This window comes from Neltuma alba, unplaced genomic scaffold (genome assembly GCF_004799145.2).
Source record: "Neltuma alba isolate B1F8T4 unplaced genomic scaffold, ASM479914v2 tig00010134_pilon, whole genome shotgun sequence".
NCBI classification, from domain to species: Eukaryota; Viridiplantae; Streptophyta; class Magnoliopsida; order Fabales; family Fabaceae; genus Neltuma; species Neltuma alba.
In genome coordinates this window covers 370,631-435,250 of record NW_021635082.1, presented here as the reverse complement: position 1 = coordinate 435,250, position 64,620 = coordinate 370,631, and the positions used below count along the sequence as shown (strand labels likewise).

Sequence of the window (64,620 nt, the reverse complement as noted above, 5' to 3'; positions counted from 1 at the left end):
ACTGTACCTTTTTTTCCTCTGGAGAACCTTCGTAATTGTTTGTAAACTTTGCTTATATTATAATCATGTTCAATAGTAATATCCCTTTTTACCCAAAAAGGAGAAAAGTATGGTGGTTTTTTTTTTAAAAACAAATATCTTAAAATAATTAATGATTGTTATTAAATTAACAAAAACGTAATATTTAATTTTATTATTAATTATAAAAATAAATTGTTAATATTTTGTCTTGAAAAATTATTTTCTAATTAATAAATATTTGGATGGTTAATAATATAAAATATAAATGAAAATATATGCTTATTATATGGAAAAATATGAATAAGAAAATTATTGATCAAGTGATTTTGAACTTAGAAGGAGATAACATTATCATTTTATATTTATTATTAGTAGAGTAGATGGGCTAAGTTTTATTGTATTTCACGTTAATTATACATCCCTTCTATTTTTAAAATTTTATTTACCTCCCCTGAAATTAAGGATTACATGACATAATTCTTGCTCCATTCATTAATTGATTATTAAGTCAGATATTTTAGACTAAGGCACCCCTCATTCAAAATAGATACTCCTTTTATTCTTAATATAACACATAATTAACTAATTAAAGTAAATTAAGGATGTTATTAAATTAGTTAATATTACATATTTTTTTAAAACACTCTAATAATTTTTCTTGATTCCCTCCTTTCTTCTTCCACTTGATTATTGTAAAGAGAATATTTATAAGTTTAATTTGAAAAAAAAATTGATGAGCGTATAAAATAGATATCACATATAAGACTAACATTAACTCTCAAATAAAATCCTACATTAAGGACATGAGGAGTACTATTTAAAAAGCAGTTGGGTCACACAAAAAAATTATAATTACTTTAAATGGTTTTGAAAAGAGTAGAGGGTTCATTGTTACTTAAATTTTATAAATTTTAATACAATTTTTTAAGATATCTATTTAAGCATTATAATATTTAATTATTTAAATTTGTTTTTAATTGGGAAAAGAATTTAAATTTTCCCACATCATTATAAATAATAAAATCAAACATTTTGAAATTTTTAACAGAATATTCCGTGTTAATAGGGCCATTAAGAGTAGGTTTTGAAAAGAGTAGGGGGTTTTAATTTAAAGGGAAAATATTTTACCCAACTAAGCTTCTTGGAAGCCCAAAAAAAAAAAAAAGAAACGTCAAACATCCATCTTGGTGTTGGAAGGTTGGGAATAACATCTCAGTGAAAGTGGGGAAGGACAAATGGATTCCTGGTCTACAACATGCTAATGTGTGGAATCTTGATGCGATTGAAGGGTGCATTTCTGATATAGGAAAAGAGGAGATTTTGAAAATCCATTTATGTAATGGCAGGGTTGAAGATGGAATCATCTGGCTACCTTGCAGGGATGGTGAATATTCTGTGAAGTCCGGTTATAAAATAGTAAGGAAGAGTTCAAGAAGAAGGCTGAAAAGGGGCCTTGAATGCTCTTTTCAGGTGCAAGTCTTCTGTGTATGGGGTTTTGCATGTCCCCCTAAAAATGAAACATTTCTTACGGAGAGCTCTCATTGGCGGACTTTCTACTAAGGAAGTCTTGTTAAAAATGAAGGGTGGTGACTCTCCACTCTGTCCCAAATGTCTAGAAGAAGTAGGGAGCTATCAGCATTTATTATTCTTCTGTTAATGAGCACAAGTTAGTTGGGTTAGCAAAATTTTTTTTATTTTATACAATTTAAATACATTCACACATATAAATATGACAACATTGAGTTTAAATTTAGATCTCATCCAAACATAATAAGTGGTGTTACTACTGAAACAACTTATCGTTGTCAAGATGGTTTTTTGTGTAAAAAAACTCAAAAAAAAGGCTTTAAGAGTAATATGCATTGGTTTTGGAGGTATTTGGAAGCAGTAATAATTTGGATGAAAGGGAGAAAGCTATGTATGCTTTGATCTGGTGGGGTATTTGGAAGTGATGTGAATGGATGTTTAAAGGGGAAATTGTGGGTGGCGAAGGGTAATTAGAGAAAATCAGGAGTTGGTTTATGAATGTTTTGAGGCCAAACAGAGGGGTGAGAAGTCAGATTCAGCTGAGGCAAGGAACAATGGAAGATTGTTACAGTGGCCAGAGCCTTTGGTAGGGAAGATGAAGATAAATGTTGATGGTGCTTTAATTTTATCAGCGCTTTAAGTTTTGGCCGTACAGGAATGATTTGCAGAAATGATAATGTAGATATGGTGGGTGAATTAGGAAGGAAAGCCTGCTTTGCTTTAAAGGAAGGATTATTAGCTGTTAACAGGCTCTTTGGAAACTGATTGGGAAGAGTTATACAATTTGATGAGTGGGAAAAAGAAAAAGACCTGTGACTACGGATGTGTCCTAAGGGATGGCTGGAACCAAAAAAACATCTCCTTTAACCGATATCATGCTTGCTGATGTTTCTGAGTGGGTGGCTCCTGGGGTGATTTTATATATTATTTCTGGTCTTGATTATAAGAGTTAGTTTACTAATTTGAGAAAATTAAAAAAAAAAAGTTAAATTAGTTATTTGTAATAAATAAGTGTTGTCTTTCCTAAAATATTCTTACTAATTAAATATATTAATTAGAACTATTATTGTTAGAAGGACTATCTTGGGAAAAAATGTATAAATATGAGAGACAAAGTGAATTAAAATCTTATATTTATGACCAAAATAAAAATTAAATAAGATCTTATATTAAGAATTGGAGGTAGTATAAGACATTCTTCGGGTCCTTAATATACAAGTTAACTAGGAAGTTGATGTTGATCCTATATATAAAACTTATTTTATATGTTTATCAATTTTTTTCTAAATTAGCACAATTGTTATTTCCTTAATAATAATCAAGTAGGAGAGGAAGGGAGGAAATTAAGAAAGATACTTAGAGTATTTTACAAAAAAAAACATATTAACTAATTTAATTAATATTTTTAATTTACTTAAATTAGTTAAATAGGACTTACATTAAGGACAAAAACATAATAAATTGAGGAGAGAAGTGGCATTAATTAATTCATTAGTCACTGGATTTTCGCAGATGCTTGTTCTGTGCGCGTATTTTTTTGTTGGAAAGATTAATTTTTTGATCCTTTAAATTTTGACTTATTTGTAGCTCAATCTTTCAACTATAATTTGATGTAATTCAATTCCTGAATTTTTGATTTACCTATAATTCAGTGCTTAATCTTTTCACATATAATAATTTAATCATTATTATATATAATTTATTTTTAGCTCTCAAATAATTATCCAAAATGGCAAAAAAAATATTACTTAATAACACCATTAAAAATTGTAAACATGTCACCCAGCTCAGCTAATGCGTATTTAATAAAATCTTTTAAAGGGGGAAAAAAAAACCATCTGGTGCTGAGTTCTGGAACTTGACCGTCTCCGTCCGTCCGGCAGAAATGAAACAAGCACTCAGCTACTATAAAACCGGACTCCTCCGGCACTTGCTCTGGCTTCACCGCTAACTCCGGCAGCTTCTCCCTCCCTTCCATTTTCTGGATGTTCTCAACGCAATAAGAAAACCGTGAAAGTTTATTCCAACCCGTGGAGACCCATGTGATGACACGCCCCCGTTGCTCAGTTTTTCAAGAATTGGCGAAGTCATCTAGGCATTTAAGATTTTAATCCATTGGGTTGGGGAAAAAAAAACAAGAATTTTAAGAGAATTACAATCAAATCGTAAAGAAAAAGAAAAGTAATTATTAAAAAATCTTAATAATAACCTAAGCAGTTTAACAGATACTACCTCCGATCCTAATTATAAGAGCTAGTTGACTAATTTGAAGAGATTAAGAAAAAAAATTTAAATTAGTTATTTGTAATAAATATGTATTATTTTTCTTAAGATATCCTTACTAATCAAGTATGTTGGTTGTTAGAAAGAATACCCTAAAAAATATATAAATATAAGAGACAAAATAAATTAGAGTCTTATATTTAAAACTAAAATAAAAATAAAATAAAATTTTATATTAAAGAGCGGAGATAATAAGTTCTAAAATAAAAAATCACAACTTCTAAAATTTATTTTACAATTTTTTTCCTTTCTTAGATTCTTGCGATATTTTAATCCTTTAGCATCGGCAACTGCGCGTCTGCGTCTTGTGGCTGCGTTTGGAGTGCCTCCCCAATCGCGTCCTTGCTCGTGGGCCATGCTCATCAAAGCGGCGCACCATCACAAAGCATCGAACAAAATAGACAAGTTCAAACAGTTTTTAAAGGAGCTGGGTGCCGGTTTCACTTCCGCCGGGTGGACCGAGACGGTCGAGTCGCAGAACGCAACGCCAAAATTTTTTTCCCCTTTAAAAATTTTTATTAAACACGCATTAGCTGAGCTGGATGACAGGTTTACAATTTTTAATGGGGTTAATCCTTTAAATGAGACAATTAAATAACCCAAATCTATATTTGAGTTGTTAAATTTATCAAAACTCTAATCAGATTACATAACTAAAGAGAGATTTAATAATTTTATGAAATGATTCTAATACCCATTTCATTAGAAACCTGGAAAAGATGATGATTTCTATCATTCCTCTAAGTAAGGAAAACTTGACGTCTGCCGTCACAAATTTGGAAAATCGATTAAGGAGGTAATGATGAGTTAGTTTTTATATTAAATCTTTCTTCTTTAATCATGATAGTTTCATCTCAATAGAAAAATTGTTAATTTAGAATTGAAACGTATTAATTACAAAGTAAAAAAAATATTAATTTTCAAAGTTAGATTATGATATTATTCAAAGACATATTGTAAATATGTTATAGAGACAAAAAATTGTTAGTAATTTAGAATTAAAATTTGTTTAACTATGAAATGGAATATGTTGATTTTCAAGATTGTATTGTGATCAAGTTTATTCAAATGCTTATTACATATGTGTTATGCAGACAAAAAATTGTAAATTTAGAATTTAAATGTGTTCACTGTGAAATTGAATATGTTAATTTTTAATATTATATTATGATAAAGTTTTATTTAAAAACTCATCCTAACTGTGTTTTGAAAATATAAAACTGTTAATTTAGAACTAAAACTTGTTAACTACATAATCGAACTTATTAATTTCCAATGTTATGTTGTGATCAAGTTTTATTCAAATTGAGACATGTTAAGTGTGAAATGAAACATGTTAATTTAAAATTTTTCTCTCTTGGTTTCTAATGAAAGAGGTATTATAGTTGTTTCATAAAATTTTAAAATCCTTCTTTACGTCACGTGACTTGATCAAGAGTTTGACAAATTTAATAATCTAAATAAAAATTTGAGTTATTTAAGTACCTTTTTAAAAGATTTTTTTTTTGCCATGTCCTTGATTATCTGAGAGCTAAGAATAAATTATATATAATAAGGATTAAATTATTAAATACGAAAAGATTAAGGATTGAGTTATAAATGAGTCAAAAATTAAAAGACTAAGTTGTATCGAAACATAGTTGAGAGATAGAGTTTTAAATGAGTTAAAATTTAAAGGATCAAAAAATTAATTTTTTATTTTTTTTATAAAGTTATTTCTGTGCGTTACTGTTGGGTTGTCCTGTTAACAGAGTTTTTTTTTTTGAGCATTTTTGTTGGCTTCCTGTGTGTGTAATACCTACTATTTTTTTTTACACCAGTAAAATTGATTCTTTTGGGTAAAAAGAAAAGAAAAGAAAAGAGTTTTGGGTACGTTCTTGCTTCTACAAAAATAACTTAATTCAAAATTACTTTATTAATGGGAAAATTCCAGAAAAGGTCCTTCGAATATAAGAAATTCAAGATTGAGTCCTGGAATTTCAAAAATGACAGAAAGGGTCAGGACCCAATGTGTCATTTGGCAAATCAAGAGGAATTGACAACTTTGCCCTCATTTGTATTCATTCACTACAATGATTTAAGGAATCACTATAAGGGTTTAGGCATTACCTAGATTCATGCAGCGAATAACTACTCACTTTTTCATATTCAGGTGTCTTGTTATTAACTACAACTAATTTTATAATCACTAGAACAATGTAAGCATTAACTAGATTCGTGTAGAGAATAACTACTCACTTTTTCATAGTCAGGTACTTTATTATTAACTACAACTAATCTTGTAATCATTAGAACAGTGTAAGTGTTAACTAGATTTGTGTAGAGAATAACTACTCACTTTTACTTAGTCAGGGCCAAAATTGTTAATTTGTCTTAATTTCACAAATGACATATTGGATCACTGACCATTTCTGTCATTTTCGAAATTCTAGGACCCAATCTGGGATTTCATATATTCAAGGACCTTTTCTAGAATTTTCCCTTTATTAAATTGTCTCTACAATTAACATCTAATATTCCTTCGCAATCTTATTTAATATAGAAAAACTAAAAAAGAAATTTCAATTTGAAACATGTTTAAACTACCATTTTTTGATATTGATGAATTGATTATTGGGAGAATTTTATATAAAGAAATTTAAAATTATTGAATTTTAAATCACGTTTTGTTATTTTATTGTACTCCTCTGATCTTTAATATATAACTCAATTGTTGAGTTAGTTTTGGTCCTAAATATAAGACCCATTTATCATATTTTTTAATTTTCTCTAAATTACCCTTATGGATACTCCCTCAATCATAATCAAGTAGAAGAGGAAGATGAGATATTAAGAAAGATGATTATGGTATTTTAGGAAAAATGTGTCACATTTCTTATAATTAACTAACTTACCTAAATCAAATTAGTTAAATGGGTCTTTTATTAAGGACCGGAGTAATAGATTTTGATAATCCTTATCTTACAAATAATAACATATTTTTATAAAAAAAATTTATTTAAAATTTAATAATTTCAAGTTCTTTTATTATTTATTTATTTATTTCTGCCTTAATCAAATTCATGGGCTTTTGGGTACCTATGTTTCTCCAAGTCCAACGTTGGTGTTCTTACAGCAGCTTCTCTCATCCTCCCTCAAATCTACTTTTTCTTTGCCTCCTCAAATCTTTTCGCCGATTTTTTGATTTACGTTGATAACACCGACTGATTTTTTTTTTTTTACAGTAGTGATATTTGGGGATAACAGTGATGATATTTGGAGGCAGAGATTGATTCTGAGAAACAAATTTTTCAGTTCAAATAAACATTGCGAGAGTGAGGAGACGAATTGAAGAAGAGCGTTGAGCATTGTTCAGTGGTTCCCTCCGTTGCTGGTGTTGGCGCAGTCAAGTCGTCGGATTCTTCAAATAGTCGCGCCAGGCCACAAAATGGTTGATGCATCATACCAGAATTTCCTGCACTTTCTGGTGATAACAAAGGTTGTTTTTTTCATTTCAACAAACTCTCCCTGGGGAGCAGGTCTCCAGCCAAATTTGGGACGAAACCAGTTTCCCTCAATTGCGGGAAACTAGTCTCCGTCCTTGCAATTGTTCTTTCCTTTCCATTGTCGACCAAACGTTGCTGCTGCCGGAAACTACCAGCTTTTCTTTCTCCCCCATCGTGTTCCAGGCTTCTATCCTTGTGGTAGCTCTCTTTCCTCGTCTCGTTTTTCTAGTTCCACTGTCTATCATCCTTACAATGAATTTCCATTTCATTTGCTACCCTCCTTATTGCTTGCTTTACAGAAAAGTATGTTGATTCTCCATTATTAGTTCTCCAGAAAAGTTTGGATCTATGATCTTTAGGAATTTCCTTGTGTGGGGTTGAATCTAAGAGCGAGGACGATAGTTGAAGTGCTGATCGTGATATTTTAAAAGCAATGGAACTTCGTCTAAAATACGTTATATTCGATCTCTGAGTTATGTTTAGGAATGCAAAGACGTATTGAGAATATGATGGCACTAGTGCACATGGCAATGTAGAGTTAACTAGGGAGGTCTCATATCTGCCGTTTGTTGATTAATAATTGTTAATTATTAATGAATATCGAGTTAAATTGATTTTTCAAGAATTGTTGTGTGCTCTAAAAATTTGTTTATTATTTTTCCCCCGAACTGTGATGGCTGAAAATTTGTTTGTTGATGGGTTGGTCAGTGTTGGTTGACCATTGTTGCATAGTTTTCAATTAGCTTGCTTACTTTATAAAAATGAAATTTATAAAGCTGAATTTGTAGCTATGTGACTACAGTAATTGATAGCTGTTTCATCTTAATTTTAATACTCCTTTTGCAGTATTAGCATTTGACAACATGTCAAAACAACTTGAAATCCTCTTTTTGGAGGAATGGCTAAGGAGCAAATGCGGTGCTGCTAGCAAAGTAAATCCTAGAAACTCTCATTCCCCATCTGCTAGAGCCATTATTCAGGCATGGGCTGACCTCAGGGACTCCCTTCAATATGAGACTTTTAGTTCCCATCATCTACAATCTCTTAAAATCCTTGTCAATTCTCAAACATCTCTCCATGTTGCAGACCCCCAGGCGAAGCTGCTTATTGCTATTCTTTCGTCTCCAAATCATTCTCTTCCGTATGAGTCCTATCCTTTAATGTTTAGGCTTCTATACATATGGGTGAGGAAAACTTTGAAGCCTACTTCATCTATCATTGATTCAGTAGTGGAGGTCCTCTCTCGCCTCATCTCTGTTCAATTTGATTCTAGAAAAGGTCCTTTCTTCTTTTCTGAAGTTATTCTTCTACTAGGTGGCATTTCCTTTGTGCTCTCGTCATCTGAAAGATCCAAGACAACGTGCTTGGACTTACTGGCTAGACTGCTGATAAAAGAGTATCAATTGCTTGGCTCATTTACAGAACTTGTGCCTGATGTTCTGGCGGGAATTGGGTATGCTTTGTCTTCATCTGTGACAGTTCATAATGTTTCCATACTGGACTCATTATTTGAAATTTGGGGCAAAGAAAATGGGCCTCAAGGCAGTATTTCTCACGGATTGATGATTTTTTATTTGATTGATTGGGTCATGTCAAACTTGGTTAATTTCTGGTTTTTGGATAAAATACACATGTTTTGCCAAGAAGCTTTTCAGAAATTTAAGGTAAAGTATGCTTCATTTGCTGTTTTCATGGCTGGGGCTGGAGTTGTGAGGGCTTCAAATAGTTCTATGTCAGGCAATATGAAATTTGATAACATATCTGAAGTGAGGACTTCTGCAATTGTTTCAATGGAAGCTTTAGCTAGCAATTTATCATCAAGGATGTTGAGACCTGATATGTCAAACTTGAGCGATGATCGTAGAGACAGACTTTTTCTCCAGTGTGTCTCATTAGCATTGCCTCGAACTGGCTCATTTTCTGGACATTCCTCTTTTTTTGTTTGCCTTGCTTTGGCATTGTTAAATGAAATACTTCCATTGCCTTATATGTGCAAGTCTGCACTTGAATTGTCAAGAGTTTCTGGTGGACTGAAGCTAACTGAGATCAAAGAACATCTAGATAGTATCCTGTTCAAGGAAGCTGGAGCTGTAACAGGGATCTTCTGCAATCAGTATGTCTCTGCAGATGAAGAAAATAAGGATGTAGTGGAAAATCTTATATGGAAATACTGTCAAGATTTGTACTGTGGATACAGGAAAGTAGCTTTCTTTTTTAAAGGCAAGGAGGATAAACACCTTGAGGGTTTGGGGAAAATTGCTGAATCTGCTTTCTTAATGATTGTGGTTTTTGCATTCGCTGTCACAAAGCATAAGTTGAGCTCCAAGTTCACCCAAGAAATGCAAATGGATGTCTCGTTGAAGATATTAGTATCACTTTCCTGTGTGGAATATTTTCGTCATGTCCGTTTGCCAGAGTATGTAGAAATGATTCGCAAGATAGTTGCAAATGTCAAGGAGAATGAGCATGTTTGCACATCTTTTGTTAAGTCCATGCCTTCTTATGTTGAATTGACAAATAGTCCAGGTGTGATTTATCATTTTAAGAAACCTAATTTATTTTCTCTCTTCAATTGGATCTATTATATGTTTTCCTCATTCATTTTGATTATCTTGTTTTTACTGATGCTTAACATGTCTTCTAGACTTTACTCTGGACCAGAAAACCAAATACATATGGTCTAAGGATGAGGTGCAAACAGCTCGCATTTTGTTTTATCTACGAGTCATTCCAACTTGTATTGAGCATTTGCCCAGCCATGTATTCAGGAACATGGTAGCCCCAACAATGTTCTTGTATCCTACATCAAAATATTGTTACTGTATGTTTTCGTTCTGTACTCATGTTGGTACTGTGGTCTCATGATGATTTGCTGCAAATTTGCTTCCTTATTCAAGTGAAACTAGATATATGGAACACCCAAATGGAAAAGTAGCTCGGGCCTCACATTCTTTGTTTATGGCATTTATTTCTCTGGGAGAAGAATCTGAAATGAATGAGGGATTATCATTGAAGGAGCAGCTTGTTTTCTATTATATAGAAAGATCCTTATTGGTATCTTAATCAACTGTAATTTAGGTCTTAAATTTGAGACTGATAACTTGGAAACGGTTCTAATCGTTTATGGAACATGAATACAGGGATATCCAGGCATAACTCCTTTTGAGGGAATGGCTTCCGGAGTTGTAGGCATTGTTCGACATCTTCCTGCTGGAAGTCCTTCTATATTTTATTGCATCTACAATCTTGTTGAGAAGGCAGATAGGCTCTGCGCTGAAGTCCTTGCTAATGATGCTGATGTGTGGAAAAAGTTGCAGGGGGAGACAGAGCATTGCAAGAAACTACTGGACTTACTTTTGCACATAGTTTTTTTGGTTGACATACAAGTATGTTATTGGCTAATTTCTGTTGCCTTTTTTGTTTTCTTTTTGGGGAGGGGGTGGGGAGCATTCGGTTGGGAGCTAAAACCTTCATCTTGTTTTCATCAATTAAAATTTACATCTGTTTTTTGCCCATTTAATATGAAATGAAGTAATGTGGACCTGCAGTCAAGATGGACCTGTTAAGATTAATTATTGCATAATTCAGTGATTTGGATTGGCCATGCTGGAAATTTTCATGATCTCATCTTCATCGGGTGATGTCATTGAGTTAATTTAATCCAGCCTTTTACTGCTTCCTAGGTCTTGGTGGACTTAATGAAGTTGTTAGCACTGCTGATTACCAAGTTACCACGAGAGGCCCAAAACACGGTTCTCAATGAGTTATATTCACAGGTGGCTGAATCTGACGATGTAATACGAAAACCGATATTGGTTTCATGGTTGCAGTCATTATCTTACCTTTGCACAAAGGCTTCGCAGGAAAATGGAGCCACCAAAAAGAGCCCTAGTGAAGATAACTTTACTTTGGCCCATATTGCCGACCCCAGAAGCTGGGTGAAATTAACTTCACGACTCTGAGGCATTCAGATCCAGTGTTTTGTGCTGGACCTTCTCTTCTAGCTTGCAAATTCTCTTGTCGCATATCACGTCAATACATTTGTTACTGCATATGATAGATTTGAGCTGATTCTTATTTGGCTGGCTGCTGTTAGTCTTTTGTTCTTACTCTATTAATCTTGTCGCTGCTACCTAAGGAGCCTAGTAGATTTTAATAACTATTGCCTCCGTGACATCGATTATTGCCACGCAAAAATTGCAGCTGGAGGGATGAGCAAGTTTAACGCTTGGCTTCTGCATCTTTTTCTCTTCTTGCATGGTACTGAGAATGAAGCCAAAATGATAGGTGAACTTCATAGAACTTGGTTTGCTCGTCATTTTTCCATTCTCCAGCTATTTATGTTTTCTGGTATTAAAACTGGTGGACATAAGTGGCTTGGTGAGGTGTTTAGGTGCAATTAGGTGCATTATTTTTAAGGTAATTCCATCATGTGATTCCTTAATTGTCGGGTTTGATTGGGGAAAAAATTTAGTTTATTGATTTACATGCATTTCTGATTTTTGTGTATATATACTGGGTCATACACTTGTTGAAGTTTTATCTCACTTCGTTTCCAATAAATGTCCAGGGGAAGCTTTAGGATTTGGCGAGGAGAAATCAATGTAAATAGATGCTAACATGGAGCATATATTTGAATGGACATGTGTATATATTTTGTAGCTAGTCCTTTTGAAACTGTAATGTATACATGTACCTGTATGTACGCATGTCAGGTGTTTGTGAGTTTGAGATGTAAGTATTAAAATAACGTGTCTGGTTTAGCATCGGCATGGAATTATGACGAGAAGCTATGAATATGCTTAACTTTGTCCTCCGATATTTTATGTAGATTATGCTGTGTAATAGAGCTAGTAATACAAGGTGGCGGTGGGGATATAAGTCAGCCCGTAGCAGTGAGCCAAAAGGTTTCACCCACCAAGGACTCCCCTAAATATACTTTTTTTAAAAAAATTATTATTTGTATAGGTTGAGCTCGGTTTGAAATGTTGAAATTGGATTTACAGTTTTAAATTTAAGTAGTGAGTTATAATAAAATAATGTGAGGAATAATTTATAATTTGAGAAGATATTTTAGAAAAATTAGCACATATTTTTTCTAAATAATTAATTTGACTATTTTTTAATCCAAAATAATTAGGTAGATCTTTTATATGTGTATTATATATTCAATTAGATGAATGAGGTGATGTCAATGTGGAATTTGAAGATCAAAATCCTTCAACTATATTGTATAATCTACTAATCAAGTTGCCAAAAAAAAACAGTGCTAAAAAAAGAAGTTGCCAAAAAAAAAAAATTGAGGTGAAGCGGGCTCAAAGCAGTGCGAGCTCGAGTAGCCCACACCTTAACATGCCAACCCAAGCATGCCATTTTTGGTAGGCTAGCAAATTGGGCCCGTGGTATTGTCGGTTTTATTGTGTAATGGCTTGTTGTGTTACTTAAGAAAGATATTATTAACCATAGACATTTGAGTTGTATATGAGATTGTTTAAGGAAAATTTAATTACTCCTCTTGACCTAATTTGAGAGTTAATATTGGTCTTGTATATAAAACTTATCTAATTTGTTTATCAATTTTTTTTTAAAATTAACCTCAATTGATATTTCCACTAATCAGGTAGGAAAAGGGAGAGAAAATCAAGGAAGATAATGAAGGTATTCTAAGAAAAAAATGTCATAATAACTGATTTAATTAAAGTTTTTAATTCACTCAAATTAATTAATTATATCTTACATTAAGGACTAAAAGAATATAATTTATCTTAGGTTGCATGGAAGTCTAACGGGTGGTAAGTTACTCTTAATATAGAGAACATTTTTCTTCCCCGTTGTTATCCTCAGATGTCCTCACTCGAGCCGGAAGAGGGGAAGGAATGTGCTAGAGGAGGCAGTATCAGCATGGGAAAAGAGGGAAGGTCGTGAGGACAGGGTGTTGGGTGATTTGTTGCTTCCGAGAAAATTGTTGAAAAATCCTTTATTTTAAGTTATTGCTCAAAGCTACCTAAAATTTGCACAAAAATTTAAGTGCAACTTTTATTCAGCTGCGTAATTTATATTCAATTACACCTAGGTTCTTATATTTTGCAATGGAGAATATTTTTTAGCAAATTTTCATTTCTTTAATACCAATCTCAGCAAGATGACGGCACCGTAGATAAAATAAGGTGCTGGGTGTTATGGCAATGATGAAGAAACAAGTTGATGAGGCAAAGGAAGCAATGGAAGAATGGCATAAATATACTCTCCCGGTTTTTAATATAGGGCTTAATTATTGAGTTGATTTTGGTCCTAAATATAAGACCAATTTATCATATTTATCAATTTTATCTAAATTACTCCTATGGATACTTCCTCAACCATAATCAAGTAGAAGAGGAAGATGGGATATTAAGAATATTAAGAAAGATGATTATGGTATTTTAAAAAAAACGTGTCATATTTCTTATAATTAACTAACTTACCTAATTTTTTAAATCTAATCAAATTAGTTAAATGAGTCTTATATTAAGAATCAGAAGAGTAGTTTAAGGAAGGAGAGAGTTTGGTCTGATATGTATAAAACGGATTAAGCTTGTGGGGGGATATGTGAAGATTTTTGGGAATGATCCAAGAAGATGGGCAGATTAGAATCTCGCACGCATGATAAGATAAAGGTAAATTATTGGGACCAAACAATTGATTTCTGTTTTCCTTTTGACGAGATGACAAGATTACAATAACGAATTCAATTTTTTTTCCTATTCAGCAACCAAAAAAAAAAGAAACCTAATATTAAAGCAGCTCAAGAGTGTGAAATCTTGTCTAAGCACAGGCTAACCACTACATGGTCACAACCGCAAAGGATGTTGTCTGCCATTCTCCCTTTCAACTATGCTCTTCAGGAAGGCAATGCCTAGGCACCGGTGAGGTATGGTTTTCGTTTGTTGGTTTGAGTACTCGTTCGTATTCGTTTTTGTCATGTTGACCAGGTCTGTCTAGTTTTTAATATACTTGAAATTGAAATTCCTTCATTTTTTTTAAATTCCTTTTGGGCTAAGAATTGAAGATTTATTAGGTTATCAAATAATACATAGTGCCATACAGTTAAAATACGGTGTTCGTGAGGGAAAATGATAGATATTTTGTTCTGCCGCATGAAAATATTTGATTTTTTTTTCCCATTTCATTCTTATGTGATATACCGAGAATTTAATGATTCTTAAGAGTGGATTTATTTCTTCTTTTCAATATAGATAAACTAGATTTTATATCAAAAAATAAAGGTAGTATTAATTGTTTTTTTTGAAGCAAAATGTGATAAGCTTAAACTTCATAAAAAAAATACTCCTCTAATCATTTTTGTGTGCCAAAACTCCTTTAATCATATTTATGAGTAACTTTTATTGATATATGTTTTTAATTTTTCTGTCTTAGAAATATAATCAAAGGAGTATAATTGAATTTTATTTAAGAATTTAAATATTTAAATGACTTCTTAAGATCTTGTTGAGAAGAAAATGCTATTGTCCACAAGATCACCAACCTCGTTCTCCATTGGACATTTCACATTTACAATATTATACCTTCCGCTCTTTAATAAGAAATTTTATTGATTTTTATTTTGATCCTAAATATAAGACTCTAATCTATTTTTTTTCTTATTTATATATTTTTTCTAAGATAGTTTTTCTAATGATGATAGTTGTAGCCAGTATACTTGATTAGCAATAATATTTTAAAAATATAATATATTTATTACAAATAACTAACTTAACTTATTTACTTAATCTTTTCAAATTAATTAACTAGTTCTTATAATTAGAACGGATTATAAATAACTAATTTAATTTATTTACTTAATCTTTTTAAATTAATTAACTAGTTATCATAATCAGCACGAGAGGCATTACATTTCCTTCCTTTTCATTTCTTACCCATAAAATGCAATCTTTGCCGCCAAAGGGCCCTTGCACTGGTAGTCTCGTCGTCTACGTTCTCTCTCCATATTGTCAGGGTTTAGGGTTTAGGGCGTCTATCATAGTTAATCCATATAGTATGCGCTCTTTCGCATTCTGCTAGCACAATGCATGCTGTAAAGGGTGCCTGGGTGGGGCAAACTTTTGCCCTTGCCAAGCGCAATGAGTCTGAAGTCAGAAAATCAAGGATTCGCCGTTCGAAAGAGGAAAGGAAGGCTATGGTTGAAACCTTTATAAAGAAGTAATTATACTCTGCTCTCTCTTCATTCGATTGAGTTGTTCGATTTCGAAATGTTCACCTTCTGTACTTTTTAAAAAAAAAAATTTTTTTTTTAAAAGAACTTGCGCATTTTCTTCTTTTCTCAAAAGGAATCTGTCTCTTTGTCCGAATCTATTTTCGGTTTTTGCAAAAGAATCTTATTGACGGGGACACTAAAGCTAATTTTACATATGTTGCCCATTATACTCTGGTATTGGTTGGTAATGGTGGGTCATTCCGTTTAGATTTCTGGGATAATGTGTAGATGCCGGGAGTGAATCATGTCTGCAATGCATGGAATTTAGGGCATGTAACATACTCCCGGTTATGGTGAGTTGGTGGGCACCATTTACCTGTATAAATTAAGTTGAAGAGTTGTACACTTACATTGGCATTTTAAAAATGTTCTTTGCGGTTTAGTTAGCGTTTCTGTCTAACGTTTTATTTTTGTAGTTTTCCTATATAGCCATGCCTAATTTTTGTTTAAGTTAGGCAGTTTTCTGTTTAGCGTGTAATATACTTCTTTGTACTGGTCATTAACTATATAACTTGCTTGAACTACCTATTTGATGCTATAAATTCTGATTTATAACTGTAATAAAAGGGGAGAGTTAGTTAATGAGTTCTTAGGTCTATAAGTAAGGGGAGTTGGATAGTTTGTAATTAGGCTATGAGATCTCCCTGTTCAATCTTGCCCTTTCTAATTCTCCCTCTTTCTCTCCCGTTTCCCATCTTTCTCTTATATCAAATTCATTGGTATGATATTTGAAATCTGACTATCATTTGGCATCCTTATCTAACTAACTGTATCTGGATGGGGTAGATGGGACTCAATAGATTGAAATCTTAGTATCAATCTCTTGTTAATCTGATTGGTTTGTTTTTCATCTTTAATAAATACCTTTTTCTATACAGATGAATTGTATTTAGTTTATTTTCTGTTATTTGATATTATGCAACTTTTTGTTCTCTCTCTTTCTCTCTCTGTGGATTCTTATACTGGGAGGTTGAGTTCTTAGAAGATTCCCAAATTATTCTTGTCATTTAATTTACTCTCAATCAAAGCCCTTTTGCCAGTGTCATATTGAATGTAGTGCCTCTCTTTAGTTTCACTGACTGAAAACATTGCGTCAGGTACCAAGAGTCTAACAATGGAAGCTTCCCATCACTTAATCTTACCCATAAGGAAGTTGGTGGTTCTTTCTACACAGTACGGGAGATTGTACGAGATATAATCCAAGAGAATAGAGTGTTGGGGCCTGCAAAGTCCACTTTAGAAGAGCCTCCCTCTCACCAGGTTTTGGAACAAGATCTATTAGGTTCAATTGCTGTAGATCCTAAAACTTACCTTGCTGCATCTCCAAATGAAAATCATCATGATCCTAGCAACCTTCTGGATACAAGTGACAGAATGCTTTTTGAGCAGCATACTATAGTTGAGGGTCAGTTGTCTGACGATGGGAATGCGCTCAATGGTAGCCATGTGGATGTAAGTAACAAGGAATTCAATGAAGCATATGGAAATGGAAATGTAATTAGTGGTAACCAAGTTGATGAGACAAGCCAGGAATTGCTTGAAGCATTTAGCAATGGAAATCTTGTCCATGGAAGCCAGGTAGATGGAACGAACACGGAATCTGTTGAAGCAAGTAGCCCTGACTTTCAAGTCAGTCAGTCTTTGGCAACCCCAGAGGATGTCTCACAAAATTTGGCAATGCCTGAAACTAATTTAAGCCCAGTCACAGCTGACGTGGTTGTAGAGACATTTCCATTAAGGTCTGTTACAAACATGATTAATTCTCCAGAAAATGAAACAAAAATTTTGGGCCTCCATATAGGAAAGGAAAGGTCAGAACTAGAGAGTGTTGAGTTAATGAAGAATTCTAATTTACTTGATGAGAAGCCTGTGGATGACCTTGGAAATACATATGCCTCTGGCAATGACGAGGAAGAAAAAAATCTTGGACATACATTGGTCAAAAGCACAATGCAGGAAGCCCTTGAGGAACAAATTGCCCATGACAATGAAATATGTGCTGACCCTCAAGTTAAAGCACCTCATCAAAGCAATATTTTGACTGCTGAAGTCATTGAGCAAAGTCAAACCATATCTGGTGCTAAGGTTAGTTTATCTATATTTTTAGAATGTTAAACTATGATCAATGAGATGCACTTAAATATTCTCTGGGTTCTATTTTTCATTTTAATCTTGTGTTATGGGGATTGGGGACTGAGGTGGAGTTTATGTTCCTTCTTAAATGGTTTATTTACTAGAAAGAATTATTTAATTCACTTTTGACTTTTGATTTAGGGATGCTTAGTGCTGTTGTCTGCATGATTCGGTACCTTAAGCTAGTAAAGTATGTTGACTGTTAAAGTTAAGCTCTGTGGTGCATCAGCATATTTGTATAGCATATGCCTATGTTTTCATTGCATATTCTGCATATCTGATCTTCCCAAAGATTTTCCTTCTTTCAGTATTCTTAGTACTCATTGAAATTGATATGCACTTAAATATTCTCTGGGTTCTATTTTTCATTTAAATCTTGTATTAAGGGGACTGAGGTGGAGTTTATGTTCTTTCTTAAATGCTTTATTTACTAGAAAGAATTATTTAATTCACTTTTGACTTTTGATTTAGGGATGCTTGGTGCTGTTGTCTGCATGATTCATACGTTAAGCTAGTAAATTATGTTGACTGTTAAAGTTCAGCTTTGTGGTGCATCAGCATATTTGTATAGCATATGCCTATGTTTTCATTGCATATTCTGCATATCTGATCTTCCCAAAGATTTTCCTCCTTTTCAGTATTCTTAGCACTCGTTGAAATTGATATTGAGCATGTGTTGTGTAACTGTAAAAGATATGAAAATATGAATAGTCAAAGATAGTTATGGCTGTTAGGAAGTTTAGGCAGTTAGAGAAGTAAGAGTATACTACTAAAATATGTCAAAAATTTGGCAGTCTGTAATTAATATCCTATGCTTAATCTGAAAGTTTTATTCAGTTGATACACCTCTCTTTCGTCTCCCTCTCTTCTCTCTCTTCTTTTCTCTTCTTCCTTATTTTTCTATATTTATGCAACAGCATACTACTAAAATATGTCAAAAATTGTAACCACTTTCTGTTGTCAAAATAAATAATGTATAACTGTGTTAAAGATCAATGTACCCCACCTAGTGGGACTAGACTTTTTGTTGTGTTGAAGATCCATTTATTCACTTGTAATTTTTTTCCCCCTATTGAGTTGCAGTTTGCGAATAGTTCTGTTATGAAATCTAACAGGCCCCTGACCTTAAAGTCTCTTGCGCTCTAAGCATGTGCATAGAAAAAAGGCCTTCCACATGTAGTGCCAAAATTTAATTTAATTAAAAGGAATGGCAAGGGCTGAACTTCTGTTCATTTGGTTATAGAGGCTCTAACACCATGTCAACCGGCAAGTCAATTAAAAGTATTCCCCCCTCCTTTTCTGCATGAGATTGCAAAACAAATGTTAAATAGCCGACAAAATTCAATATGCAGCTAAGTTCCTGCTCCATGTTGGGGGTGGGGGGTTGCATTAGATGTTGTGGGTCTAACCCCATGGGAGAAAATGTGAGGGGGGGGGGTTGAGAGTCAGAATAGAGATACAAAAGACCCAGTACTCTTCAGCATATAGATATTGGACTGAGAAGAAAGAACAGAGAGAAGGAGAGAGAGCTAAGGAGATGGTGGTAGAGGAAAGGAGAGTCTAAATAAAGCCTGGGCCACTTAGTGTAGTTTTCAAGAAGAAAATGTTAGATGCATTTCTTCCTCATTGAAGTCATTTCCGCATTAAGATATGAGTGATGTTCGGTTGCTAGGTCATGAGAAAATCATTGTTCTGAAATTGGTGTTAATGATGAACTCTTGCACTGGTATCAAGTCTTCTTAAACTTTGGATCACCTGTGATGGGCTCAACGTGGAGAGACGAGTCTTTGTTAGTTTCAGAAGTTTGGATATGGGTTATGCCAAGATTATTGTCTTCATGATGATAAGCTGATTCATGTTGGGATAACATTTTATTTTCACCCGAGACCAATTAGACCTTCTGCTTACTATTTTTGACTTACATTAATTTCTGGGAATCTTGAAGTATCTGTAGAATGTAATTTTCCAGTTTGCGGCACAAGAAGCTAGTGTTCCTACCATAGTGGGGAAATTATGCAAACCTAGGATTTCCAATTTTAATTGCAATTATCCATGTGTATTACCTCCTCGAGTTTTCATCCTCTTTTTAGATTTGAAATCTTTATGCTTTGAATTTTTTCATCCTTCTATTTGGACATAAATCCCCTTCTTCTGGTAAACGTGTGGTGGTTAAGCTGGCATACTACAATCAGAACAATGCCATTTTTCACCAGCTGTTCTGGGAGCCACGCAGATGCCTTTTTTTTTTTTTTTGAAGTTCATGTGGTATAAATTCTCTGATAGATAAATTCATTGTCAGACAAAAATTCCAGATGGCTCTCATGCCAAGATTCTCACTCGCGCCTCTGCTAAGGAGTCAAATACTAAAGAAGAAACCCAGGAGAACATGAATGAGCTTAGGTTTAATGGTCAGCTTGGTGGCAACTCCCAGGAAAGCAACCCAACTTTAGAAAGAATCAATCTGTAAGTATATATGATAAATGCATCTCAAATGTACCGTGTTGATCTCAAATGCCATGTCACTTAGATTTGAGCTATTGCTGCTTAGGTTCTTTTGCCTTGGCTAACTTAACTTCCACATGCTTTCTCTGCAGAGAGTCATGGGATGGGACGCCTAAACATTCGATGAGACAAGAAACAAATCCAATTTTTGCCATTTTCAGAGCTTTTGTAGATGCTTTCGTGAAATTTTGGTCAGAATAGAGTTTTTTTTTTTTTGGGGGGGGTGTTCAAGAGATTGCACAATCTCACCCGAGAGTAGTCTCTGATTAAGTAATCTATTATTCTTATCATAAGAGTAGTCTTGATTAAGTAATCTATTATTCTTATCATTTTCTTCCTTCCTTCTTCTCTTGTTAATCATTTGCCCACGGAGTTGTCATCTTGTTTTCATGACTGGCTTGGCCTGGTCTTGTATAATATTATGTATGTCGTTTCTATGCTTAACATCTTGCTTTCTTAATCCTTGCGCTTGGATATTTCATAGATCAGAAACTAATAATTTTGTGCAAGTAGGAAAAATCAATTAGGAGCTAATTTTACCCAAAAACAGAATTATTATATAGTTTTGATAGATATTAAGTTAAAACTAAATATGCTTTCAATTAAATGCAAAATCATTACCCATTAAATTGAAATTTCAAACCATTGACTTGCCAGTGAAAAGTCGTAAATTATTTAGTCAATGTGGTGATTTCTTGATTAACAGAAAGTGATTAAAAACTATTTATTTACTTAAAATTTGTTTAAAAAGTTTTAAACTTTATTATGTTGCTAAATATCTACCAAAATATTTTAGGATAATAAAATAAATTGAAGACAAATCATGTGCAACTGATTAACATATAGCTAGAGATATTGACATAAAAATACTAGTTATCTAACTAATTGTTCAGGTTAAGAATAAAATTTAAATAATAACATTTGCGGAATAAATTTTAAATCTATAATAAATGTCCTTGATAATTCTGAAATAAATCAGTTTAAAATGTTATTGAAGTCAAAATTGCAAACAAAATTCATGAATAAGTTGGGTAATTTTTTGTCACTCGAGGATAGCTTGAATGATAAGTTGGATGAGATTCAGTTAGAGGTCTGGAGTTAAAAATTCAAACATGTACTTAGAAAATGCGTAGAGCCAAAATTTAAACAATGAGATGCAGCATCCCTTTGACAATTATACATGACACTGATGTTAACATATTAGTTGTCAGTGTCGAGCAAAGTACTTAATTATGCCTATCATAGATGTAGTTGATGCACTATATTCAATTTAACTAGTAGCAAATGGGTGATGATAAACACATCTAGAAACCAAACACAGATATATAAGATCTTAACAGGAAAATAACCCTTAGGTACAACAAGTCTGTAATGTCATGCACGATCCTTGTGCAAAATAAAGGTACGGTAATACTACAATGTCCATGAGAGTATTACTTTTATTTTTTATTTGAAATAAAGGTACGACAATGACCTTAATTGAAACAGCAATAACGAAGGTTCACATGGCATCCATGTTAGAAGCCGAAAGGCCTGAATTTGGCAGCAATAATTTCTGAGTATTGATACTGTTGTTCTGAAATTCCCTGGCATTCTTCTAAGAGTTGAGAATAACATGCTCTAATGTTTGCATGTTCTTGTTGTGCGACATTAAAATGGGATTGAGCTGCTTCCAACCCTTTATATGCTGCCTCTAATTCTTTATGTTTGGCTTCCAACTCTTTCTGAGTCATTTCTACCAATTTTGCAGCTTTCGCCTCCTGGTCTCGAATATTTGCAAGCTCTATCTTATTGGCTCGGAGCTTATTGCCTAAACCCTTCAAAGCTTGTTGCATGCGATGGAGTTCTGATGCATCACAGTTGGAAACCCTGTTCCTAACTGACTCAAGCCAATCCTTGTCAAATCCCAGAACAGAAGCATCCTTTAAATGCTTTGCCAACAATATCTTGTCTGCCTCAGTGATTGTGGAGGGGCTCCTAGTGGCCAGAATGTTCAAAATATTTAGTAGCACCCTATAGGAATAGCATAGCAACTCAGTGCTTCGATCCTCTGAAGAAAGATGAAGCTGTGGATGAGTCTGGAATGCTTCTGCTAGCATGAACAGCTCAGCACCCTCTAATTTCATCATATCAGCTATCTCTTTTACCCCATGAACACTTAATAAATTATTATTGGTTTCATAAACAGAAGGGGCCATGTGTGATGAACCACATTCAACAGGTTGACCTACCAAAACCAGCAAATCAGCAAGTGAGTTGAAATAAAAGCAAGCTTGGAGAATCAAACTACTCATATTCAATGAAGGAATCAAGTCAAGTATAACAAATGCAAACATGTAATGGTAAGGACACAAGACTTACTAGAAATTTGAATAGCACTCAAAGTTTCATGCAAACGCTGGTCAATGGTTCCAACATTCTCTTGGATCTTTCTTCCTGGATGAAACATTTAGAATATGACATCTTTCTAAAATTACAAAATGATAAAGTGAAAGGTAAGTTAGTAAAATCATACAACAAAAAAACTCACCATAAGAAGTCTCAGCGGGAGTGCACATGGGAGTTTGATTAGGACTCATTATAGCTTTTGATGGTTTAGGACTTGTTGTCTCGTAAGCTTGCTGCTCACTTGAAACAATTGGCGCTGGTGGCACAAAGGGGTCACCTATACCAAGTCAATGAAGCATATAAATATATAGTTAGTAAATCACAGCGAGAAATATTTTAAGAAAGCCACAAATACCATGATCAAAAGTCTCGGCCCAAGATAAATAACTAAAGGAGCTATAAATCTTACCTTTCTCTTCCTCTTCAAAAATTTTGGCAGCTGTACCTGGGCTTCTAGGGAGAATGGTGGGATTGGGACTCACGGGAATAGGTTCCTTGTACAATAAGCCATTCATAATCATTAATATAGGAATAACAAGTATATTAAATTGTAAAATTGTTGGAAGAAGCAAACCTTTTTAGAAGTTAAGGAACTTGGATGTGGGGTCTCTAATATTGAAGCACCGTCTTCAGCTCTTACTTCAACAATCTGTATATCACCAAAGATATTTAAGTTGCTTTCTTTTGAGATGATAAAACATCATAAATACAATCCTCAATGGACTTTTTTAAGTTGTTTTTGTTTCTTTAGATTGTATGTCAAATTTAGTTTCCTTGTGGACAGAATGAGAATTCATTTTAGCTGTGAATAAGAAAGTGGGATAACTCCATTTTATCTAGAATAAATTTTTATATCTTATGCCAACAGATGTTGATCTTAGTTGAAGAAACTAAGGTCTCTTAAATACAAAATCTTGAGTTTCAATCTATGTAAATGCGAAAAATGCCTTTATGACAGTTACTCAGTACTTATCATAATAGGGCATGACAATACATGAATCTTATCTAATAGTAGTAGAACTAGCTAGATAGAAATATAAAGAAAAACCTATAATCTTTATGTATGAAGAAATAGCAATAGTATTACCTTTGAGGATTCTTCTTCGGAAATATTAACAAAAAGTGTTGCTGGCATTGCTCTTCTTGGTTGTGAATCTGTCAGTTGATTTATTGTTTGAATTTGGCCCAGAAAAAGACCATCGCATAGAAAATGAAGATAACGAAATCAACAATGCTGAATGAGAAGTACTCACAGGGATCACAGGAAAGAAGATTCAAGTTCACTTATGTTTTATATTTTCAACAATAGAGGAAAGAGGTTAATGACCTTTAGAATGTGACGACTCTTGTTCCCTTTGTGCTGGGTTACTTATTTCAACATTCGAGATAGATTCATTTTGAACCATACCTGCTTCCTTGTTTTCCCCGCCGTCGACACCTTCAAATGAAGAGCTTGAATGCGGATGAGACTTATCACAAACTTCAACATAATCTACATTATTGGGGCTCACTAGTTAGTAGTTTCAACATTTTAGATATATCCCTTAAATTAATAAAGTGATGTTAGAATGGAAATTAAAAATAATAATTGAATAAAATAAAGATCAGATGTGCAATGAGTAGAATTACTAGAGCATAGACTAGAATCCTCTATAAGGTCAATGGTACTTCTTATAGCAACATCTGTCTTTGCTTGATAAGGTAGTCTTGATATATAGTTTTGGCAAGTTTGACACTACAATGATTAAATGAAGTGTCAATATAAGAAGACAGGAAGGAAACCTACCATCAGAATGCTTGGGGATAATAGATGAAGGAGTTTGGTTAAGGCTTGTTGAAGTTTGTTCGCTCGAAACATTTGTTTCTGGGGGCACACATGGGTCACCCATGAAAAAATGATTATTATATCAAATCAAAGGAAGAAATTAGTTAAAGATTTCATTTAAAGAAAACAGCAAGTACCATCAGTAGAGTTTTCAAGCTTTTTCTCTGGTAAAGAACTGTTAACTTTCTTGCCATTTCGGGAACGTCGGGATGTTATCAAGCTGTCTGTAAACCCATAAAATAAATAACTAGTATTTTTCTAATACAAAACTAACAAATCAATATTTTACCTTCCTCTTCTTCTTCCTCTTCCTCTTCAAATATTTTAGCACTTGCGTGAGTGTTATCTCTTATAGGAAGAACAGTGAGGTTGGGACTTGCATGAGCTGGCACCTTCTGTTGGAAACCAGTGGTCATATAAAACAAAGATGATAAATTAGTGTAGCTGTTTTCTTTGTAACCAGACCAACACCACAATATATAAAACTAAGCTTTAAAGAGATTGTCTAACAAATAAGTCTTAAAATTTTTTTATTTTTGCAACTTTGGTCTTAGACCTTCTTCAATAGTATTCTTTGTTGCTTCATGTATAGCAGAAGATAAAAAAAAAGTTTCAAACGTTGAATTCATTAACACTAGGATTCCTTTCTTCTTCATTATTCAGCATAACAATAATGATTCAGATGATGATGATGATTGTTCTTTTGACACATTTTAGATATGATGCTCATCAACATCAATATTGTTTCTGCATAGCCAGCACTACAGATAAAACTTTGCTTATTAGTTCATGTCAAATTCATTAAAAAATTTGGAATACACACCATATTTATGTGTGTTAAGAGTTTCTTGTTGGCATTTTAAAGGATAATACTCATATCAAGTTCCTTATATTCATTGTGTTAAGTTCTCCAATGACAAATGACTATGTGTCCTACTTTTGAAATATTAACATTTAGCTATAAATCCACATGAAACAAAAAAGAACACATGGTAATACATGATTGGAGAACTTGATATAATGGATACAAGCAACTTGATCTGAATTTTTTTTTCCCATTTTATCCCCTTCAAATTATATGTTAAAGTTCATATGACAATTTTAAAGCAAAGAAAGAAAATTATTGTGTGATAGAGACATAAATAAAGAATAAAAATTTATAAATAAAAAAATTAATGTTATTTTTGGTGATACCTTTCTTAAATCAATTCTAATTATTCTGCATGAAAAAGAATGAATGAATTAGCTAAAATATTTCGTAAGAATTGTAATATTTGAATTTTGAATATGGGTTAAATAAGATAGTTGACCTAAAAGTTGAAAAATATAGTGAGCTTAGGGGCAAAAGATTAAATAAGAGAAAATATAGAACAAAATTATAATTATAAAAAAAGCCCGAAATTTTGAGAGGAGTCTCGAAAAATAGAGAAGAGATTTTGAAAGCATATTTGAGGTTTAGGGACATTATTTAAAATTTAAATGTCTCAAAAATGAATTATTGGAAAAAGTCTATTTTGTAGGGGAATTTAAGGAAATAAAAAATAATTATTAAAATTATTTAAGGCCTAGGAAAATTGGGGAAAATATTATGAAATATTATTTTGAGAATTTAGAAATATTATGAAGAGGTTTATATTTTCCAGAAATGACTTATAATTTTAAAACTAATTTATGGGATATAAGGGCCTATTTTTCTGAAAATTGAGCATTAGACCGAAAATTTTACAAAACTTATTTTAGGAGTTAGAGAAGCTAATTAAAAAAAAAAATCTTCATAATGTGTCCCGGACCAATTTTTGGTGGAATTTATTAGGAAAGTTTTAGTGCTGATAGTGGCAATTTCACTATCTCAAGTCTAAAAAGGAAATTGGGCCAATGCATAGCCCAATTTGAAAAGTATTGGATGTGGTGCACTAAGTCCAAAAAAGAAGAGCATCACAGAGAGAGAGAGAGAGAGAGAGAGAGAGAGAGCTGGGGAGAGAGCGAGCTGAGCAGAGGCGAACAAGTGATCGAAGAAGAAGGAAAGTTCTTCCCTCACATGCAACCAAACATTTAGACCAAGGTAAGGACCTTAAACCTTGTTCCATCAATGTTTTTTGCAGTGGCTATTTGTTTTGCAAGTAGACGAGAGGTTTAAATCTGGTTTCTAGACAGTAAAGTGAGGGACAGGGAGGTTTGTTTTGCAATGCAGGCCTAGACTTTTCATTAAGCTGTAGAAATCATATTTAAATGATGGATTAAAGCTTGTGGGGTTACTATTATTATGTGACTTCTCTTATGGGAGCTGAAATCTGGAATTCAGAAGCTGAATTTTTCCCACTAATTTAATGTTTGATTATGTATTAAATTTATATTTAATTGGGAACTAAAATACTGTAAGCACCTAGAGGCTTCGAGGTGAAATATGGATGAAGTGAAGTGGTTAAACCAAGTTTTATCCTCTTCCCTTGCTCTGCCAAAGTAATTGGAATAGAGAGAATTAGGTTTGGTTGAATATGAAGTCTAAACCTCAATGTATTTAAAAGAGGAGTTTATGAATCTGGGAAAATTTTAAAATGTAAAGGAAAGCTGTCCAAAACTTTAAAACGGATGATCATGAACTGCACAGGTAAAGGGTCTGGTGGCTCCCACATAGTGATTAGATGGGCAATAGGAATATCAAAGCATTAGCCTTCTGAACTATAGTTCTTATCCCCTGTTTGGACTGAAAGTTGTGACTCAGAGAGGTTTAAATGTAGTTTTGATATGTTATATAACATGTAACAAGTTTTAAATTCCCAAACTACACCAAAGGCATGTCTGAAAGCCCTGTTTTGGATAGCATACTTTTTGTAAGCGGAAGTCAAGTTTTGGTTAAATTCGAATATGATAATAAGCTTAGCAGAGACCTTGGTGTAGTAGCAAGTCTCTAGCCTAAGTTTGGGAATATTAGACACAAAATTAAATTTGTAAAGCCGCCTTGTTCAGCCTGCATGCTTAAGGCAGATAAAAATGAACATTGATTATTTAAAGGCTCCAATAGTTTTAAATGTAGCACAGTATTTTTTTTTTTGGGGGTAGGGGGAGCTAAGAATTAGTTGGAGCATAAAGCTTTTTCAAGAGCTAGAGTTATAGCCATGAACCACTATTTTTGGAGCTATATTGCATTAGTTATAAATTTTTAAATATTTTAGAAAATCTTATCCTAATAATAGGAAAGCATTAGTGATAGAACCTAGAGTGTTTTGGGGAAAAATTTTTTAATTGTTGGCCTTTCTGGGATTCTAAGGGATCATAAGTGGTTCTTAAATGGCTAAACATTTTTAATTAGTGAACCTAAATAAGGTTTGACAGTAACTTTATTTATTTCCTTTGTAAAAAAAAAAATATTGTTATTTACTAATTTTTTTATTTCAAAATTAAAATAAATTCTTAAAGGTTTGCCACCTCGTAAAATTAGAATCAAATGACGTAACAAAAAATCAATCAAATGATGATGATGTCTCTTGGTGTTTTTAAAAACAGCAGGCTTATCACAATGAAATTATATATTGTTTCTTCAATACCCTGTCCAAAGCTATAAGTTTTTTTTTTTCCTTTTTTTTTTCAGTTCATGTCAAATTCATTAAGCAGTTGGAATACACCACACTTGTGTGTACCCGCGCGCGGGTGTATTTTCAGCATTTTAAATATGATCTTCAAATTCTGTTTTTCTCATAAAAAGGATAGAATTTTTTTACCATTGCGACAAAATTAAAATAATCAAGCATACACGTAATCATGAGGGGGACCATTGGAGAAGCAGTAAAATGATGCCATTAGCAATCAAAATCATACCTCCGTGAGGGATTGTTGTGCTGTTTCTCCCATATTTAAAGATTGTTCAATATTGAGATGAGAAGAAAGGTTCTTCTCTGCTTTTTCTTCAACTTGAGAACATGTTGTTTCAGGACACGCTTGAAGCTGGGTAGTTGAAATTTCTGAAAGTAGGATTTTTAATGTTATAGTAAAACTCATATAATAATTTTCAATTTTATAGAGAATAAATACTTCTCTAAATGCATACCATAAAAGGAAAACTTGGGACAACCATCGAGTTTGTATTATCGTCTCCTTTCAAAGTTTGAAAATTCAATCTCATACCATAAAAGGTTGGGAAGATCTATGAGCTCCAATTTACTTAGTTTTGGAAGCACATCATCCTTCATGGCCATCTCTTTCATCTCTCCTTGTCTTACCAGTGCATGCTCAAGTCCATTGGCTCTACTTATCTTCAAAGATCTTAGTTTTGGAAGGATACCAGAGATAGGGATAGAGAACAGGTAGCTCAATTTGTCACAATCAATGACAGAGACTTTTTCTAAGTTGGGAAAGCATGGTTCACGGCACTGATGATGATCATCATCATTTTTTTCATAATCTTCTTCAACATTGTTAACTAATTCTTCACATTTTGATATACTGAGCTTCTGCGACATTGGTAGGCTTCTCACCAAACATGCAGGGCATCTGAAAGCATGTGATGGGAATAAATATTCCAATGCGTTGCAGTTTGAAACTTCTAACCATTTCAACTTTGGAAAGATGGAATAATTGTAGTTCATGCGAGTTCCAATATCTGCCTCATCTTCTACAATGCACTTCAGCTGATCACATCTTATAATTGACAAACCTTCCAACAAAATTGTAGAGGTAAGGGATAGAGTTGACAATGATATTAAGTTCCGACATCGATAGGTATACTATTCTAACATTCTTCAACGATTGCGCCAGCAAGATTTGAGATGCATGGAAAGGAGGAACTTACCTGTAGATGAATTTAATTCCTACAAACACAAATCTTTAAAAAGTTATATCTTTCACCAACAGAATAAATCACTCTTATTTTAAAATAAACAATATGCAAGATTGGAATATATAATAATACATAATAAATCAAAGATATTGTTAACATAACAACAGTTAGTAAAATAAGTCATTCTTATTCCAAAACAATCAGTGAAGATTCATTGAAAAAAACAATCAGGAAAATTTGAGCGTGTATATTTTTTGTGTAGTCATATCATATGCAACAAATAATATCAGAGCAAATAAAAGCCTAATTCAACTCTTTATGAGCTCCCTTACGCCCCATTCCATTTGATAATTTGATAATGAAAAGTTATGTAAAATGTTTATAATGGAAAAAAAAATCTGTTCTATTTCAAATGATTATCGCCTTTGTGTGTTATTCTGTCCGACATGTGGATAAAGATCGGAATCTGTAAAAGATTTGCAATTTGACCCAAATGTTTTATTTAATATTAACTTGGTCCATACAATTTCACTAAATAAATAATTAAATTATCCACATACCTAAGTATACGAGTGGTTAAAAAAAGAACACAGCACATTAACTGAAACTGTATTGATGTCAATAAGGCACTCAGCTTGAGATATATTTTATCTGACATTTTGAAATCATTAAGACCAAATTAATGCTAATTAAAACACCAAACGGATTGAAACTTTAAGTAATAAAAGTTTCATTTTCCCAAATATATATATGTGGAGCTAAATGACGTAATTTTACGAGTAAATTATTCGAAGTCTTTATTAGTAACCATATATTAACATCACCCTTGTTAGGCAACAATTAACTCAATATTTGTTAATAAACAATTAATCTAAAAGCTGAATTGAGCGGGAAAAAAAAGCTCAACATATAAAGACAGTCATAAATAATTTCATTTTGATCGAATAATACTTCATTTGTAATTAACATTATCAAAACAGAACAAATCATATGTACAAAAGTTAAAGAGAGTGTACCTCTGTAGTTGTCAGATTCACCATGTCAGAATCATCGAAAGATTTAATGTCGCCACTCCACAGCTCAACATTCTGAAGAGATGACAGATCCATCTTATAATTCTTGGCGCAAACGCTGTTCATCTTTGGCGCATTTTCAATGATGAAGTTCTCCAAAGCAGGGAGCTCGAAACGCAGGCCTTCGTTTTGCTGATCTTGCTGGTAGTTCCCAACAACATATTTTAGTTCAGGAACTTCCCTAATATACAAAGACTTCAATTTTTGAAGACCACCAGATATTGATGATTGAAATACAAATTCCAATGCCTTGCAATCCCGAATATACAGATTCTCTAGTGTTGGGAAAATGGAACAATAATTCTTATTATCAACTTGAGCATCTCCCTCATGTGTTGTGATGCACTTCAGTTTATGACATTTACTGATTGACAAACTTTCCAACGAAATTGTTGAGGCCGCAATGGAGAGAGTTGACAGTGATATTATGTTTCCACAATTTGTAAGTTCTATTGTCGTAACATTCTTCAATGATTGCACCAAAAGGCTTTGAGCTACAAGGAAAGGAGGAACTCCTTCTGTGGATGCACCTAATTCCTACAAACACAAATCAATGCATAATAAATCAAGAAAATAAATCATTCTTATTCCAAAACAAACAATATATAAAATTTAAATATACATTAATACATAATAAGATTTGAGATGCATGGAAAGGAGGAACTCCATCTGTAGATGAATTTAATTCCTACAAACACAAATCTTTAAAAAGTTATATCTATCACCAACAGAATAAATCACTCTTATTTTAAAATAAGCAATATGCAAAATTGGAATATATAATAATACATAATAAATCAATGATATTTTTTTTGCTCAAAAAAATCAAAGATATTTTTAACAACAACAATTAGTAAAATAAATTATTCTTATTCCAAAACAAACAATCAGGGAAGATTTATTGGAAAAAAAAAATCAGTGAAGATTTGAGTATGTAAATTTTTTATGTAGTCATATCATATACGACAAATAATATCAAAGAAAACAAAAACTTAATTCAACTCTTTATGAGCTGCCTTACACCCCATTCAATTTGATAACTTGTTAATAAAAATTACATAAAATGCTTATAATGGGGAAAAAAATCTTTTCAATTTAAAATGATTATTGCCTGTGTTTGTCTTATTGCGTCCGATATATATAGATAAAGATTGGAATCTGTAAAAGATTTGCAATTCGACCCATATGTTTTATTTAATATCAAGGTGGTCCATACAGTTTCATTAAATAAATAATTAAATTATCATCATACGTAAGTAGTAGTAGTTAATAACAGAACACAGCACATTAAGTGAAATTATGTTACGTTGATGTCAATAAGGCACTCAAAGCTTGAGATATATTTCATCTGACATTTTGAAATCATTAAGACCGAATTAATGCTACTTCAAACATCAAACTAGTTGAAACTTTGAGTAATAAAAATTTCATTTCCTAAATATATATGGAGCTAAATGACATAATTTTATGTGTTAAGTTGCATAATCAATTCGTAACCTTTTTTTATTCGAAGTCTTTATTAGTAACCATATGTTAACATCACCCTTGTTAGGCAACAATTAATTCAATATTTGTTAATAAACAATTAATCTAAAAGCTGAATTGAGCAGGAGAAAAAAGCTCAACATATAAAGACAGTCACAAATAATTTCATTTTGATCGAATAATACTTCGTTTGTAATTAACATTATCAAAACAGAACAAATCATATGTACAAAAGTTAAAGAGAGTGTACCTCTGTAGTTGTCAGATTCATCATGTCATAATCATCCAAAGATTTAATGCCGCAATCCCACAGCTCAACTTTCTGAAGAGATGCCAGATCCATCTTATAATTCCTGGCGCAAATGCTTTTGATCTTCGGCGCATGTGTGATGGAGAGGGTCTCCAATGCAGGGAGCTCGAAACGCAGCCCTTCGTTTTGCTGATCTTGCTGGTAGTTCCCAACAACATATTTCAGTTCAGGAACTTCCGTGATAGTCAAAGACTTCAATTTTTGAAGACCACCAGATATTGATGATTGAAATACAAATTCCAACTCCTCGCAATCCCAAATTACCAGATTCTCTAGTGTTGGAAAAATGGAACAATAATTCTTATTATCAACTTGAGCATCTCCCTCGTGTGTTGTGATGCACTTCAGTTTATGATATCCCCTTATTGACAAACTTCCCAACGAAATTGTTGAGGCCGCAATGGATAAAGTTGACATTGATATTATGTTTCCACAATTTGTATTTCCACAATTTGTAAGTTCTATTGTCGTAACATTCTTCAATGATTGCACCAAAAGGCTTTGAGCTGCGTGGCCAAGAAAAACTCCACATGTGGATGGATCTAGTTCCTATAAACACAAATCAATGCGTAATAAATCAAGAAAAGAAATCATTCTTATTCCAAAACAAACAATATATAAAATTTAAATATACATTAATACATAATAAGATTTGAGATGCATGGAAAGGAGGAACTCCATCTGTAGATGAATTTAATTCCTACAAACACAAATCTTTAAAAAGTTATATCTATCACCAACAGAATAAATCACTCTTATTTTAAAATAAACAATATGCAAGATTGGAATATATAATAATACATAATAAATCAAAGATATTGTTACCATAACAACAGTTAGTAAAATAAATCATTCTTATTCCAAAACAAACAATCAGTGAAGATTTATTGAAAAAAACAATCAGGAAAATTTGAGCGTGTAAATTTTTTATGTAGTCATATCATAGGCAACAAATAATATCAGAGCAAATAAAAACCTAATTCAACTCTTAATTAGCTCCCTTACGCCCCATTCCATTTTGATAATTTGTCAATGAAAAATTATGTAAAATGTTTATAATGGAAAAAAAAAAATCTTTTCTATTTCAAATGACTATCGCCTTCGTGTGTGTTATTCTGTCCGACATATGGATAAAGATCGGAATTTGTAAAAGATTTGCAATTTGACCCCAAAGTTTTATTTAATATTAACTTGGTCCATACAATTTCATTTGATAATTTGTCAATGAAAAATTACCTTAAATGTTTATAATGGAAAAAAAAATCTTTTCTATTTCAAATGACTATCGCCTTTGTGTGTGTTATTCTGTCCGACATATGGATAAAGATCGGAATCTGTAAAAGATTTGCAATTTGACCCACATGTTTTATTTAATATTAACTTGGTCCATGCAATTTCATTAAATAAATAATTAAATTATCCGCATACCTAAGTATACGAGTGGTTAAAAAAAGAACACAGCACATTAACTGAAACTGTATTGATGTCAATAAGGCACTCAAAGCTTGAGATATATTTTATCTGACATTTTGAAATCATGAAGACCAAATTAATGCTAATTAAAACACCAAACGGATTGAAACTTTGAGTAATAAAAGTTTCATTTTCCCAAATATATATATGGAGCTAAATGACGTAATTTTTTGTGTTAATTTGCATAATCCATTCATAACCTTTTTTTATTCGAAGTCTTTATTATTAGTAACCATATATTAACATCACCCTTGTTAGGCAACAATTAACTCAATATTTGTTAATAAACAATTAATCTAAAAGCTGAATTGAGTGGGAAAAAAAAGCTCAACATATAAAAACGATCATAAATAATTTCATTTTGATCGAATAATACTTCATTTGTAATTAACATTATCAAAACAGAACAAATCATATGTACAAAAGTTAAAGAGAGTGTACCTCTGTAGTTGTCAGATTCATCATGTCATAATCATCCAAAGATTTAATGATGCAATTGCACAGCTCGACATTCTGAAGAGATGGCAGATCCATCTTATAATTCTTGGCGCAAATGCTTTTGATCTTCGGCGCATGTGTGATGGAGAGGGTCTCCAATGCAGGGAGCTCGAAACGCAGCCCTTCGTTTTGCTGATCTTGCTGGTAGTTCCCAACAACATATTTTAGTTCAGGAACTTTCGTGATAGTCAAAGACTTCAATTTTTGAAGACCATCAGATATTGATGATTGAAATAAAAATTCCAACTCCTCGCACTTCCAAATTTCCAGATTCTCTAGTGTTGGGAAAATGGAACAATAATTCTTATTATCAACTTGAGCATCTCCCTCGTGTGTTGTGATGCACTTCAGTTTATGACATCCCCTGATTGACAAACTTTCCAACGAAATTGTTGAGGCCGCAATGGATAAAGTTGACAGTGATAATATGTTCCCACATTCCCATAGTTTTATTTTCCTTACATTCTTCAATGATTGCACCAAAAGGCTTTGAGCTGCGTGGCAAAGAAAAACTCCACATGTGGATGGATCTAATTCCTATAAACACAAATCTCGAGAAAGTTATATTTATCGCCAAGAAAATAAATCAATCTTATTCCAAACAAACAATATATAAAATTTAAATATACATTACTACATATAAATAAAAATATTTTAGACAAAACATCAATCGCTAAAATAAATCACTCTTATTCCAAAAGCAAACAATCAATAAAATTTAAAGACGCAATAATTTTTATGCTGTAATATACAACAAATAATATCACAGCGTAACAATGAATCAAAATAATAATATCGTTTCATTTCTTTTTCAAATATACTGTTATACAAAACTAGACGACCGCTTGATTTGTTCTATTACCGCATTCTATATATTCTGCACTCTCTTGACAAAATTTTGAGTAAAATGCTTCAAACACAATAAAACTGTTTAATTTAAAATGTTTATTGTCGGTGTGGTATTCAAATTCAACTGTCCAAACAAACATTGGAATCCGTAAAATATTTGCAGTAAATCATTCTTATTCCAATACAAACAATGCGTAAATTTTAAATATAGTACATATCAAATCAAAATATTTTTAACATGAAAAATAATAAATAAAATAAATTATTCTTATTCCAAAATAAATAAGCAGTAAAGTATGTTCAATTTGATCCACATGTCTTAACTAATATTAATTTCGTCCATACAGTTTCATTAAATAAATAATTAAATTATTCTAATGTGTAAGTCAAATAATTAAACAGTTAAAAAAATCTCTCCTCTTGTGAGAGCGAATTCTCTCCTCTTGTGAGAACACAAACCGTCCCTTGGTGAGCGGCTTCCATCGGCATCCTCTCCCCGGCGGCGGCCTAGGGAGAGTGAGTCTAGTGTGTGTGCGTTGGTGTGTGCGTGAGTTTTTAGAGATTTTGCAAGATCTGAAGATGAGGGCAAGTTCTGAAGTTTTGCTGGTTAGGGATTTGAAGGTGGGAGATCAGTGGTTAGCACGATTAAGAGCCTCAACAAGAATGGCGAAGAGGAAAACGGAATGGCCGAGCGCACATTGGGAATCAATGGGAATAGCACCAGAGATGGTGAAATCTTAAAGCTATTTTGCTCAAAGGAGAATGGGTGAAGGAGAGTTCTATGTGTTGCGACCAAATCAGTTGTTTCTTCAAAATAGATCTATGAGCGATGGATAGATGATTCTCAAATTAAAGCTAATCTTGCACTGTCACCTTGATATAAGTCTATTCCGTGGGATTCTTTTGCCTTGGCCTTGTGAGGTAACAAGATCTGGTACTCTTTCTTCGAATAGCCTCTTTGTAAAGTCCTTTTGTTCGTATGGTTTGATTGCTAGTTATGAAGTATGTGTTGTACTAGTTGGTCTCATTTATGTTTCTTGGTGGTTTTGGAATATGAGGAAAACCTTGGTTTCTGTTCAAAATGATTGTTGCTGCTGGTTTAAACCATTGGTTTTATCTGAGATAGTGCTTGCCATAGTTTTTTCAAAGGTGATAGGGGGCTTTAGTTTGTTTTCCTTTCAAGACAAGGATATGTTGGAGGAAGATGCCATTAGCTTGGGATTTATTGGCAGTTCATTTGTTTACTTTGCTGCAATCTTTACTGAAGGGAAGGTCCAGAAGTTTAGTTTCTTTGTGGCAAACAAAAGGGCTTCACTAAAAACTAAGGATGATTTAAGATGGGTGCCGCCTGGATGTCTTTGTTCTGTTTTTTATTTTAAGAATTTAGAGGTAGTAGTTGCTGGGATTGATGGTTCTGGTTTAAGAGGGAGGTTTGCTTCTGCTGTGGCTTTGAAGATTGGTCACTGGTTGACTGGAAATCTAGAGGAAAAAGGCTTCTGATTCTCTCTGTTGATTTTGCTCAGCTTGGCTGTGATTGGTGAAGCTTCTTCCATGAGAGCATTCCCTATGGAATTTGTCGCTCTCTGTTGCAACTTAGCTTCTTTGGATGAGCTAAGGAGTTTTGTAATGGGTTTGTGGCCTCTATGGTTGGGTTTTATGCCCCCAATCCCAGTAATTTCTTCTTTTGTTTGTTCATTCCTCCTCTAGATGGATTGTTAACTGGTGCTCTTCTTGGCTTGCCTGGTGTTGTGATTGTTTTGGTGTGCAGCTTCAAGTACATTAAGGGAGTGTGTTGTTGGATGGATTTTTCATCATCTCCCCTTCTCTCTCACGGTTTGTTCTCAGCTGCTGTTATAGGAGTGAACCAGATCTGTTTGTTCTCAGCTACTGCTATGGGAGTGAACCAGATCTGTTTGTTCTCAGCTACTGCTATGGGAGTGAACCAGTTCAGTGTTGTCTTTGGATGTTTTTCGCATTCTTGTTTATGCTTTTTCATAGTTTTTTGGGTTTCTGTTGTTTTCTTTGCGTTTAAACTTTAAGTCGTTCTATTTTGTTTTCATGATTTTATACTTCTTCTGATCCAAAAAAAGAAAGTCAAATAATTAAACATAAAAGTAAATTACTTCAAAATGTTAAATAAATTGAATGCGGTGTTATAATTATTAATATTAGCATGAGAAGTGGTAGTTAACGAAGATCACAGTCCATTTAGGAGGAACTTCATTGATCCATAGATTTCAGTAAGGTACTCGAACCTTGAAAGATATTTCATTTGACATTTTGAAATCGTTAAGATCAAATTAATGGTAATTAAAACATCAAATTAATTGAAACTTTGAGAACTAAAATTTTCAGTTTTTTTTTTTCAAATGAATATGGTGCCAAATAACGTTTTTATGCGCTATTTTAAATAATTGATTCACAATGTTGCTAGTTATCCTGATGGTTTTAGGAGAAGTTGTTATAATAAATTTCAGAGGTTAATTCGAACACTCATGTAATTTTATTTTACATCTTGTTATTTTGTTCAAGGTCGTTTTTGGTGACAAATGTTAATATCAACCCTAAAAAGCTAGTACTTCACTTTTGAATAGTATATCACAACACGGATCGCAATAGATATTTAATGCCACAATAGTAAACCATCTATTTAAGAGAGATATTTGAACAAAAATAGTGAGGCAAGTGTAGCATACCAGTGGGATTGTGTGGTCATGCTGTCTTTGTTCAGAAACAGTAATTTTGGTCTCTTCATTGGCGGGCCTCGATTTATTGGGAGAACAACATGCTTGAACCCAGGAGAAAGCACGTCTGGCAGGACTTCGATTCATGTTGTTGGAACAATTATGTCTTGAATGTGGAGGTGATGGCTTCTGCATTGATGAACTCACGAGTTGGTGATGTTCTTTGCACATTCCAATGAAAGTTGGTACTCCAGAAAGTTCCAGCTCTTCCAGTGAAGGGAGCAAAGCATCTTTGCCCTCTTCAAACTTATCAAATATGTATTCCAGCTGCTCACATTCATATATACTCAACATTCAATTTGAAGTTTTTTCAATGCTGGGAACAATGAGTCATGGTAACTCTTTTGGTTACTGTTACTGTCTTCACTCACTATAATGCATTTTAATGCACTACAGTTCCTAATTGTTAATTTTTCCAACTTTATCAGACTTCGTGCAGTGGATAGTTGGAAAACTGACGCCAACATTGGACAATCTTCTAGTTTCATGGACTTAAGATGACGTAAGTTGTAGTTGCCATTAGATAATATACTCTTCAGTCTAGGACACTCATTCAACTTCATAATCTCTAATTGCTTCAAAAAGCCAGATGGTGGAGGACCGCGACATAAATCTTCAACACCTACTTTAGAGAGATGTAGTTCACCCAGATTACAGAAAGGAGCCATATCAGAATAATCATGATCTTCAGAATCTATGAGGCACTCCATGGTAGGACATGAGCTCAAATTAAGAACGATCAAATCATTCATCAAGTCTCGTTCATCTATTGCAACAATATCAAGGATAAGATTTTCCCATATTCTTTGCGCATCCTCCCCTTCCAAGATAAGAAGTTCAGCTCTTCTGGCAAGTTGATTAAATGTTGCCTTTGAGACTAAATGACTTAATTGATCATCCATTTGAAGGCATCTCGACATGAAGTCATACTTCTCAAGATAACCTGAAAGATCCTGAGAAGATATACAATATCTGTGTAATGTAAGAGGAGATCCATTTTGAGAAATTTCATCTTTTTCTTCATTGTCACACCTATTATCAACAAATTTTAACTCTTCTAGCTGTGAGCAACTCTCCATCACTTCAAAAGGATTATTCTTTTCAATTTCACATCTCTCTACCTCCAATGATCTCAACTTGTTTAGTTTCAAAAATTCACTTGGTAATTCATTGATTGAACAATCATAAAACCAAATAGTCCCAAGACTCAACAAGTTTCCTAAGATAGAGATGTCACCTAAATCCAAATTCTTGAGAATGAGTGTTCGAATGTCCTTCAATGATTGGAATGAATTCATCAACAATAGAGCTGGAGTTCTTTCGTAATAATAATTATTAAATAAAACCAAAACTTTGAGCCTCATCATCTCTTTAAAGAATGCACTCGAGACCTTGAACTCCTTTGAACCATCTAAAAATATTAATAGAACCTCCAATTTACTTCCGTCAAAGTTGGTCATAAAATCATCATTCTTCCAAAGCAAATATCTCAAACTCTTTTTCATAGGCATTTTCAAATCTATGAGAGATTGAATATCTCTATCTCCTATCCACAAAGCCACTTCACGAATTGAATCATGCATCTCTACACATTCATCCCCTCCATGCAACAATAAAGAGAAATCCATGAGTTCCATTATAGCTTCATGCACTTTGCTTCTTGCTAAATGGTATCTATCATTTTCCTCAAAAGAACCCAACCCGATACCAATTTTGGTTAAAACTTGTATAGGAACTCGGTAATCTTCTGGGAACAAAGAAGATATAAGAAAAAGCTCTTTGGACTTTTGATTTTTCAAGTTATCGTAGCTTAACTTCAAGCATTTATAAGCCACTTCCAAATGTTGATCAACAGCACGATCTTCCAAGGATTTCAAAGCATCCTTCCAAATTGTTGCTGGTTTGTTTTTTAATGCTCTAGCTATTGCTACAATTACAACTGGTATGCCTCCACAATGCTCCACAATTTTTTCTGGCATACCCTTCAAACCACGAGGGGAATTATTTAATTTGGCATGTGCTTCAAAAAGTTTCAATGCCTCTTTCTTGTTTAACATCTGTAGTTCAATCATTCGGCATTCCATTTCCATACAAACATTTGCACTACGTGTGGTTATCAATAAAGTACAACCCTTGTGGTCAGATGGAATCCCCAAGTTTTCTCTCAAATCAAACTTTTCCCATACATCATCTAGTATTATAAGCAACTTTTTGCCCATTTTAGTGATTCTAGACAATATTTTACTTGAGAGTTCTTCTTCCTTCACTTCCTCTAAATTCAAATCTAAACCTTTTGCAAGTTCTTCACAAGTCTTTTTGAAATCAGGAGGCTTGGAGACAACGAGAAAGATGAATTTGTCAATCAAGTTAGATTCTTTTAGCTTATGAGCCACTTCTTTTGCCATTGAAGTTTTGCCCGCTCCCCCTGTCCCTTGCAATCCAATCATATTGCAATTATTATCTTGTAATGCCTTCAACAGATCTTGGAACATTGACTCTCTGCTGTTAAAATGAAGAAAATCTTGTAAAGGAAGGTGTTTTATGTCCGGTATATTTGCTCGACCAGCTATTATACTGGACTCACATCTTCCTAGTAGAGCTTCAATATGCTGAGTCTCCTTTTCTAACTCCTTGCCTCTTCGGTACTGCCACCAGCAATTAGGACACCGGCCACCAAGAAATCTCTTCTTTATTTTACTGTCTATATGGATGATATCATCTGCTTCATCTACCCATTGCTGCGCTTCAGACTTAAAACTGAAGACTCCTTTGCCTCTCTGAAACTCTCTCTTCACATCCTGATGCTTTGCTGTTAGTATTTTCTTTTTTTGATCAAAATTTTCAACATAATTGTTGAAGCAACAGAAATATTGAGCTTCATTTTTTACCAGATTCACCAAACTTTGGACTTCGTTATTTGCTATGCCAAAGAGGCAGCCCTCCATCTAACATGGATACAAACTGATTATAATCAGTCTATGTGACTATCATATTAATGGGGTTTCAGTTGTCAAATCAGTGTATCCCTAATAATTAAATCATAAAGATGCTGTTCAGTGACTTAAGATCTTTAAAAATGAAAATTAAAAGTGCTGAACAGTTGTAAATTAATTTGCAATACGATATAATACTATTTTGTTTTATTTTCCAAGCCGTGCGTCTGGTCGCTATCATGGCTATTAAAATGGTTATTCATCCATCAAATCAATACCAAACATTCTTTTTAATCTCAAGATATATGTTTATCAGCAAAGTAATTCAATCTCCAGCTTTTAACAAATAACAAAGCCTTTAGGAACCTTGCTTGTTAAGGCAGATTGATCCTATTTGAGCTAGCTGTTGTATTTTATAGTAAACACTAAATTAGCCATTCGCATATAGTTCCAAAACCATCGATCTCAGCCTTGCCCTCATATGGCTACTAATGGAAACTTCTGCTAATGGAGATTTTTAAAGAATCATTCGGTGATGGGAATTTTGAAAATCAATTATCTTATTTTTCGTCTTCGATTTGCCAATGAATCTTTCGTCAGCAGATTTTTCCTTCAGTCAAAAATCTTGATCAAGTCCAATAGGCTTTATGTCCTTTTGTGACCTTTTGCTATGGGAGGTAATTATCAAAAATCTTGACCACTTTTTTTTAGCTATTAGCTACATTTGTTTTTAAAAGTCCGATAATTACTCTTATTTAGCTACTAACTGCTCTAATATTGTGATTAACTATTTTTATTTTTAAAAATTTGGTGACTACTCTTGTTTAGCTATTAACTACTCTAGTTTCGCTATTGACTATTTTTATTTCAAAAATTCAAAAAAAGCATTAAATGTTGTTGGAGATCTAGTGACTACTTTTTATTTAATTATTTACTATTCTTGTGTAGTCAATAGTTATACAAAAATAGCCATCAGAACTTTGAAAACAAAAGTAATCAATAGTAAAACTAGAATTGTTAATGTAGGAGCACTGGGAATGATGGCAATGTTATCATTTCACAATATTTTAAAATTTCAAAATAGTACAAGATTTGGGATTTTGAAATTCACTCACCCTAATTTGTCTTTTAACATTTTTGAAAATATTTTAGTGTCTTTTTCTCATTTAAGATTTAGATTGCATGACAAAAAGTGTTATGAAAGCAAATGGCTCATATATTCTACCATTAAAACCACTTTGTTTTAACTTGGGAAAATGATATTTAAATATCATTTTAAAATCAACTGTGATTTCTAAAATTTACAACTGTAATTAGTTATATATTCATGCAAGGTCCTCAAGTCGTTTTCCCATTTTAAAAAGATCATGTTATTTGAGTTGTCTTTTGTAGTTGCTGGATCTTCCTATTCATATTAAATTGGACTACTTTTAGCTGCAACAGTGGTGATAAATGACATATTCTCGATACAATTGTTTCAGTATTTTAAAGATTTTAAAATTTTCTAATTTTAAAGATGTTATTTTCCAAAACTGTCCGTATGGAAATTATTAAATAAAGTTATTCATTCATCAAATTAATACAAGCATCTTTACAGCTGTTTTAGGTCAGCCGTTCATGATTCAGTGTTCGAACCGTCGAAACGATGACATAACAGTTAAATGAAAATTTTATAAAAATAATTATATGTATATAATAATATATGTAAATAAATATAATTATCAACTTAATAACATTCCATATATATATATAAAGTTTACAATTAAATAACACCATACTGCCAGAAATGGTATGGAAATATGTTGAATTTTTTAGGCTAAATTATACAAAAACCGCATAAGCTATGGGGCAATTGCAAATAATCTCCCTGGTATTTTAAAGTTTAAATTTAACCCTCCTAATCTTTTATTATTTTATTATGGACACCTTGCTGTTAACTTACTATTATCTTTTTAACAAAATTTGTCATATCATATCAACACAAGACACCTCGCATCTTATGTGGCATCTTACATGGCATCTCATCTAATATAATCATTTTATAAATAATTATATTATTTTTATATAAGGATTGAAATGTCATTTTATCATTTAAGAAAAAACTCTTGCTCTTTTTTATTCTTATATTTTTTATCTTTATAAAATTTTAAATAACATTTTTCTTCTATTTTTTACCACACAAAAATTGATATTTTAATTAATAGACGATCATCAAATTTTTAATAAATTCATTAAGATTGTAAAATAAGATCATAATATTGTAAAAATATTAAAGTGAAAGTAATGAGTTGGTTTTGATAAGCATTAACTAGGAAGAAAACAGTAAAAGATAAAGGGAGTTGAATTTAATCTTCGAGATGTCAGATAGGTTATATGCAATCGTCCCAAAGTTCAGGAGGTTTTGTATAATTTAGCCAACTGTTCATATGGTGATTTTTTTTATAGGTTTTCAAATTAAATTTTTTCAGCTGCTGGTAAAAAAAAAATTAAATTTTTTCAGCATATTTTCTAATAGACCAAAAAAACTGTCCAATTTTTTTAAAAATCGTTTCAGTTCTCGATCTAACTTCAGGTTTCAGCTATTATTGCTAGCTCAATCCTGGTCTAATCTGGCTCAACGACCAAAATGATTTTTTAATCCAAACCAAGTCATTAGTTCTCTAATCCAACCAGTAGACTGGTCGGTCTCGTCCAATTCTTTAGTCACTACTTTGAAGAATCATTCATCAATGAGAATTCCCGGAGTTAATGAGAATCAGCATCACGACCTTCACTTTTTACTCATCTGCGATTTGCCAGATAGTCTTTCTTCAGCCGATTTTTCCTTCTTTCAAAAATCTTGATAAAGTCCAAGAAGCTTCACGTCCTTTCGTGACATTTTGCCATGGGAGGTAATTATCACATCTTACTTATTTACTTCTACCTCTATATGCATATCTCAATTATACTTAGCTTTATCCAATTAAGTTTCCAACATAATTCCCAAAAGAAAATGGTACTTAAGACTTATCGCAACATGTATTCCAGCAATAGACAAATTAACAATAACCATATATGTAAAAACAAAACGATGACGAAGTATGATATTTTATACTGACCTCTTTCTCAGATGTATTAGAAGACCAAAGTATTTGATGAAGAGCAGAATAAAACGAAGAATCCACCGAAAACAAGTCCTGCAAATTAAAAATATTTCACAATACCGTGTTTAATTTAATCAGTTCCAAACTCTCGAAGTTCTGGTATATAACTGAGAATGTTAGAAGTCATCATCAAAAAGTTAAAAACATAAGTATCACAAGACAATAGGGGAAATGCAATTTTTTAGTGTTAAAGAAACTAACACAGCTATTTCATATTCAAAGCAGAGTAGAGAGAATAATGAAGAGAAACTAAACGAGATTCTTAGACAATAATAGCATAACACAATTCGTGTGAAACAAGACCATATAATTAATAAATTTAATGGCAAAAAAATGAATACAAAATAAATAATACGTAACTAGGATGGTGCACAAGACCCACACGTCCAATAAACCCATCCAAACCTGCAAAAAAAAAGCCCAACCCAACCCAACAAAAAGCTGTCCAAACAAAAATGAGTATTTTTGAGCCGGGCTCACAGGTCACAGGCAGGGCAGGGTAGGGCAGGGCCATGGGCAGGGCGTGCTGCCTTGCCCATTTGGCCTTGCCCGAAAAGATATATAATTATATATAATATAACATTATTTTATGCAATTATCCCCTTTATTTTGGGTAAAAATATTAGGTAAAATTAGGGGAAAAAATTGAAAGGAACATGAAAATTATAATTATATAAAAAAACCAAGTATCAAAATATAAGATTAAATATGTTAAATTACTCCAAGTTAAATTTCCTTCTTTTTCTCTTACCTCCAATTTTAAAAAAAATAAAATAAAATAAAATCATCTTTCAAATCTTGTGCTTTCACGTGACTATAAAGAATTCGCCAATTAATATGAGTGAACAAAATAATTGAACTACATAATTAGCTCAATTATTAAATGCTTTAGTTATTAAATATTTTCTTTATCTCCCATAAGAAATCAAAGGTTGAAGAACAAGACTACATAAGCCTTATATATATATATATATATATATATATATATATGAGTGATTGAGTCATTCATGATAAATTTCTTTCCTTTCACTTGTTTCAAAACATAATAATTGAATTTTTTTTCTACATATGATATGGGCAAGATGTTATTAAATTGGGCAGAAAAGCCCGCCTTGCCTAGGCTAGCCCACCCTTATCCAGCTCAAAATGATTAGGGTTTTTACTGGGCAGTGAGTTGTATTTTGAGCTGGGCATCAAGCGTGGGGTTTGCCCTGCCTAGCCCTACACATGTACAGTCCTGATGTAACATTTAAAGCGATAATTAATGACTAAGCACTAGGAAGGTTGGCCACTAAATAAAACACGTAGAAGGAGGAAAGTAAACCATCCTGAAGATAGTTTAACCGGGTGTCTCACATAATTTATTTTGGATCACATAAACTAATTTTTAACATGGCGATACAATAAATTAAATTTCCCAGTTCAATAGTTGCACACACATATCTTTAACGTCTTAAAGTATTTTGTAATTCTCATTACTACAAGGTACTATGTAATTAGAAATTTCATAATTTCGTTCTTATAAAACGTATTTGTTGCTAATTTGAAATATACTTGAATCACTTTGTCACTTTTATTAGATAATGAATTCAATATTAAATAATTAATTAATATTATGATATTATAATGCTTGCGCTGGTGCACGTTCTTTTATTTAGCTCACTCGTATGGCTCAATTTGGTTCCAGCCATTAAAGGACCAATAATGTTCTAATTAGTCTAACAGCTCGGGAGATTTAACATTTATTGGATTTTTTTATTAAATGTCATATTTTGAAATTTTTAGGAATAATAAATATGCAAGTCCTTATAATTTGAACTGATTTTTAATCTGATCTGCATAGTTTTTTTTCCTTTTTATCAGATTCTTATAATTTCACATGTTTTTAATTAGATCCTTATAATTTTTTTTATTGCTTTACCTTATTTTTAATTAGGTTCTTGCAGTTTTTATTCTTTATTCTATAAATAATAATATTCTATAAATAACAAATTATTATAATAATTTTATGTTAATATTCTTTTAAATTTTTAGTTAAACATATGTATTATTTATTTTTCAATTCTAATTTTTATAATCATAAAATTCAAATTATAATAATATAATTTTCTAAAATTAGAATATAATTATAAATAATTTACATTTTATTATAATTGATTACTCCAAGTAATTATTAATTACTAAATGATTATATTAATTGTTTGTATAAATAATTTATATCTAATTACAATTGATTGTTCTAATTAATTATTAATTAACAAATCATTCTATTAATTATTTTGTCCAAAATTAATTTTCAAGAATAAATTTTACAAATAAATTTTTTAAAACTACAAAGGACCTAATTAAAAGATAAGTGAAACTATAAGAACCTGGTAAAAAGGAAGAAAATAGAAAGACCTAATTAAAAACATGTAAAATTAAAAGGACATGATAAAAAAAATTTATAGGGACCTAACTAAAAATCAAATGAAACTATAAGGATCTAGGAATTAATTATCCCAAAATTTTATTTTAATGTTTATATATTTGTGTAGCTTTGTTGTTGTTGGAATAACAAAATTTAACTAAAATGCTATATGTCCTTTTTATTTTTTTTATTGTTCTGAGTCCCTAAATAGCTTAGCAATATGTTAACTATTGAATCGCAAATTCAATATACTAATAGGGAGGGGCAATATAACAATCGCGGCCAAAAAAAAAAAAAGGTTTTGGCTGCAACAAGATTCCATCAAAAGCTCTCATGAGCAACATGGGTGTTCTTTTAGCGGTGAGCTCTGTCGTCATTGAAACTATAATTTAAAAATCATAAATATATAAAATTTAAATTTTTGTTTAAAAAATCTAAAACATAAAATTTTTAAAAAAGTGTGATTTTTATCGCATTGATTATAAATACATGTTTCTTTAGCAATAACTACTACCTCGAGTCCTTAATATAAAATCCGGTTTGACTTTTATTTTGGTTCTAAATATGAGACCTAATCCATTTTATTTCTCATATTTTAACATTTTTTTTCAAAGTAGCCCTTCTAACAATGATAGCTCTAGTCAATACACTTGATTAGTAAGGATATTTTAGAAAAACCAATACTTATTTAGGACAAATAACAAATTCAACATACTTTCTTAATCTCTTTAAATTAATTAACTAGTTCTTATAATTAAGAGCGGAGTTAGTACTTTTGATAGACTTGTATGTTAATATAATAAATCTTTATAATACGTCTTCAGTCTCCGCAAACCAGACTATCAGAATTCTCGCCCGTCTAACGATGTCATGACGTGGCAAATTTGTCGCTACGTGTCTACTGTCATGGATTATATGTATTAATATTCTTTTTTATCAAGATACATTTACTAAAATGTTTGTTTCTTTGACCAGTCATTTACTGAAATGTTCGAAACAAAATATTCAAACAAATGTTTTTTTTGCACTTTATTGAATTGGATTAATAATCATTTTGTATATATATGTGTACTAGACATATTAACATACGAATAAAATCATAATGATAGCATATCCTAACACTTTTGTTTTCTTTCTTATCTGCGCAGAACAAAGCAATTGATGAACTGGAAAATAAAAAGAAGAATCCATAGAAAATACCATATTTGTGTATATGTGTGTGCAAGGAAAATAATAATAAAAACATAAACACAATAATATAAAAATAATAGAACTCAATCAAATTAGAATATATCCTTACCTTTTTTTTTCTTCCAGATCTTAGTGTTGAACCAGGAGGAAATAACAGAGATTCTCAAACCAAAACACAAGAATGCAAATCACTGTCAATCAAAAATATGTGGAAGCTTTAGTTACCAGAGAAATCATATTAATACAAAATGTATAATAAGTATGAAATTAAAGTGATCACCAATTAATTCATTCACATGATCACAAGGAACACACATTTCTTTTTTATTTATTGGTGTTTTTTAATAATGGGTAGATAATTTGCATTTCGTAAGACTCTTTTTTTGGAAACTTTCAATTATTTGTAATTGAAAATATCTGAATTATAATATAAATATCAAAAGGATAAAATATTATAATTAAAACTACACAAAAATCATAATGTATATTCACCAATTTTTGTTAGATCATAATAATAGCAATAAAAAGAATACTGAATGGCATACAAATTGCAATAGAAATTTTAAAAAAAATGGAAAATAAGATCTTTTGGTCTTTGATCATGCAAAACTATTATTATTAATTAAGAAGTTAATTTAGTCAAACTCTTCAACAAAATATTCTTCTAACTGGAAACCCCTTCTGTTTTGTCTTAAACACACCAACATTTTCTCTCAACGAGAGCTGCAATAACGGCTATGAAAACGACCTGATGTGAAGCTTCATACTTGTTTTTCTATTCAATTAAGATGACATCATGAAACTATGAGAATTGAGAAAGATTTAATATAAAATCTAACTCATCGTTGCCTCCTTGATTGATTTTTTAATTTTGTAATTGTAGACATTAAGTTTTTTTTTATTTAGAGCTTTTAAACAACATGAAAATGATAAAAAAAATGTCAACACAAATTTTAATTAAAAACATCTTTTTAGAATATTTTAACAAATTTAACATTTTAAGGGGAAAATAAAAGTGAGATTAGAGTATTTTATTCTTTGAAATTTTAAGAAAATCATAATTATCATTTTATTTCAATCATATACAATTATCTTTCAATGAGCTCATGGAGTAAACTACACGATATTAAATATCATCTCTAGTCTCCTGCGCATTGAGGGTAAAAGAATGCCCTCTACTAAGTTACCACATATATATATAAGCCGAAATTTAAACCCCCCAACTATTTGTTTGAGCCACGAGACCACCAACCTCTTGTTTTGAATAAATAAATAAGATAGAAGCAATTTCCACTTCCATAAATATAGAGTTGGCGAAAAAAATTCCATAAATATTTGTGTTCCCAAACTTGCCCATAAGAATTATAAAATTGAATCAAAAGGATATATTTGTTTCTAGTATAACAATAATAACATATTTATTTAAAAATAGTTAAACTTTGTGCGAATTTGAAAAATAAAATAAGCAATTAATTATGAAATTTCTAGAAAAAGTTAACTTAACTTTCTAAAAAGTTTAGTAAATTATACTGAACTAAGCAAGGCCTAAAATGCCCAAAGAATAAAGAAAACGCAAGTTTTATTTGTATGCTAAGATTAAAAAAAGATCTGTTAATTTAAAATAAATATATAAACAAAGACAAATAATAGTGATAATATCAATAATCAATAAGTAGTAAATATATAAGTCACTGGCTTCATTTTCTCAATATGAGAGTAAGGAAAGCGCGCGCGCGCAAGAAAAGAAGGGCATAAATATGGAACTACAAACATAATTAGAATGTATTCTTACCTTTTTTTTTTTTGTGGCTTCTTCTTTTCCTGAAAGATGCACGAAGCTACGAATGAAAAGAAGAGTGGAAGGAATAATTGTGAAGAAACTAGAACGCAGAAACAGCTAGCAAACCCGAAACAAGTCCTGCATGAATGAAACCTAATACATAATGAACTGAACTGCGTGAAAAATAACCATACGTGATTCATAAAAATTCTGATCTAAATATTATAACAGATAAAGCATATAAAAGACTAAACAGAGAAGGAAAAGCAAATAAGAATAACAATATTCACACAAGAGGGAAAGAAACATAATAAGAATTAGAAGATTTTACCGATTTCTTTCCTGAAGAGACTTCGTTGGAGTACAGAAGTTGTGATGAAGCAGAAATGTGAGCAATGGAAGGCAAACTGATAGAATAGACAGGATTACAAATGAGGGTGAGGATGAGATTTAAAGAGATCAAATGAATTTTTTTTTAACAGAAAAAGGAAGTCATCATCGAAGTCTTCCCACGTGTAGAATTAGACAGCTCAATAATTTCATCTTTCTCTTTCTGTGTTGTTCTTTTTGACTTTTTAAATTTTGTTTCAATGCATTTAGATATTTCCTTCTCAATACAAATTAAAGAATCCATCCATATCGCGCTATCACTGCATTGATCATGATTTAGGTTTTTTTAGGATTTTTTTTCCCATCAGAATGTTACTAGATTTTTTTCCCATCAGAATGTTACTATGTACTCCTCCGGTCCTATTTATAAAGTAGAGAGAAAATATTTTTTGGTCCTATTTGTAGGGTATTAAGAGAAATTTTTTATATAAATGTACAATTTTACTCTTCATTTATTATTGTGTTGACTTTGTTTACGTGAGATATAATGTATATTAAATGGGAGAAAGTTAAAAAGTGGTTGAATTTTAAATAAAAATTGATAAAATTTAAGATTTTTTTTAGTTTGTGTAAAATATTTTAGAAGTGACTTATAAATAGAACTAGAGGAATATGTTGGTGAACCTTATTATGTAATTGGCTAATTGCTTACCCTTTAATTTAATATATTGTCTTTTTATCAAAAAAAAAATAAAGTAAGGAGAACAAGCAAGGGAGAGGAGCAAGAAAGTAAATATAGCACTATTGAACGGAAAATTGCTGAAAATTGCCAGTTTAAAAAGTATATTTCTCAGATGTGCCTAATTTAGAGTACTAGTATTATGGGCATATATCAGATTTTCTGGATGTCCTTAGTTTAGCTGCAAGAGGCTGTGATACCAACCATCCTTAGAGCGATATTGTTAACAATGACATTAGGATTTTAATTTGATTCTGAGGGAGTGGCAGATCCAGACCAACCATGCATGTGTTTAGAGATCTGGCCTTAGCTGATCATTTTGCTAAGATTTCCCACAATATGGTGGATACTTTTTGCATCTTTGATCAACCTCTTTTTTTCAAGAGAAGGTGGATGATGATTGAAATCTTTTAGTTTTAAGGTTGTTTTGATTCGATAGCATTCAGTTGCATTCAGTTATTATGTGTGTATAAACTTTTCAGAGTACTAATGCTTTTCTGTATAGGTAATTTAGGGCAATAAAATTTTTAAAGTATTTTTCAGCAGTTTTTCCTAATTTAAATGTATCATCACCTTCCTTTTTTCCCTTTTCTTTTTCTGAAAGATGAAGAAGCTATGAATGGGAGCCAAAAAAGGCACACTAGAACGCACAAACAGCAAACCCGAAACAAGTCCTGCGTAAATGAACATTTTCAGGATGAAATTTATAGTTTTAACCTATTAAAATTATCAATAATATTTAATGAGTACCATAAGTAGAGGGAGCAACAAAAGATTAAATTTAATGGAAGAATCATGGAAATGTTAATATCACAAACATAATCAAAAGTATTTTAGCAATTTGTTTTTTTTAATTTATTGTGAACCGAATAATGGATGAAAAAGAAGAACAAACAAAAATCAGAGCGAAAAGAAGCATCATTTTTTTTAAAAAAATGTAAAATTATAGCAGTACCTATTTTAAATGGTTTAAAATCTAATAAGTAATAATCTGAACTGGAAAAATAACTAAATAGAAGTTTTGATCTAAATATTGTAACAGATAAAGCATATGAACCACTAAACACGGAAGGAAATGCAAATAATAAGAATACCAATATTCATACAAGAGGGGGAAAAAGGCAGTAAGAATTATAAATTTTTTACTTGTTTTCTTTTTTCCCTACAACGCTTCAACGTTCTTCTGTATTTTTACTGAGCCGGCCATACATTCGAGGAGACAAGAAAAATAAAAATTAATCCAAGTTAAGGAAAACCGCTTTCCTTGATCAAGAGACTTGTAGATGGTTTGTAAGATTAAGGAAGATCCTGAACTTTAGGTAAGTTTGTTTAATCACTAACTTAATTCATTTTGATTTAATTTACTTCACTGATTTAGTTCATTTTGTTTTATTTAATTTACAGAAAGAAGACAGATAGAAAAACTAGTACTCAGGATAAACAAAATCTGATTATATTATTCTTACCTTGTCTTCTTTTTTTTTTTGAGACAAAATTCAGAGAAATGTAGAGCACACAAACAGCCAAGCAGCAACAGATCAAACAAGCCCTGTGACTGTGAATTTGAAATTAAAAAAAAATTGTTAATTTCTACAACTCCATTATATACAGCAGAAATAACTAGAGCGAACGGAAAAGAGTAAACATAATATGTAGAAATAGACAAGGATTTTAACAGTATAGTTATAATCAGAATATATTCATACTTCCTTTTTTATTTTGTGAATTTTCGTTTAAGAACATATAATTAAGACAAAAATAAAAAATAAAATTTGAAGAAGCTCAAGTAGAATTTGTTAGACTTACATAATGAAATTCAGTACTAATTAAACTTATAATTATACGAATAGAATTGATATTGGCAAGGGAAATGCCGAAATAGTAATAAAAACATAAACACAATATAAAAATATCCAGTGCTGTTTCAAAGTGAAACCAAGAAAAAATAAAAGAAATTATCAACTCAGAACAAAAGAATATATGAATCCTACCAACCAAAAGAGTTGGCCCTAGAGACTAAAAAAATTGGTACAAGGGATAGTGGATAGGTTGATCGGTTAAAACCTGATTAAGGACTGAAGGTTGTACTCATCTGAGTGTATTATTCTTACCTCTCTTTTTTTGTTTATCTTTTTTTGGGTTTGAGACAGAAATTCAATAAATCTAGAGCACACAAACAGTTGAGCAGAAACATCCTAATCAAGTCCTGTGAATTTGAAATTAAAAACAAATTGTTATTAATTTTTACAACTCCATTATAGACAGCAGAAATAACCACAGCGAACGTAAAGAGTAAACAAAATGTGTAGAAATAGACAACAATTATAAAAGTATAGTTAGAATCAGAACGTGTTCATACTTGAAAACAAAAATAAAAGAGATGACATTTGAAGAAGCTCAAGTAGAATTTATTAGGGGCCGACATTTTAGTTGGGCTGGTTTCCCTACAACAACTAAGCATGTACCCGTCCTCTTGATCTGACAAGCCCCAAGGCTCAGGAATCTTTTTTTTATTTTTTGTTTTATATCCTTTGGGCTACCCAGTGTCTAATACTTTCTTTTTGAATCCTATTTCTAGATATCAATAATTTTTTTTCTTTTTAAAACATTTTCATTAACTGATGTTGAATAATTTGTCACATACACAAACATAGATATAAAATAAACTAAAAATTTAAAAAAATAAAGAAAAGGACGAATAGCTATAGCATTAAAGCATTATAAATATAATTACTAATTAGATATACTACTGGCATAAGAACATAATTAAAATGCATTCTTACCTTTTTTTAAAAAAAAATTTGCTTTGTTGAATGCACATGAAGCTACGAATGAAAATAAGAGTAGAAGGAAATATTTTGATGAATCTGGAACACATAAATAGCAAAGCCCAAAGAAAGTCCTGCAAAAATAAACAAGATGACATATAGAGTGAAATTTAGTACTAATAATTAAACTTGCAAGATTAATTATCAATAATAATGAAGATTTTACCTTCTTTTTGTTTCTCTTGCCTTCTTTCTTCAACGACTTCAAAGATGCTTCACAGAGAAATCTGCTTCTGTTTTATGAAGATAGAGAGCATAAAAAAGCTGAGCAGAGGGAGCAACGAAAGAGAAAGTGAATGGAAGTGAGAGATAGAAACCAGCAAGAGCACATAAAAATTGAGAAGCAGAAGCGGAAATTTGAGGAACACAAGAACTAAGAGAGTGCATTTAATAATTGAGATTCTTTAACTGTAGCCTCCAGAAGCTATCTCTTTTATATTAAGGTTTCAATAATTCTTCTTTTTCTTTTGGTAACTTTTAATAATTAATAATTCTTCTTTCTTCTCACTATGCATTTGCAAATAAATACAAAGTGTTTATAAAATCTATTTATAATGAGTCAAGATTCAAAGTCTTTCAATAATTACTATGCGCGGTAGTGGCCCCCACTTGGTTCCATAATTTACAGGCACGCTAAGGGTCCGTTTGGATCAGCGATTGGAAAAGCAGCTTATAGAAAAAGTAGCTTATGGAAAAGTGAAGTTGGTAAAAGTTAAATTGGATAAGCTGAATTGTGTTTGGATTGGAGTTCAGACAAGTTAGTTTACAAAAATGAGATTGGAAAAAACTTGTTTGGATTATAGTTGAGTAAAAGTAATTTTGGCTGAAAAATTACCAAAATGGGCATGAGTTTTAATAAATAATGAAACATGATTAAAAAATTAATTTCACATAATACAATGAAATTAAAATAATTTAATATGAAGAAGTCATAAAAAATATTTTAAATATAAAGTGAAACATGAAAAAATAAAAGTATATTTTTAGGAGCATATTTAAAAATAAAAATATATTTCTAACTTATTCATTACTTTCAACTAATTTTAATTGATTTTTTATTATCTACAAATTAGTTATTTGAGGCTTATAATAAGAACCAAAAGAAGTAATAAATTTCTTTCTCCATATTTCAAAAGCCATAAGCCATAAGCTATAAGTCATAAGCTATTAATTTTAGCTTATAGCTTATTGTAGCTTTTCAGACAAAAGCCCGATTGCAAAAAAGCTGATCCAAACAGACCCTACTTTTGTCAATCGAGCTTATAGAGTTTATAGAGCTTATAAGCTACTTATAAGCTCCAAATAAGTGTTGCCAAACAGGCACTAAAAACAAAAGCAAAAAGTGCTTTGCATGATGACATGATCTCCGTGATGCACGGGCAATATTTAAATTTACCAAAAATATCACAATAGGATAAGAGAAGTATTTTCTTCTACTCTTATAAAAAAGTTAAAATAAAAGGAAAATTCTAAGAAAATAATTGTAGTAATTTTTTATGAATGTAATAACTAATACTGATTTAAAATTGTAAAATTCAACAATTTTTTTTGATATTTTTTCTAAAATAAAAACTTTTATATTAATAAGCCATATTATTAAATTTTTAAAACACACAAATAGCAAAGCCCAAAGAAAGTCCTGCAAAAATAAACAAGATAAGATATAGAGTGAAATTTAGTGCTAATAATTAAACTTACAAGATTAGTTATCAATAATAATAAAGATTTTACCTTCTTTTTGTTTCTCTTGCCTTCTTTCTTCAACGACTTCAACGATGTTTCACAGAGAAATCTGCTTCTGTTTTATGAAGACAGAGAACATAGATAAGCAAAGCAAAAGCAGCTACAAAAGAGAGAGTGAAAGGAAGTGAAGAGATGGAAACCAGAAAGAGCACATAAAAAGCAGAAGCAGGAAGTAAGATTCTTTAACTGTAGCCACCAGAAGCCATTTTTTTTATATTAAAGTTTCAATAATTTTTTTTTTGGGGTAACATTTAATAATTCTTCTTTTGTTACGCTACGCTTTTGCTAATAAATACTCAAGTGCCTACAAAATCAATTTATAATGAGTCAAGATTCATAGTCTTTTATTAATTATTATGCGCTGTAATGTCCCCTACTTGGTTCAAAAATTTAAAGGCACACTAAAAAATAGAAGCAAAAATTGCTTTGCATGATGAAGTGATCTCAGTGATGCCCGCGGAATATTTAAATTTCCCAAAAATATCAAAATAGGATAAAAGGAGTATTTTCTTCTTAATCTTATTTATAAGTTAAAATAAAAAATTTTATATTAATAAGTTATATTATTAAATTTTTTTATATGAATATATTATTTTACTTTTCATTTATTATTGGGTAGACTGTTATTTTCCTAAAATGAGTAATAGTAAATAGAAACAAAATTATTGTAAAAAAATTTGAGATAAAATTGAAAAATTATTAGATTTTAAATCAGAGTTAGTACGGTTGAAGTTTTATTTATTTACAATACTTAAGTCCACTTCATTATATTTATTATATCAATTTTTTTAAATATTATCATAAATTATAAACCCGCATAAAAAAAAATAGTCAAGACATATGGTTATTTGTAGAACTTAACATAATAAATATAAGGACTTGGACAGTACAAATTAGCCTTCTAATAACGAAATGCTAAAAATATAATGCCTACAAAATTATAATTAAAACTATATATACAAAAAAAAATGCATTCACAATTCTCCTTTTTTTTCTGAATGCTTTTTTTTTAATGGGCAAGAAATAAATATGCATTTCCCAGTTATCCTTTTTCAAAAAAAAAATCAAATCTTTATAATTGAAAATATTCAAATTATAATATAAAGACGATGTTCCTAAAATATTATAATTAAAGTTATACAAGAAATATCATCATGTATATTTACTACTCCTTTCAATCTTAAATATAGAACCCATTTTATAATATAAATTATATTACATAATAAAAAATTACGTTATAAAATAAATTTTATATTTAAAATTAGAAGAGTAATTACTAACTTTTTTTAACATTTCAGCGTTAAGCAGGCATTCGAGGAGACAAGAAAAAGGAGGACACGAAAGAGAAGAGGGAAGGGAATAAATATGGCACTGTTGAAGGGAAAGTTGCTGAAAAAAGCCAGCTTGAAAGGTATATTGCTCGGAGGAACAAATTGAGAGCAACAGTATTATGTGTGTGCAAACTTTTCAGAGTTCAAGGGGGTGTCCGCCTCCCACAGAAATATTTTGCAAAAGTTTTTTTTAATTAAGATAAATTCTTTCGTATATTTATTTTGTATATTATAAAAGTATTTTTAAAATCATGATTTTAATTCCATCTAAATATCTCTCACTACAAAGCATGAACAGCACACTTGAACAAGTCCAGCGTGAAGGAACATTTTTAGGGTGAAATTTATGGTTTTAAACTATTAAAATTATCAACAATATTACAAACATAATCAAAAGAATTCTAACAATTTCGTTTTTCTAATTTATTGTGAATCGAATAATGTAGGAAAAAAAAATAACAAACAAAAATAATGATTCAAAGAAACAAGTCTTACGAATTTTACAAATTTTAAAATGAAATATTTAATTTAAAAATTTACAAGATGCAGATATATATAGAATGAGTCCGAATATTGAAAATCGCCATTAAAGAGCTTGAGCTCTGTGGAAGTCAATATAACGCCAGAAATAGAAAATAAACATATTATGTATTCTTGCCTTCGTTTTCTCTGAAATTTGAGTGTTGTTTTGGAGAGAAGATACAAGAGATTCTGAGATCTCAAGCAGAGCGCCTGAAGCCCAGTGACGAGAGATGACTGGATACTGAACAATACTCGGATTTCAAAACATGAGTATCCTTAATGAACAGTTAAGAAGTTAGGGTGTGTTTGGATAGAAACCAAACCATGGTTTCAAAAGTGCTTTTACGGATTACGAAGTAAATATGTGGAGGAGATTATCTCGTTTTGCGGAAAAGTGCTTCTGAAACCACGGTTTGGGGATACCCAAACAGGGTCTTAATTTAGTCAAAGTCTTCATCAAGATAATTTTTTTTAGGATACTCCACTTTTCTATTACTCCTTATATTTTTAATATAAGACCTATTTAATTAATTTGATTAGATTAAATAAGTTAGGTAAATTAGTTAATTATAAGAAATATAATATATTTTTTAAAAAACATTATAATCATCTTCCTTAATATCCTCTCTCTCTTCTACTGGATTATGGTTGATAGAGTATCTATAAGCATAATTTGGGAAAACTTGATAAATATAAAAAATAGATCTTATATTTAGGACCAAAATCAACTTAACAATTAAATCTTATATTAAGAACAGAAAAAGTATTATATTATTATTATTGGATGAAATGCCTTACAGCTAATTGATTCCTATTCTTTTCTGAAAGCAATCACGGTTGAGAAAAAGATGATTTTTTATTTTGCGCCTCTTTATTTAATGTTTTGTTCTTTTATATATATATATATATAATATTTCTCTAATAGAGACAATCTCATTTAAAATATTATTAGACGCTAAATATGAATAACTCTTTCTATATGATCCATGCATTTCACTTGTAAACAGTGAATATGTTGTAAATAGTTTTTAAAAAATTGTAAATTCTCTAAAATAAGGAAAATGACATAAAAAGAAGTTAAAAATTACAATATTCCAAGTTAGGCACTTTAAAGGTTAAAATCCTAGAGAAAAATGCTATGCCTAATTTGGTATTTTGAAAATATAATTAAATGACAAAAATGCCCTTATATGAAAAAATTTACTAACAAGTTGTGAATAGATAATAACAAGTATTAAACAACAAATAATAAGAAATGTACTGACAATGATAAAATACTTATTAATAAGTTATAAACTGATAATAACAAATGTTGAACACATAATAACAACAAATGTATTAGCAATTACAAATTTGATAACTTTTTTTAAAAAAAACTCATATAAAGATATTTTAGTTATTTGACTATATTTAGAAAATATCAAATCAGATATTACTTGTTCCTCTAAAATTTTAACCTTTTAAATATCTAAATTAGAATATCGTAATTTTTAACTTGTAAATCAGAGAACCTCATCGTTATTCCCATTTGCCTATCTCGTCCTTATCCTATTTGAACATGGCGTCGACAATAAAATAATAAAATATAAAGTTGGCCAAAAAAAAAAATCTAAATCCTCAGAGCCACCTGTTACCTAATCTTCCTCTTTCACATGCGATGTGATGCGGCGTCGACATCAAATACAGAGCCCTGTGCTCATAAAAAAAAAAATGTAATTGTTGAAGGGTTAAATTGTATTCAACGTCTCAAGGTATTTTTTTCAAATACATCTAATATTCTAAAATATTTTATAATGTATCTAATATTTTAAAATATTTTTTAGAGGCATCCATCATTGAAGTATTTTTTATTTGCCTTAGTGCTATATGTATCAAAAACTATTTTTGGGTCCTGGACGCATTTAAAAAAAATACTTTGAAATGCTAAACGAAAATACTTTACAGTGTTAGATACACCTAAAAATATACTTCAAGATATTAGATGCATCATAAAATATTTTAGAGTACTGGATACATCCGATAAACTTAACCCGAAGAAGACTGTGATTGACTCTAATAATCTCTATTGTAATTACCCTCCTCCGAAAAGGTTCGTCAACCTCTGGCCAAAAATGAAAAATTAAATGTTGATCAACAAATTCAACAACTCTCTTTCTTTCTTTTTTTTTCTTTTTTCTTTTTTTAAGTACAAGTATTCAACATGTGTAGATAAAGAATTGATTTCACCTTTCTAAATTTCTAAAACATGAAAGAGATATTTGAAATTCAATCATAATGAAATTTCAACCCCTAATTGACGAGTAAGCATTTTTTCTAAATTTTCAGGGATTAATAACTATTTGACGGGTTTTCGAAAGTAATATATAGAGGCTAAATTTATATGTGCATGCACCAATACCTCGTTGAACTCGAAGGATGCAGAAGAGAGGCGCATCAACTTTTATTTTTTGATTAAAACTCAAATTTAATGATCAATTTTGAACTTCTTTGTCTAGCCAATCTTTCAGCCTTTATGAAACAATATGCGCTTTGGTAAAACAACTTAATAATAGTTAACATTCTAAATATATATATGATTTAAGTTTGTATTTTAGATGGTTTTTTTGATAAGAAAATCATAAAAAAAATTGCATGCAGGATGTTCACAAAAATTATCTTCTAAACTTATACTTATATTGTAATGGGTTCTTATTTATAATTTTTCTATTTCGATGACTTTTTTTTTTCTTTTGGCGATTTTTCCTTTTTTAATTAGCATATCTATTAGCTTATCTAATGGTTCGTGTAATGACGAAGTTCGGTCTAACAAATCAAACTCACGTTGTCATGCGATGACATGTGATATATGGACATCCAACATGGCCTGGTGCTCATTAAAAAAAAAAAAAAAGATAGTGAGAGACAATGATTAAATTAACTTCTTAATCATATTGCTTGTGATTCATTCTAATGATCTCTTTAAATCTCATAATTATCTTCTTCTGAGAAATGTAAATCAACAAATTCAACATATAACCTGGAATGCATATTTAATCTCAAATTGAAAAATTAAAATGTTAAATGTGTTGAGAACATATATGTTTTTCATGAGTCGCCCAAACAGTTCATAAAAAAATATTATGTTGGAAAACTATAATTAAATTGATTTTTCAACTTAGCTAATTATAAGAAAGTCAACACATTTATTATAAATAACGAATTTAACTAATATTTTTTAATATTTTTAAATTAGTTCTCATACTCTTATATTAAGAATCCCAAAGAGTACCAAAAAGGCTGCATCTTGATTTTATGTAAATAATGTGCTAATTTTGGTTGAAGTTGTAATTCTCTGTCTAATCAAAGCATGATGATTTGTGTCTAATCTGTGATATAAAATAGAGCATGTTAGTTTTGCTTCAGCTTTCAATAGTAGACTAATTTAAAGTGTATATTGACTTTTATATATATATATATGTATATGTATATTATTTCGAAACACAAGTAAAATTTAAAAAAGGTAAAAGGACGGAAAATTAATAAGCTGGTGAAACAAAAGCATATAAAAGCATGGTTAATAAATAAAAAAAATTTAAACTGCCCCAATACAATGTTAATAATTCAGATATAAAATTTTGAACTCATGAATTTTAAATGAGAAAATATTATTTGAAAAACTGACGGTTAAAAGATAATTTTTATTCTAAATTTTATATATTAAATTATTAAAAATATAAAAACAACATTATATTAAACTGGCTCGTTCAGTTTTGATTCAAACAGTTCAGATTCAGTGCCAAACTGAATCCACTTTTATATATACAGCTTCCTGACTTTTGTTGGGAAAATTAAATATGTGCACAAATTTTTATTTTTCCTTATCAGTTCCCTATTGTTCTGTCCCTCCCGCCACTGGTAAAACATAAATTTTGGACCTGGAAAAGGAATGCTTACAATTATTATTAAAAAATAAAATCCAGTTTAAACTAAAAAAATTACTTTCTTGCAGCCAATATTTCCCAGCATTATATTGATTTTGCCTGCTGGCTAGCGTATTAGAATGTGTTGACTGGCATGCTTTCAAAAGATAAGTAATATTGCTCTCTCTCTTGAGCAAAGTACAATTCAGTACGTAGTTTTTTCCTCCTCAGTGTCTCTCTTCTTCGTTTTAACTACAATACTAGCGCAAACTTGTCGAGAGAGTGCCCTAGAAAATCAAATCCTTTGTGTGGCTGTTTACCCATGATAAAGCACAAACAACAAAGTATAGGGTTGACAGAGCCATTGCAGATGCTATTGCCTGTCCTTTTGGATGTGATGGAGATGAAGATTGTACTTGTTACATCACTGTTCAAACGCTAACAAATGATGGAAGTCATTAGGCTAACCTCTTTAGAATGCTTTCTTTTCTCGTTAATGGAAAGATTGGGTGAAATGGAACTTAACACATGAAAGAGGGAAAATTCATACCGAGGATGTTGGTTGGGATTTTCAAGATTACTAAAGATAGAAGCGGAGGAGTTATTAAAGAGAAAAACAATGGATGGGTATATCGGCTTAATTCATGGTCTACATTAAAGGTGGCCTACGAATTTTAGACATATTTTTGTTTTTTCTAGGTGTATTGAGGTTATTATTCTGTTGAATACTGACTGTGATTTTGCACACCTTTTAAAAGACCTAGTGGATGGAACGAGGTTACTGCTTTGCAGAGATTGTCAAGCTGTGATCAACCACATCTCGAGAGTTGATGACTTCATGGCTGACTAACTTGCCACGCATTCTCACGTTTTAGAAGAGAATTATTGTATTTTTCATCGCATTCCATCTTTTCTTATCTGAGTTGGTTAGTGATGATGGAAAGCTTATTCCATGGTAATTTTCTTTCTTATTCTCTGTTTGTAAATTAATGTTATTCAGTGCTCAATGAAAAAGAAAACAAAAGAAAATTGTAAGTCGAGCATATCAACACAAGTAGGTCGATTATTTACAGAATTTTGCATATTTTTATCTGCGGGTTCTCCTATTTTCATTACGCTTTTCTCATTCCAATTATATAACCTTAAAAAAATCATTCACGATCAATCCTTTTGCTCCTTATCTTTCGAGAATATTAGAAAGATCATTTTCAATTAAGTTTTTAAATTTGTTTATTTAAAATCTAGACACTCTCCTGCTTCATTTTTGTTTCATTATATTCTTTAATTTCTGTTTTATTTTCTTCCATCATTCCTTCAGTCCCACCACATGTTTGATCTTGTAGATGCAGATCTGTTTTTATCAAACGTACTTATGTGCAATAATCTTGGGTGTTTCTTCTTTCTCTAGCCACGAATTTGTATCTAATTATTTTTTTTTAAAAAAAAAAGATACATCAATTTTAGAGTTTTTTTAAAAAATCATAAAAAATTAAAAATTTTATCATTTTTTTCTCATGAGATGTCAAAATGTTACTCTTTTTAGGTAGAATCTAATGATTAAAAAAAATAAGAAAAATTTTGGAAAGCAGGAAAATTTATGAGGCAGCAGAGGGGGTAACAAACATCCTAAATCCTTATATATAATATAGACAAATGGGTAGGCAAAGTGGTACCCACTGTTGTCAAACTCGTGAGTTGACTCTCCGAATTTAACGTTTTTATGTTTTCAACTAACAAAATCATGTTGACTCGTTCTTAAACTTGTAATAACTACAAACTCAGTTAAACTTACGAGTTCATTTACCAAATTTACTTTTTATACGTTTTTAACTTACAAAATCGTGTCAACTCGCTCTTAAACTCGTGCTAAATTTTTGAATTTGATTATATTTTTTGACTTTATATATGAATTTTATAGAAATTTTTTTGTTGAATATGATAAATTATGAATATTGATTGATATAATTTTAATTATTTAAATTTAAAATACATTTAAATGAAATTGTTCTCATTTTTTATATGTTAATTATTTGATTATATACTTTTGATATCGGTTTATTAATAAAAGTAAACTCTTACGAGTTCACAATTCGAGTTTATATCATTATCACAAGTTTGTTTAAACTCGTGAGTTTGACAACCTTGGCGGTACCACTCTAATGGGACAAAGTTACCTAATATGGATTTTTCAGATTTAATATAGACCATATTTCTATTTTTAATTTTTTAAATAATTATTTTAATATACATAAAATTTAAAATAAAAATAATCATTTAACCATCAGTTTTCAAAAAAATAATTTTATTATTCAGAAGAAAGTCATTAATTAACAATTTATTATCGAAACAATTGGAATTGTATCTAGAGGATACAAATCTTGCCACAATAATAAATCCGGTTTTGCTGTGATGACCACTAAAATGAGGCAATACGTGTTCATTTTTTTACCAGCAATTTTAGTACTACCTCTGGTCCTTAATATAAGATTTTGTTTAACTTTTATTTTGGTCCTAAATATAAGACCTCAATTCATTTTGTCTCTCATATTTATACATCTTTTCCAAGGAAATCATTCTAAAAATGGTAGCTATAACCAATACACTTGATTAGTAAGGATATTTTAGAAAAGACCACACATATTCATTACAAATAACTAACTAACTTGAGTTATATCCTTAATCTCCTCAAATTAGTTAACTAGTTTTTATAATTAAGACTGGAGGTAGTATATTCATAGTACCACTGGAGAATTTGAAAAATATAAAAGTCCATAGCTTGTCATCATTGGGGGAAAAAAAAGTGCAAGCACATACTATTTAAAATAAGTGAATAAATAGTATCTGCTTCCTAAAGGATGCAGTTTATACTTTATACCTAGTGTCAGTGAGAATCTCGTTATTACTATGAGAATTATGTTGCTAGATAGTTTGTAGGTATTTTGTGTCCAAAAAAAACTTCTTAGGTACTTTTAGAGGTTTTTTTCCTTTTGAGTCGTGAAATCTACCCTAATCTGAATATATAAATCTAAAAACTTGTTGGCAAAAATAAAATAAATCTAAAAACTTAATTAAATCCACGGGGACCAATGAATTCATTCCTGTCTTCTTTATGAACCCTCCTATGCATGAGTTCAATTTCATCTAAAATAATACTCCGCCGGCTTGCTTTTATATGAGCCTGAAATTTAAATTGTTTTGTCATTTTTATAAGAGCTCACTTGGATTGTCTGAACATTTAATTTGTTTTTATCATTTTTTCTAATTAATTTTATACATGGCATTAATTAAAAGATTAACAACTTGGCATACAATATTCTCTTTTATATTTTCTCTTGTTATTACTCTATATCTCTCCCTTACTTACTCCCTTATAAATAAGGATAACCAATTCCAATTTCGCAACAAAATAAATGATGAAAAATTGATAGATGTGGCTAAGTTGAAATTTATGTGTTTATAATTAAATGATAATATTTTAAAAATAGAACACATGGTCATGTATAACTAAAGAACTTGACATAATTAATATGAGGAACTTGATATAGTATTCTCCGTAATAAAATTAATGACATCTAATTTCATAAAATTCAACTTCACAAGTTTTAAAAGTTAGTACTTGAACCCCGTATATTGTCAATTATAGAGTCTCATGTTGTTCTTAAATCTCACCCCCTCCGGTCCTATTTAATTTATGTGCTGTTAATTTTAGTCCTTGTTTATAAGATTCAGTTTGAGGTTTTACCCTATTTCACCCCAACTTATTTTTCTCTATGTAGTGGTTGTCAAAACACGTCTTATTTCTTGCGCCAATTAAAGATTTCACATATCAGGAACTATAATAGCTGGGAAAATTAGTTTGGCGAGCTAGAAAAAATTATATTTATTTAAAAGGATCCTAAAAAGTATAATTATTTAGAGGGATCAAAAACTAAAAATATAAATATTAAAATACTAAATTGCCCATAATCAACTCCCTAAATTGTCTGAAAATATATATCCACAGCGTTTAACAGATACAAAATGGAGATTGATATATGTCAAACAAAAATCATATAGTATTTATAGATAAAATAAAAATATAAATCAAATTGAAAATGTTTTTGTTCAGAGATTATTAAAGAAGTTGCATCAGACTTTAATGGGTGCT

The 64,620-nt window shown here is 31.2% G+C and overlaps 5 protein-coding genes and 1 long non-coding RNA gene across 7 annotated transcripts; 2 read left to right on the top strand and 4 right to left on the bottom strand.

The window, feature by feature from the left end:
• Window positions 1-6,975: 6,975 nt before the first annotated feature.
• Window positions 6,976-12,122, top strand: LOC114754352 (uncharacterized). 2 transcript variants are annotated; one of them, XR_003741160.1, is made up of 7 exons: window positions 6,976-7,514; window positions 8,163-9,842; window positions 9,961-10,111; window positions 10,223-10,370; window positions 10,457-10,702; window positions 11,000-11,603; window positions 11,887-12,122. XR_003741160.1 is itself a non-coding variant. In XM_028943122.1 (6 exons), the coding sequence occupies exons 2-6, from the start codon at window positions 8,180-8,182 to the stop codon at window positions 11,276-11,278; spliced, it is 2,487 nt and encodes an 828-aa protein (XP_028798955.1). In that variant the 5' UTR covers window positions 6,976-7,514; window positions 8,163-8,179; the 3' UTR covers window positions 11,279-12,122. The 2 variants fall into 2 exon arrangements, 1 of the variants encoding a protein (XP_028798955.1); XM_028943122.1 differs by having other exon boundaries at window positions 11,000-12,122.
• Window positions 12,123-15,365: 3,243 nt separating this feature from the next.
• Window positions 15,366-20,417, top strand: LOC114754415 (uncharacterized). Its single transcript, XM_028943184.1, has 4 exons — window positions 15,366-15,515; window positions 16,668-17,655; window positions 20,003-20,166; window positions 20,298-20,417. Exons 1-4 carry the CDS (start codon window positions 15,382-15,384, stop codon window positions 20,404-20,406), a joined length of 1,395 nt encoding a protein of 464 aa, XP_028799017.1. The 5' UTR covers window positions 15,366-15,381; the 3' UTR covers window positions 20,407-20,417.
• Window positions 20,418-21,722: 1,305 nt separating this feature from the next.
• Window positions 21,723-24,589, bottom strand: LOC114754379 (uncharacterized). The gene is made up of 8 exons (XM_028943146.1): window positions 24,556-24,589; window positions 24,380-24,457; window positions 23,681-23,748; window positions 23,168-23,242; window positions 23,003-23,087; window positions 22,736-22,870; window positions 22,567-22,641; window positions 21,723-22,432 (listed from the first exon to the last, which is right to left on the bottom strand). The coding sequence occupies exons 3-8, from the start codon at window positions 23,726-23,728 to the stop codon at window positions 21,723-21,725; spliced, it is 1,128 nt and encodes a 375-aa protein (XP_028798979.1). The 5' UTR covers window positions 23,729-23,748; window positions 24,380-24,457; window positions 24,556-24,589.
• Window positions 24,590-24,719: 130 nt separating this feature from the next.
• Window positions 24,720-28,496, bottom strand: LOC114754354 (uncharacterized). Its single transcript, XR_003741161.1, has 3 exons — window positions 28,464-28,496; window positions 28,235-28,377; window positions 24,720-24,813 (listed from the first exon to the last, which is right to left on the bottom strand). It is a non-coding gene; the product is annotated as an uncharacterized LOC114754354 (long non-coding RNA).
• A 4-nt stretch (window positions 28,497-28,500) lies between these two features.
• On the bottom strand, window positions 28,501-35,363 carry LOC114754378 (uncharacterized). The gene is made up of 6 exons (XM_028943145.1): window positions 35,340-35,363; window positions 33,975-34,568; window positions 32,001-32,609; window positions 30,209-30,802; window positions 29,205-29,223; window positions 28,501-29,069 (listed from the first exon to the last, which is right to left on the bottom strand). The coding sequence occupies exons 1-6, from the start codon at window positions 35,361-35,363 to the stop codon at window positions 28,501-28,503; spliced, it is 2,409 nt and encodes an 802-aa protein (XP_028798978.1).
• Window positions 35,364-37,310: 1,947 nt separating this feature from the next.
• LOC114754377 (disease resistance protein SUMM2-like) lies at window positions 37,311-44,239 on the bottom strand. The gene is made up of 6 exons (XM_028943144.1): window positions 44,188-44,239; window positions 44,056-44,105; window positions 43,656-43,733; window positions 37,996-40,569; window positions 37,577-37,891; window positions 37,311-37,319 (listed from the first exon to the last, which is right to left on the bottom strand). Exons 1-6 carry the CDS (start codon window positions 44,237-44,239, stop codon window positions 37,311-37,313), a joined length of 3,078 nt encoding a protein of 1,025 aa, XP_028798977.1.
• Window positions 44,240-64,620: the final 20,381 nt, after the last annotated feature.

Coding starts and splice junctions, on each gene's coding strand:
- LOC114754352 (XM_028943122.1), top strand. CDS start 8,180: ATGTCAAAACAACTTGAAATCCTCTTTTTGGAGGAATGGCTAAGGAGC. Junction 10,371..10,456: donor ATATAGAAAGATCCTTATTG/GTATCTTAATCA, acceptor ACATGAATACAG/GGATATCCAGGCATAACTCC. Junction 10,703..10,999: donor TTTTTTTGGTTGACATACAA/GTATGTTATTGG, acceptor ACTGCTTCCTAG/GTCTTGGTGGACTTAATGAA.
- LOC114754415 (XM_028943184.1), top strand. CDS start 15,382: ATGCATGCTGTAAAGGGTGCCTGGGTGGGGCAAACTTTTGCCCTTGCC. Junction 15,516..16,667: donor GTTGAAACCTTTATAAAGAA/GTAATTATACTC, acceptor ACATTGCGTCAG/GTACCAAGAGTCTAACAATG. Junction 17,656..20,002: donor AAACCATATCTGGTGCTAAG/GTTAGTTTATCT, acceptor ATTCATTGTCAG/ACAAAAATTCCAGATGGCTC.
- LOC114754379 (XM_028943146.1), bottom strand. CDS start 23,728: ATGCCAGCAACACTTTTTGTTAATATTTCCGAAGAAGAATCCTCAAAG. Junction 23,243..23,680: donor CCGAAGAAGAATCCTCAAAG/GTAATACTATTG, acceptor GGTGATATACAG/ATTGTTGAAGTAAGAGCTGA. Junction 22,642..22,735: donor TCCCGCTGAGACTTCTTATG/GTGAGTTTTTTT, acceptor TGTTTCATCCAG/GAAGAAAGATCCAAGAGAAT.
- LOC114754378 (XM_028943145.1), bottom strand. CDS start 35,363: ATGGAAGCCGCTCACCAAGGGACG. Junction 34,569..35,339: donor AAGCCGCTCACCAAGGGACG/GTTTGTGTTCTC, acceptor TTGTGTTTATAG/GAATTAGATCCATCCACATG. Junction 30,803..32,000: donor TGAATCTGACAACTACAGAG/GTACACTCTCTT, acceptor TTGTGTTTGTAG/GAATTAGGTGCATCCACAGA.
- LOC114754377 (XM_028943144.1), bottom strand. CDS start 44,239: ATGGGCAAGGCAGCACGCCCTGCCCATGGCCCTGCCCTACCCTGCCCT. Junction 44,106..44,187: donor TGCCCTACCCTGCCCTGCCT/GTGACCTGTGAG, acceptor TTTTTTTTGCAG/GTTTGGATGGGTTTATTGGA. Junction 37,892..37,995: donor GTGCATTAAAATGCATTATA/GTGAGTGAAGAC, acceptor GAATGTGAGCAG/CTGGAATACATATTTGATAA.